Source organism: Aegilops tauschii, chromosome 3 (genome assembly GCF_002575655.3).
Source record: "Aegilops tauschii subsp. strangulata cultivar AL8/78 chromosome 3, Aet v6.0, whole genome shotgun sequence".
Lineage (NCBI taxonomy): Eukaryota > Viridiplantae > Streptophyta > Magnoliopsida > Poales > Poaceae > Aegilops > Aegilops tauschii.
This window is the reverse complement of record NC_053037.3, coordinates 140,821,427-140,893,515: the sequence shown is the minus strand read 5'-3', so window position 1 is coordinate 140,893,515 and position 72,089 is coordinate 140,821,427. Positions and strand designations below refer to the sequence as shown.

General features: G+C 47.9%; 1 protein-coding gene across 1 annotated transcript; it reads right to left on the bottom strand.

Annotated features, from left to right (window-relative positions):
- Window positions 1-32,031: 32,031 nt before the first annotated feature.
- On the bottom strand, window positions 32,032-37,049 carry LOC123497592 (B3 domain-containing protein Os01g0234100-like). Its single transcript, XM_073495917.1, has 11 exons — window positions 36,899-37,049; window positions 36,053-36,142; window positions 35,707-35,844; window positions 34,926-34,960; window positions 34,701-34,824; window positions 34,153-34,311; window positions 33,837-33,924; window positions 33,679-33,732; window positions 33,520-33,573; window positions 33,361-33,411; window positions 32,032-33,256 (listed from the first exon to the last, which is right to left on the bottom strand). The coding sequence occupies exons 1-11, from the start codon at window positions 36,995-36,997 to the stop codon at window positions 32,604-32,606; spliced, it is 1,545 nt and encodes a 514-aa protein (XP_073352018.1). The 5' UTR covers window positions 36,998-37,049; the 3' UTR covers window positions 32,032-32,603.
- Window positions 37,050-72,089: the final 35,040 nt, after the last annotated feature.

The window sequence follows — 72,089 nt, the reverse complement described above, 5'->3', positions numbered from 1 at the left end:
ATCCCCGCTACTTCCACCACCACGCCGTTGTGCTGCTGGATCTCCATCAACCTCTCCTTCCCCCTTGCTGGATCAAGAAGGAGGAGACGTCGCTGCTCCATACGTGTGTTGAACGCGGAGGTGCCGTCCGTTCGGCGCTCGGTTATCGGTGATTTGGATCACGACGAGTACGACTCCATCAACCTCGTTCACTTGAACGCTTCCGCTCGCGATCTACAAGGGTATGTAGATGCACTCCTTCCTTCTCGTTGCTAGTAAACTCCATAGATGGATCTTGGTGATGCGTAGAAAATTTTAAATTTCTGCAACGATCCCCAACAAACTCATGAAGGAAAAAAGAGTATAATATGATGCTTTTAACAAGAACAATTCAGGAAGATACTCCCCCTGATTCTTGCATATTCCGAAGTCGTCATATACCAATTCTATGAACACATTTCTGGAACAAAGAAGTTGGTAGAGACCTGGTGAACAAATCAATCGCATGATTTGACTTGCAAGATATGCAATATAGTGATATTGCTTATTATGTAACCTGTTTGCATCCGGGCAACACAAGAAACATTATTGTTGAGATAATGGTTGGTGGATGTAGCCATGAGGTTTGTTTCGAAGACTCTTCATGAGAGGGCTACCACACCTAGTAGGAACACTAAGCTTGTCTACGATCTGACATAGTAGGGATCTGATCGATGTATCCAATAATATCGGTGTTCACATTTCTGTGAAACTGAAAAACCAGGACAAGATGTTTGATGCCTTGGAGATATCGAAAGATATTCTTGAGTACCAACCAATTGTGTTTGGTGGATCCAATGGCATTATGGAACGTTGAGTCCCAATATCTCATTTCCATCATCTCTTAGTCTAAATAGATCTTTCTCTACGTCTAGAGAATGAACTACCATGAGAGTTATGGATGGATAAGATTTGTCCACAATGAATTTCTTCTATATATTATGGATATAGACAACATAGTATACCATAATGTATGAATGAAGGTGCTCAAGTTGTCGTAACGAGCGCTATTTTGGTTTACCCAAATCCTTCATTTTAAACTCCGTCATTTAGATGATTACATGTGTCATCATAGCAGGCACACAAACATGGATAATCATCATTGTAGGAGTAATCCTTGTGAATAAGGATCTCACTACGTCGGTCGTACCATATGTACCGACAACAATAAGTCTTATGGTGACTTACTGATTTTACACAATGTATGTTGCATTTTGTATTTTGATTCAGAATTGAGACTCCATCGGGAATCAATCATATATGTCTGAATCTAGTGATCGACATGGATATGTAATCACTACATCTATGAACTGCAGAGATAGATGATTTTGAACTGCCAATGATATAAGTTATCGGAAAGAGATTCTACCTCTGGAGAATAGTTGGGTATTTGCGTGAACCCTTGTGCTACAATACTTGCTCTATGTTTCACCACAAGGCACATATCATTTTTCATCGGATTGACTCCCGTAGAAATCTATATATATAGACATGGAGATTCTCAAGAAAATCATTGTTGGATATATAGAATACATACAAATGGATTTGTATGAAAGTGCTGATACAATATATTGTGATATACAATATATGATGACAACAATAATCATGTTCTTATTAGAACATCATAAATGGACATAAATAAATATATCACTAAGGAGACTTAAGGGACTAAATGTATAGTCTCCAAACATGTCGGTTGATGCATATTCAGCCATCATGCTCTCCATGCTCATAGGGTCTCGTGACATCTTGATGGTGTCAGGTTGAGGGTTTGAAGTGAGTTTCAAACCATTACCCTTGAGGTCCTTTGTGTCCCGGTGGCGTGGCTTGGATTGCACGCGCTATCTGATGGGATGCAAGAATGATCTTGATGTCCATGACCTGCTTAAGTAAGTTGTGGCCATTGAGGGCAAGTGCCTCAAATTGTTAGCCACCGATTACTTATAGGGGCAAGCCAGAGATAATTAATTTACAAGAAGTAAATTAAAAGCCATCATGGTTTTGTAATAAGAATGCAAAAATTTGACTCAAGTGTATAACTTGAAAATTCTCAACCTCAGTTGTGGGAACATAACACATTAAAGATCATACAGATCTCACAGTAATAGAGATAGTCTGCACATGGACAGTAGATCCAAATCATTACCTTGTGTTTTCCTAATATAATGAGGGAGATGTTATTGTCAAAAATTTACAAGTTTGTTGTGCGGGAGAAATCAATCTCGACCGCTATGACATGTTCATGAAGAATGTCAATGTGGTAAACACATAGAACATATCATCCCCGGTGAAAAACCGGTAATTTATTTATATTACAGATTGCGTAATATAAATACATCTTAATGTTGCAAAATTAATAGATTTCAAGAAGGTGGCTCGAAATCATTAGTGTGAATCTCAAATAGCTAAGGATGACACCTTGAATTTTGCATATGTATTTGCAAGAAATTGAAAATCTCAATTGCAAATAGACGTATTAATCTCGACATGTAGCGAACATGGAGATGCATACATTACGGAATACATCATACTCAACGGAAATACACTACTATTCTAATGAATAGTAATGATGTTGTAAACTTGATGTTCAAGTGAGAACTTGAATTGTATAGACCTCAAATTAAATGAGATGATGTTGTATCAAGTTGCAAGATAATTCAGCAAAGTGAATTAATATTTTGTGAGAGAAAATTAATCTCAATCGCAATGAGATTGTTTTGCGAGAGAAGAAAATTCTCAATCGCAACCAGTACTCTAGAGGTACTAAATTTATCTTTGCAAGAGATAAAAACAAATCTCAATTGCAAATAATAGATGTAATGAATCTCAACATGTAAGAAACATGGAAATATATTACACCATGTTCTGGAATACAAGGTACTCTAAAGAAATCAGTATTTAAGACAAATATTGGAAGTAACAGAGTCTAAAACATGCGAATACTAATAAATAGTACTACTGTTAATGAAAATAGAGAAAATAATAATAATAATAATAATAAATCCTGGCCGGCCCATAGCCGGGCGAAGGAGGCAGCTGGGTGCCTGGGCCTGGGCCGCCACGGCCTTTGGCCGGCCCACTCCACCCCGCACCGCATAAGAGAGAGAGAGAGGGAGAGGGGCGGTTACGGGGTAAGGTAAGAGACCCGACCCGGACCACATCCGCTCGATCCCCACCTCTATCCAGCGGAGCGACGGAGGAGAGGCCACCGCCGCATCCCCATCTCGCGTCACCGGCGCACCACCGAGGAGCTCGCCTCGTCCGACGAAGAGGCGACGACGATGGGGTCGCGAGGATCTCCCTGCAGCGGGGCGGCGGCAAATCCTAGGCGCGCCGGAGCCCATGAGCCGGAACAGCGGTCGAGGGTGGCGACGGCGCCTCGAAGAGGCGCCCAAAGCGCCGTTCCGCATGGCTTCTCGAGCGTGCGGCCATCTTCGGCTACGGCGAGGCGGTGCCGCGGGCGCGCTCCATCCTCATTCACTGCGGAGCGCATCGGCACAGGAGGAAAAACAAGGCGGGTTGCGGCTTGGACCGAAAAACTTGGTTGCGGGCGTCGGCATGAGACACTCCACCGGCGGAGGAGGGGGTCGAGGCGAAGCCCAGCGAGCTGCCGGAGGCGCGACGGCGGCCTTGTGCACCATGGGGCGCTTGGGCCAGCCACCAGCCAGCTAGGGGTCAAGCCACAGGTTCACTGGCGGTGCGCGTGCACTACATGCAGCGGCAGCCGAGGCCACATCCAAGGGTATGGTGAGCACCGCTGGGGGTGCGTCCAGCCGCGCAGTGGCCACCACAGGCTCCAGTCCAGCGGCGCGGTGACCGCCACGGTGTCCACGTCCAGCGGCACGGCGGCCGAAGCGACGAATGGCCTAGATGCAGCGACGGAGGCCACCAACTCCATGGCGGCGACGAAGCGGACGGCACCAGCGACCGTCCTTGCGGATCAGGTGGAGGAAGAAGGAAATGAGGCCGGACATCTCACCGGCGAGTCTCAATCTTGTCCTCCTCTCTGTTTTGCTCTTTGGTAGAACTAACGTGGCTGATAACATGTTCAAGATCAAAAAAATGAAATCTCTGTCATTGATCGGTTGAGAGTACAACTTATATATGTGCTGGAGAAACGCAACGATCCAGAGGGATGCGTCAGTCCCAGGAGAGAGGCGTCGGTTGCGGTAGCAACCGCACGACCGTTCGGGCAAGGGGAGATTTCCCTAATTATGTATCATAATTAATTCTAACGGTTTTGACCTCTCCAATCCCACTTTTATCAACTTTTGCATCAAGATCTAAAAACTCCGAATCATTGGGACGCCTTTTAACTGAAGTTGACTCATCTCTAGTCCCATCTTTATCAAAATTTATATTAGAAAACAAAGATTCAATAGGAGTTACATCAATTACTTTAAGATCTTCATCATTATTCTCACGGAAACTAGAAAACACGCTTTTTATAAACCAATCTTTTTTAGCACGCATCTTAGCGGTTCTTTCTTTGCACTCGTCAATGGAAATTCTCATGGCTTTGAGAGACTCATTGATATCATGCTTGGGTGGTATAGATCTAAGTTTCAAAGAATCAACATCATGGGAAATTCTATCCATGTTCCTAGCCAAATCGTCAATCTTAAGCAATTTTTCTTCAATAAAAGCGTTGAAATTCTTTTGCGAACTCATAAATTCTTTAACACTATTCTCAAAATCCGAGGGCATCTTATTATAATTTCCATAAGAATTGTTGTAGGAATTACCATAATTATTAGAGGAATTACTAGGAAACGACCTAGGATTAAAATTACATACGCGTTATTACCAAAATTATTCCTACCAACAAAATTCACATTGATAGATTCATTATTATTCTCAATCAAAGTAGACAAAGGCATATCGTTAGGATCAATAGGAGCATTCTTGCTAGCAAATAATTTCATAAGCTCATCCATCTTTCCACTCAAAACATTAATCTCTTCAATTGCATGCACTTTTTTACTAGTGGAAAATCTTTCGGTATGCCATTGAGAATAATTAACCATAATATTATCTAGGAGTTTGATAGCTTCTCCTAAAGTAACTTCCATAAAGGTGCCTCCCGCGACCGAATCTAAAAGATTTCTAGAAGCAAAATTCAATCCGGCATAATTTTTTTATAATCATCCACAAATTCAAACCATGAGTAGGGAAATTTGGTATCGTCAATTTCATCCTCTCCCAATATTGTGCAGCATGTTCATGATCAAGCTGCTTAAAATTCATAATATCATTCCTAAGGGAGATAATCTTAGCGGGAGGAAAATACTTGGAAATAAAAGCATCTTTACACTTATTCCATGAATCAATACTATTTTTAGGGAAAGATGAAAACCAAGTTTTAGCACGATCTCAAAGCGAGAACGGAAATAGCTTCAATTTAACAATATCATTATCCACATCATTTTTCTTTTGCATATTACACAAATCAACGAAATTATTAAGATGGGATGCGGCATCTTCATTGGGAAGACCGGAAAATTGATCTTTCATAACAAGATCAGCAAAGCGGTGTTGATTTCACAAGATTCCGCATTAGTAGTGGGAGCAATCGGAGTACTAATAAAATCATTATTATTGGTGTTGGAAAAGTCACACTATTTGGTATTCTCTTGAGTAATCATGACAAAGCAAGCAATCCAACACACGAGCACAGAAAAAGCAAGCGGAGAAGGCGAACGGAAGAGGGGCGAAGGAAAAGGCAAGTCTTTTTGAAAATTGATTTAGAAGTGGGGGAGAGCAAAACGAGAGTCGAATGGCAAATAATGTAATGTGAGAGATGAGTTTATGATGGGTACTTGGTATGTCTTGACTTGGCGTAGATCTCCCTGGCAACGGCGCCAGAAATTCTTCCTGCTACCTCTTGAGCTTGCGTTGGTTTTTCCCTTGAAGAGGAAAGGGTGATGCAGCAAAGTAGAGTAAGTATTTCCCTCAGTTTTGAGAACCAAGGTATCAATCCAGTAGGAGACAACGCGCAAGTCACCGAATACCTGCACAAACAAACACCAACTTGCACCCAACGGGATAAAGGGGTTGCCAATCCCTTCACGGTTATTTGCAAAGTGAGATCTAATAGACATGGATAAATGGTAAAGTAATATTTTTGGTATTTTTGGTTTATGGAATGGAAAGTAAAAGATTGCAAAGGAAGTAAATCGGGAACTAAAATTGTAGATCGGAAAGTTATATGATGGAAAATAGACCCAGGGGCCATAGGTTTCACTAGAGCTTCTCTCAAGATAGAAAGTATTACGGTGGGTGAACAAATTACAGCCGAGCAATTGATAGAAAAGTGCAAAGTTATGACGATACCTAAGGCAATGATCATGAATATAGGCATCACGTATGTGTCAAGTAGACCGACTCCTGCCTGCATCTACTACTATTACTCCACACATCGACCAACTCCTGCCTGCATCTAGAGTATTAAATTCATAAGAACAGAGTAACGCATTAAGCAAGATGACATGATGTAGCGGGATTAACTCAAGCAATATGATGAAAACCCCATCTTTTTATCCTCGATGGCAGCAATACAATATGTGCCTTGTTGCCCCTGCTGTCACTGGGAAAGGACACCGCAAGATTGAACCCAAAGCTAAGCACTTCTCCCATTGCAAGAAAAACCAATCTAGTTGGCCAGACCAAATCGATAGTTTGAAGAGACTTGCAAAGATATAAAATCATGCATATAAGAATTCAGAGGAGATTCAAATAATATTCATAGATAAGCTGATCATAAATCCACAATTCATCGGATCTCGGCAAACACACCACAAAAGAGTATTACATCGAGTAGATCTCCAAGAACATCGAGGATAACTTTGTATGGAGAATCAAAGAGAGAGAAGAAGCCATCTAGCTACTAGATATGGACCCGTAGGTCTGAATTAAACTACACGTGCTTCATCGGAGAGGCAATGGTGTTGATGTAGAAGCCCTCCGTGATCGATTCCCCCTCCGGCAGGATGCCGGAAAAGGCCCCAAGATGGGATCTCACGGGTACAGAAGGTTGCGGCGGTGGAAAAGTGGTTTCGTGGCTCCCCTGGATGTTTTTGGGGTATAAGAGTATATATAGGAGGAATAATTAGGTCAGGGGAGCTATGAGGGGCCCACAAGGTCGGGGGGCGTGCCCTCCACCCTTGTGGCCGCCTCGAGGCTCCTCTGACTTGCACTCCAAGTCTGCTGGGTGTCTTCTGGTCCAAGAAAAATCATCGCGAAAGTTTAATTCCGTTTGGACCCCGTTTGGCATTCCTTGTCTACGAAACTCTAAAACAAGGAAAAAACAGAAACTGGCACTGGGCTCTAGGTTAATAGGTTAGTCCCAAAATCATATAAAATAGCATATTAATGCATATAAAACATCCAAAATAGATAATATAATAGCATGGAACAATAAAAAATTATAGATACGTTGGAGACGTATCAAGCATCCCCAAGTTTAATTCCTACTTGTCCTCGAGTAGGTAAATGATAAAAACAGAATTTTTGGTGTGGAATGCTACCTAACATATTTATCCATGTAATTCTCTTTATTGTGGCATGAATGTTCAGATCCCCGTAAGATCCAAAACAAAAGTTTAATATTGACATAAAAGCAATAATACTTCAAGCATACTAACAAAATAATTATGTCTTCTCAAAATAACATGGCCAAAGAAAGCTTATCCCTACAAAATCATATAGCCTGGCTATGCTCCATCTTCATCACATAAAATATTCAAATCATGCACAACTCCGATGACAAGCCAAGCAATTGTTTCATACTTTTAAAGTTCTCAAACCTTTTCAACTTTCACGCAATACATGAGCGTGAGCCATGGACATAGCACTATAGGTGGAATAGACGGTGGTTGTGGAGAAAACAAAAAGAGGGAGATAGTCTCACATCAACTAGGAGTATCAACGGGCTATGGAGATGCCCATTAATAGATATCAATGTGAGTGAGTAGGGATTGACATGCAACGGATGCACTAGAGCTATAAGTTTATGAAAGCTAAAAAAGAAACTAAGTGGGTGTGCATGCTATTCGAGGATAACACTTTGATTGCCATCGCAGATCTTTCTGGGGACTGCACCTGAATATCACGGCTAATTTGCCTCCTGTCCCACCATAGATACCAACATGCCACCGCTACAAGCTCTGGCAATGGGGCCTGTCCCAAAACCAGTGACTGATTAGGGCTTGAGTACAACAATTCCTCTAGCACAAACTGTCTTGGACGAGGAACAATACAAGATCTCTCAATTAAGTCATGAATGCCCAGTGCTTCCCATACGTGCTTTGCTCGGCTACACTTGAACAGGAGATGCTTAATGTCTTCCGCTCCAATCTTACATACTGGGCACTGCCCGCTCACTTTGATATGGCGGTTCGCCAGGGCAACCCGACAAGGAATAGTATTATGCATAGCTCTCCAAAGAAAGATTTTAACCTTTGCGGGCACTTTGAGACCCCAAATTTTATCCCAAATTGGATGTGGATTGATACCAAATGCTTGATGGCCTATGTTTAACCTTTGGCCATATTGGCCCTCCCATTCTGCATAATATGTTGAACACACAGAGAAGGTGTTCGTACGAGTCAGGTTCCAAGCAACAAAGTCTTGCATGCTAGAAGATGATAAAGGGATAGCAAGAATCCTTCGAACATCCACTTGCCAAAAAGTCTGCCTCACTAGGTCCACATCCCAGTGATTTGTGTTAGGGTCAATAAGGTCGCTCACCTTGTTAAGAATGTTCTGGCCCCTTCTAGTTATAACTTTACGCGATGCACTATTAGGGATCCATTCGTCTTTCCAGATATCAATCTTGCTACCTTTAAGAATAAGTGTAAGAAGAAAGACAAAAAGAGAGATGGCTGCTTTACTTGTGGTTCAGAGGAACACTGGGCAAACAAGTGCCCAAAATAGTACAAGAAGCCAGGATAGTACTCCAAGTCTGTCGATGTCACTCTAAGCAACAATGATGGTGCACCTGGGTATGGTAATCTATTTACTGTACTTTCAGTTTGTTAGTCCACCGATTGGTGGGTTGACACTGGGGACAATATTCCCATGTGTGCCAATGTGTCTTTGTTTTCTTCTTACCAGGTCACACGAGATTGTTCTGTCCTGATGGGAAATTGCTCGCATGCTTCTGTTCATGGTGTTAGCATGGTAGATCTGAAGTTTACTTCGGGAAAGATCGTGCAACTGAAGAATATGCAGCATGTCCCCGCCATCAAGAAGAATCTCGTTAGTGGCTCCCTTCTATGTAAAGAAGGGTTTAAGTTAGTATTTGAGTCCAACAAAGTAGTCGTATCTCGATATGGACTATTTGTTAGAAAATGATATGATTGTGGTGGATTATTCCACCTTTCCCTGGAGGATTTCCGTAATAAAGTCGTGAACCAAATTTATTCTAATGTGAACGAATTCGAGGTTTGGCATTCGCGTCTTTGTCACATAAATTTCGGTTGTATGATGCGGCTAGCGAAGATGGATCTAATCCCAAGTTTCACTTTAGCCAAAGGCTCTAAGTGTCATGCGTGTGTGCAAGCTAAGCAACCTCGTAAGCCTCATAAGCCTGCGAAGGAGAGACACCTGGCACCATTAGAGCTCATACATTTAGATCTCTGTGAGATGAATGATGTGTTGATTAAAGGTGGAAAGAAATATTTCATGACTTTGATTGATGATTCCACTAGATTCTACTTTAAATCTATAAGACAGACATTGAGAACCAACTTGAGAAGAAAATAAAACGAGTCATGTCTCATCGTGGTGGAGAGTACTTTTCTAGTGAGTTCGATTTATTCTGTGCGGAACATGGTATTATTCATAAGAGGACGCTCCCTATTCACCCCAGTCAAACGAGGTTGCCGAATAGAAAAATCATACTCTAACAGATTTGGTTAACGCCATGTTAGATACATCGGGTTTATCCAAGGCATGATGGGGGGACTGTATTGACATCATGTCATGTCCCGAATAAAGTTCCCGCAAAGGATAATGAGACTACTCCCTATGAGTAATGGGAAAAGAAAAGAACTACACTCTCTTACTTGCACACTTGGGGTTGTTTGGCGAAAGTCAACGTGCCGATCCCCAAAAAGCGGAAGCTTGGTCCGAAGACTGTGGATTGCGTTAATTTAGGCTACGCTAAGAATAGCGTTGACTATAGATTTTCTCGTAGTGAAATCCGAGGTACCTGTCCAAAATATTGATACAATTATAGTCTAAGAATGCTACATTCTTTGAGAATATTTTTCTCACAAGAGATATGCAAAGCACTTCTAGACTGGAATCTGATGAGACTCCTGAACCTGCAATTCTGATGGAATATTACGATGAAAGTTCCACGAAGGCACCCTGTTCATTCATTTAGGCTTCATTTGGATTTCAGAGGAGCTACTCCCAGGGAACAAGTGCCTCGGGGTGAAATTAGCTTGTGCAAACTTGAACCCCATGGAAAATCTACATCGTCATTTGGCTGTTGGGGCTCGGGGGTAACTGGGGATTGGGGAAGGCCAGATCGGGAGCAGCGCTCGAGGCAGGAAGGAGCGGGCGGCGTCGCTCTCGATCATTGTTAGTGAGTCGTGTGAGCGAGCGAGACGGGGATTTCCTCCACGACCTGTGGAGGCGTGGAAATCTCGGCCAGGGAAGGGCCGGGGTCGCTCCCCTCTGGTGGGCACCAAATGCAGCGGTACCCTTCCGTGGATCGATTCGGCCCGGGTGTTTTCGAGCCAGGGAAAGGAGGGGGATCCCGGGAGGAACCCTGATTACCAAATGAGCCCTTAACATTTAACAGGGAACATGCGGAGTACTGTTTAATCAGCGATGGGATGGCAGGATCTCGAACCAGCACACATGCACGTACGCGTAGCAGCCTGATCGATCTGCATCAAACGTGTGCATGCGTGCGTGTTGAAGACATGTGGCCTACGGTGTACTGCTACTACATGCGTGTTTATGACATGAAAATCCAAATCTACTTATCTCACAGAAAAACAACCGAGTTGTTACAGCAGCTACCAACTTGCGAGACCTTCCCGTCAAAATAAATAAATGCGCCCTATACTCCGAACAAGAAATCAACATGCGCTACGGTGCGGGACATGAAAATCAAACTTTCTTTCTTCCGTTTTGAAAAAAAGACTTTCTTTCTTGTTCTCGAACGAAAAATCCAATTTTTAGTTATCCATCTGACCATCTCCATGCTTAATTCAAAGACTTTCTACGCGCTACGGTACTGTAGTACATGCGTCCTGAGATCAATTTTTTCTTTCTTTCTTCATCTCGAACGATTTTCTCTCCCGTTCTTTAGGGAATCCATCTGAGTCTGACCATCTCCGTAGTTAAATCCAAATCCATCTCTAACAAAAACAAGCGCTTTCTACTCCGTACGTGTACGTGCATGCGACGTCCGTTGGCACGTCTCCTTCGCACCGGACCTAGCCACGGCACGCACCGTCACCCTCGCCGACGGTGAGATCCTCCTCCGACGAGGGGCTCTCCGGCTCGTGCTGATCGACCAGAGGGGCGTCACGGTGGACGCGCGCTATCTTCGCGAGGGGGAATGCGTCGACATCGGGCATATCGTATCCTTCCCGTGCCATTTCGCTAGGGTTCGGGATTGAATCCCGGCGAACGGCCCGGCGGTACACGGGAGCGCGGCACGTCCCGGAGGGGGCGGAGTGCATGCGCCGGGTCATCACGATGCGGGTACGAGATCTCGGGCCCCAGGCATCCTGGGCCCGCGCCCGGGCGCGGTGCCGCCGCCCGCCGCGAATGCTGGCCACGTGGACGGAGATCGGGGGATCCATGGCGTGGGCGCTGGCCACGCGAGGGATACAAAAGCTCAAGACCGCGCGGCTCGTCCCATTCTTGACCTAGACGCTGCCCTCTCCCACCTCTGGGCGGCGCCACAAAACCCTAGATCGAAAATCTCGTCCTCATTCCGGTGGTGGGAGGGGAAGATTGGTGGTGATCCTAGATCATTCGCGGAGGTGGTGTCCTCATCTTCGAGCAAGCCCAAGGCGATGGAGGGGTTCGGCGACCGGAGCTTTCGCAGAGGAAGGCGCGAGGGATTCGGATCTGGCAGGATGGGGCGCGGGGCCGGTCGCTTCGATCGCGGCCGGGGACGCTGGCGCTACTCCTGGTCCAGGGAAGCAGCGGCGACGACATCTCCACCAACAAGAAGACGGCGTCGGCCTCCGACGACATCGAGCGTTGGGACGAAGCAGCGGAGCGCGCCAAGCGGGCGAGATCTGGGGGGTTTGGGTGGAGAAGAACCCTAACACCTCCGGATCTGAAGCTACACTCGCGTTCAAGAAGAAACCGATGTCTGATGCTACATCTCGTGTGATTCCTCCTAATCAGGTGCCCCCTTCCAAGGCATATGATCCATGTTGTCACGACCGGTTTTTCAATAAAATAATTATTGAGAGACCAGTCCCTTTTATGGACCAGTAAGAAAGAATTCCTTCTCACTGGTAGACAATATCTTGGTCACAGAAGAAAAATACCAGGAGTACCGAATATAATACAAGGTTGAGCGGAGACTGCCCAACAATTTATTACATGCACGCCGATAGAACAAGACGGCGAATAGGGTGGCATAACTACTAACTCACGATAATAACGGAGGCGGAAATATCACCGCGAAGCGAGTGATATGACTCCTGAAGACTACAGCTCTTCGAGCGTCGGAGTGGGGCTCGAGGAGACTTATTACGGGTGGCGGAAGCGTATATAATACAAGTGACCAATATCCGGGATCGCGCAGGACTGACTGGGACTCCTCTAGGCGTCGGACGCGCTATCAAACTCTTCATCCAAGAGATCGCCTTCGTCAACATCTGGCCAAATCAACAAGCCAGGTGAGTACTATGAAAGTACTCGCAAGACAGTTCGGACATAAGATATAACAAATATAAACATGAAGCATATGAACAAATTAACTAGTGCGTTCAGGCATAGAGGTAATAAATACTAGGTGCCAAGCGAGGGTCTGAATGACTCCTCGAGAGGAAACTGCAAGAATAATAATACTGGTGCCAAACGAGGGTCTGAATGACTCCTCGAGAGGAAACTGCAAGAATAATAATGCCGCGGTCGGGCGTCGGGGCGACACCACATAAAGGGCTTATAACAAAAAGTAAAGGCAATGCGTGCCACAGTCGGACGTCTGAGCGACATCACATAAAGGGCTTATATTTAAAGTAGGAAACAAAAACACGCCACAGTCGGACGTCTGAGCGACATCACATAAAGGGCTTATATTTAAAGTAGGAAACAAAAACACGCCACAGTCGGACGTCTGAGCGACATCACATAAAGGGCTTATATTGTAGCTCAATAATTCAGTAGCTCGGGATTTATAAATTATTACAAGTACGGGACAAATATAAGGTTAGTCCATCCACAGTAATAATAATTAAACTGGGTTTACCACTTGAGCTTGTTCACCGGGGACAAGTTTTCCACGCGGATAGATAGGGATATACTGACTTCACTACTTGATCATGGATACGATGACTTGGAAAGAATTTACTCTGCAGAGTTTGTACTTAACCACAGCCAACGGATTTCAGTAGTCACAGGGACTAGTTCCGTTTACGGTGTTTTGGAAGAAACACGTCTAACCAGTACACACCCTTTCAATCTCCCGAAGCCAGGGATCACCCTCGGCAACGTTCAAGAAAAACCTTGAGACGGGGAGGCTACAACCTCGCGTAGCATGGGATCAAATTTCTATACGCGCGCTCTAAGGGGGTGCCCCCCCCTCTCGGTCCCAACCGGAAACACCCATGCCCCCTGACCGGATGACTGGCTTTAATCCTGGGCCAAGGTACCATCATCCCGGCCCCTCTGTTTGGTGTGTACACGGAAAGAGGTTACCAACTTACTAAACCGTATCTTGGCAAAGAAACACGTGGTAGCACGGAGAGGGAAAGAACGATAACGTGGCTCCGTTCACGTTAACGTCGGGATTTGTCGGATGACGCAAGGCTGGTATGCTCCAACAGTACCACCTTGTTGCCCTTCATGTCACCACATGATTAGGCCATCTCTAACCGGAGATCATCGCAACTTTGGAACATGCGGGTAGTTGCCTCGCAAGCAACGAGGAACTCACCGATACTCATATGCCACGCACAAACTTTCACGCAAACATGCAATGCACCTATCATATCAAAGGTTCAAACATGCTTGCCTGGTTCAGAGAAGTCGGAGTCTAGCTCGGCGAAGTTCGCGGCTCCGTCACCTCTTCCGGAACCTACGGCAATACGAAAATGGGCACTAACGTGAAAACCAACGCGTGCATAGAAACTTCTCCAAAATTTTTCCAAATAAATCCCATAAAAAACTAGACAAAATTTTAAGACCGTCAGAAAAAGAATCACTCAAAAATCTCTTTTTATTAAAAAGTTATAAAGGTTTCTGTCCAGGGACTCATCTATAATGAAACAGAAAAGTTTCAGGGTTTAAACTGAGAAAACAGAAAACGGTTCTATTGGAAATGCGCAAGCTCAAGAGGGAAAGCGTATTTTGCCCGAAGGCGCCAATAGAAAACGGTTCGAGGGAGAATAGAACAGAGGCTGACATGGGGGGTCCACATGTCAGGTTCAAAAAGCTCGCCGGCGCCCGAAGACTGCGGTGGACACCGGCGTCGAACCACGGCGAGTCAGGAGGATCGGAGGGTACCAAGAGCTTCAGCGTGATCTTCCGCGTCGGTGGGTGGTGGACTCGACCAACGGGGAGCACCACGTCGACGGCGACACTTTCTCCGGCGGACGGCGGCTCGGGTGATGGTGGAGAACTCCGGTGGAGGGCTGCAAACTTCGAATTGAAGTGCGGGTCAGAAGGAGGGATGCATAGTGAAGCTACTGGCAAGGGATGGGAGGCAGAGGCGCACGCACGGGAGCGAATCGAGCTGGATCCCGTGGCGGGTCGCGGCGGCCGGAGTTGAGGAAGGAGACCTCCTCGGGGCTCGTCCAGTGGCTAGGCGTGCTCTAGGTGGAGTGCAGGGATGGTGTGGGTTCGAGTTGAAGCTCGGGGCCTCTATTTATAGGCGGATCGACGAGGTGGCCGTGAACGGAGAATCTCCGGCGAGCAATTACGGCGATGCAGTGGATTGGCAGGAGGTTTGAGTGGCCAGGCAGCATCAGTGGAAGTTACTGGTGTCGTTCCCCCGCTAATCCCGTCTGGTCTTGGCGTAACGGCGCCGGTCCACGGTGGGGTGGCCGCACGGGCACGATGGCGGCAGAGAGCGCGCTCCGCGCCCTGCGGTTCACGACGAGAGTGGCAGCGTGTTCTGGGGAGTGGAAGGCCACGCGGCGAGCTCCGGTGGCTTGGGCGGCGCTGGGTGGCGCCGTCAGCGCCGCGCCTCTCTCTGGCGGCCGCAAAGCCGCCGCTGGCGTCGGTCACGGGGCGGCGCACCATCTGCTGCTCGTCGCCGACGTCCGCAAGGTGCCAGACGCTCGTGCGGTGCAGAGGACAAGGGGGAGGGGACAGGGAACATGGCGACACAGCGGAACTGGCGAGATCGACGTCGGGTTCTGAAGAAAACAACAGTGTACTGAAATGTTCTCTGAACTTTACTGAACCTGATTTTGACAATGCATTGCAGGTGTTCGACAGAATGATTTGGCAATGAGAAAAAATTTCCTGGGGCTGGGACTTGGTGAGGTGACCACTCAATGCACCCAGGGGCTACCTGATTTTACTTGGAATTTTTGGAGAAAGATTTGAATGAATTTCACCAAATTTGACAAATCTGGTCCAAACTTGCAGCAAGTGTAGTTTGAAAAATTTGAACTGAAGACCAGTGGATCTTCATGGATCTTGGTTGAGGGTTCAAAGGACTAGGAAGGGAAAAAGGTTTGGGGGCAAAAATCAAAACAGAAAGTGGAGTTCCTTTGTAAATCACCAATGGCTAGAATAGAAGACAGAAATTTGTTTGAATATGATTTAAATGGAAAAATAATCATATGGGGAGGTTCAACTTGCTGGATTTGATGCAAATCATGGTCCAAAGGTGAGGGAAGGTTTAGGAGAGTGGATTTCCACTAAGGCCATGGCAAGAGAGAAATGTTGAAAGTGGCAAAGGATTTATCCAAAAGCCATAGTGCATTTTCAAGGAGATTTTCAAAAGGCATTTTTCTCAAGTGAAAAGTATTTTGTCTTGAGTTCCAATAAAAAGGCAAGGACCTCCAAGACCAAAAACAAGTCTTGGGTGAATCCAAATAAAACTCTTGACAAAAAATATGTGAAAAGGGAGGGTCCTTTTGAAGAAAATTTTTAATTCACCTCCCTCAAGTCAAATAAAATCTTTTGAAAAATCCAAAAAAAATTTGGGTGTCACAACACCTACCCCCTTAGGAAAAATCTCGTCCTCGAGATTTCTGCTGATCCTCAAATAGATATGGATATTCAGCCTGAAGAAAATCTTCCCTTTCCCATGTGGCTTCATCCTCAGTGTGGTTGCTCCACTGAACTCTGAAAAACTTTGTCGTTTTCTGACGGGTCCTCCGTTCAGACTCTTCTAAAATCTTTATTGGCCTCTCTCTGTAGGTGAGGTCTGGTTGCACATCAATGCTCTCATGGGATACCTGCTTCTCCGGGTTACTTACACATTTTCTCAGTTGAGAGACGTGAAACACGTCATGGACGTCTGACAGTTCCTTGGGCAAGTCTAGTTGGTAGGCTACCGTGCCTCTTCGTGCCTTTATACAAAATGGTCCAATAAATCTCGGGGCTAGCTTCCCCTTAATTTTGAACCGTTGTAGACCCCTCATAGGAGATACTCGGAGGTATACGGAATCACCGGGTTCAAAGCTGACCTCACGATGCTTCTGATCATAGTAGCTCTTTTGCCGGCTCTGTGCTGTCTTGAGTCTGTCCCTGATCTGTTTAACTTTCTCCTCGGCCTCTTTAAGCATGTCTGGGCCGAAGATACGGCTGTCACCTGTTTCTGACCAATTCAGTGGGGTACGACACCTCCGTCCGTACAACGCTTCAAAGGGTGCCATTTGCAAGTTGGCTTGGTAACTCTTGTTGTAAGCAAATTCGGCATACGGCAAACTCTCTTCCCAACTGGATCCATAGGTAAGCACACAGGCTCTTAGCATGTCCTCTAGGATTTGGTTTACACGTTCTGTTTGTCCATCAGTCTGAGGGTGGTACGCTGTACTGAAAGCTAGTTGCGTGCCCAGAGCTTGTTGTAGGTGATCCCAAAATTTGGAGACAAATTGTGTGCCTCGATCGGATATTATAGTCTTTGGGACTCCATGCAAGCAAACTATACGGGAGAGATAAAGTTTTGCCAGTCTTTGTGTGGAGTAGGTAGTCTTCACGGGAATGAAATGAGCAACCTTGGTCAGTCGGTCTGTGATGACCCATATGGCGTCATTTCCACGCTGTGATCGGGGTAGTCCGACGATGAAATCCATTCCTATTTCATCCCATTTCCACTCCGGTATCCTGTTTGGCTAGAGTAGCCCTGCTGGCTTTTGATGTTCGGCCTTGATGCGTTGACAAGAATCTCAACAAGCAATGAATGCGGCTATATCTCTTTTCATACCGTGACACCAAAATCTTTCCTGAATGTCTTTGTACATTTTAGTTCCTCCAGGATGGATTGAGTATGGAGCGGTGTGGCTTTCGGTCAAGATTTGTTGCTTGAGTTCCTCAATGTTAGGTACGCAAAGTCTATCTCTGTACCATAATATTCCTTCACTGTCTGTGATGAACTCTGAAGCCTTGCCAAGTTTCATTTTCTTCTTTATACCTTCGATGCTGGGATGTCCCTGTTGAGCCTTCTTAATTTGTTCCACCAGGGTGGGTCGTATCTCCAGATTTGATACGGTGCCCTCAGAGACTAACATCATGTTGAGCCTAGCGAACTCTTGCTGAAACTCAGGCCTCAAGTTTCGCGGACCGTCATTGTCCGGGCTGGGGTTTCGACTAAGGGCATCGGCCACTACATTTGCTTTCCCTGGATGGTAGTGAATACCGACATCATAGTCCTTGACCAGTTCCAACCAGCGTCGTTGGCATAGATTTAGCTCTGGCTGTGTGAAAATATATTTGAGGCTCTTATGGTCTGTATATATTTCACAGCGATTTCCCAACAGGAAGTGCCTCCACTCCTTGAGTGCATGTATGACTGCTGCTAGCTCCAAGTCATGGGTTGGGTAATTTTCCTCATGTTTTCGCAGCTGCTTGGAGGCATATGCGACAACTTTGCCATCCTGCATCAGCACACACCCGAGACCCTTTCGGGACGCGTCACAATATACTTCAAAACTCTTGTGTATGTCTGACACAATTAAGACCGGTGCGGTTGTCAGCTTCTTCTTGAGTTCTTGGAAGCTTTTCTCGCATGCTTCCGTCCATACAAATTTCTTGTCCTTCTTGAGCAACTGTGTTATGGGTTTTGCCACAGTGGAGAATCCTTCAATAAATCTTCTGTAATATCCGGCCATTCCCAGGAAACTCCGCACATCTGTAACGTTGGCGGGTGGCTTCCAGTCAAGTATGGCTTTGACTTTTTCTGGGTCTACGGCCACGCCTTCTTGGTTCAATATGTGGCCTAAGAAACCAACTTGTCTGAGCCAAAATTCGCACTTGCTAAATTTGGCGTACAACTGATGTTTCCTCAATTCTCCCAAAACAATTCGGAGATGCTCAGCATGCTCTTCTGGTGTCCTTGAGTATACCAGAATATCGTCGATGAACACCACAAAAAATTTGTCCATGAATTTCATGAACACCTTGTTCATGAGGTGGACGAAATATGCGGGGGCGTTTGTTAGACCAAAAGGCATTACTGTGAACTCATATAATCTGTATCTGGAAGTGAACGCTGTCTTAGGGATATCTTCCGTCCGTACTTTCAACTGGTGATATCCCGATCTCAAACCAATTTTTGAGAACACCTTGGCTTGTGCGAGCTGGTCAAACAAATCATTTATCCGTGGCATCGGATATTTGTTTTTGATGGTGACCATATTGAGGGCTCGATAGTCTATACACAGTCTTAGTGTCCCATCCTTTTTCTTGGCGAACAACACTGGCGAACCCCAAGGTGAGGAGCTGGCCCGAATAAATCCTTTGTCCAACAATTCCTTTATCTGCTTCTTCAACTCCACCAATTCTGAGGGTGCCATTCTATAAGGCTTCTTATAGATGGGAGCGGTGCCAGGTGCTAGTTCGATGCTGAACTCTATCTCTCGGTCTGGCGGCATGCCTGGCAGTTCTTCAGGGAACACATCAGGAAACTCGCATACCACTGGAACTTTCCTCAGTTCAGAAATGTCCACTTTGTTCAGTTTTGGTTGTTGTGACCGTGGTCTTTCTTGAGCTGTAACCTTTATTGTCTTGCCTTGATGGTGGGTGAGAATCACGGTCCGATTGAAACAGTCAATGAATCCTTTGTTGGTGGTCAACCAGTCCATTCCTAAAATGACATCCAGTCCTTTACTCTCCAACACGATGAGATTTGCTTGGAATTGTAGTCCTTCGAACTCGATGACCACTCCTTGGCAGTAACCCTGAGCGATTTGCTTATTTCCGGGGGACTTGATGATCATAGATCTTTCCAAGGGAAGTATCGGAAAATCATGTTGTAAAACAAAACTTTTCGAAACGAACGAATGGGAAGCTCCAGAATCAAACAAAACCGTGGCAGGTACTGTGTTGACAGGGAACGTACCGAGCACAATGTCTGGGGCATTCTGCGCCTCTTCCCTGGTCACATGGTTCAGGTGACCCTTCTTGTGGTTGTTGTTGGGATTGAAATTGTTGCGCTTGGGGGCTGGATTGTTTCCACCATTGTTTGGCTTGGGGGCCGCGTTCATCGGCTTTGGGCATTGTTTAGCATAGTGCCCTTCTTCCCCACAAGCATAGCATGTGACCCCTGGACGGTACGTGAACTCTTTGTCCCTGGCATGAAACTGTCTGACGGGCCTTGGATCGGTAGTCGTGGATCTCCTTGCTTCTGTCCTTGGAACCTCAGTCTTGCTTCGGTTGTTGCGAGCAAGAGTCGTCTTGTCCCTCTTTCGCTTACGGATATCTTCCAGACTACGGCGCTCGTTCTCCAAGGTAATGGCCTTGTCCACCAGAGTTTTAAAGTCCGGAAAGGTGTGTACAATCAGTTGGCATCTTAATGCTGGTGCCAGGCTGTCCAGGAATTTTTTCCATCTTCTTGTTTTCTGTCATGTGCTCGTCGTAGGCATAACGAGATAGCTGGGTAAACTGAACATTGTATTCTGTCACCGACATGCCTCTCTGCTTCAGGTCATCAAACTCTCTCTTCTTGATTTTTATGATGCTCCTGGGGATGTGTGCCCCACGGAAGCCTTCCTTGAACTCTTCCCAGGTGATGTTGTGTTCACTGGGATGCATGTGTAGGAAGTTTTCCCACCATGCTGCAGCTGCTCCAGTAAGGTAGTGTGGTGCATAAAGCACCTTCTCATGATCTGAACACTGAGCAATAATCAGTTTCCTTTCAATGTCACGAAGCCAATCATCGGCTTCCAGCGGCCTATCGGTGTGAGCAAAAGTTGAAGGGCGAGTCTTCTGCAACTCAGATAACTTGGAATGTGGTTGATAGGGTTCGCGGTGGTTTCCCATATTGATGACATGGTTCATCATCTCTTGGTGCTGTTGCTGGCTTTGTTCGAAGAGACGGCAGACTTGAGACAGGGCTGCTTCGCTGTCCTGTTGACTGGACTGACCCTGAGTGAAATTGTTGCTAGTCTGTGTCCCATAAACCTCTTCTGGCTGATTGGGCATGGAGCGAGTCCATGGACGAGACATTTTTCCAGTCTGGGGTATTATTTTGCAAAACCCATGAGAAAACAGTGTAGCACCAGGAAAACTTTGCAAAGGCAACAATTTAAAAGACCTCAAGGTTTTTAAGGATAACATAAACGATTTTGCATGGAGAAAAGACTGCTTAACACAAATCTTACGCGAAAAGCAAACACGCGATACAGCACTCAGGATGCGCGTACACATTCCTGACATGTTATTTGGACTAGCGTGCTCCTCCGGAAGGCAGCAAACACACCAATACAAACTAGCGTACAGAGAAAACACAACACATCATACAAGCAGACATAACGCGCGGCTACCCGGCGCTCTCAGTCGGAGATGGTGACGATGTCCTTTCCCTTGCCGAGGGCAAGACTCAGCGGTCCAGGAGAATCAACCTCCACCTCCTCCCTAGCTGGCTCCTGGCGCGTAACGCTGCGCTGCGGTGATGGTGCGGGAGCGACAGGTGGTAGAGCGGGTGCGGCAGGCGGTGCGGCTCTGACTGGAGTAGGAGCGATGACTCGGTCGAACTCCTCAGTGGTAGGCAGACGGCGAGCAGTGGCCAAAATGGCCGGTGCATAGGAGGCTGAAGACGAGACGAATGTCAGAGGCGGTGCCGTGTGGAGAAGTTCCTTCCTGCTGGCAGGACCGCCCCGGACTAAGTCCATGCGGGCAGCCACAAGGTCGTCTACGAGGTTGTCGAAAGACTCCTCCAGAGCCTTGAGATACTCCACAACCATCTCGATGGCTTCATCCCGCTCTCCCCGATGGCAGGCGAATGCATAGTGACTGGTGTATGGCACATGGCATGGGAGGTAGCGGTAGCGACGAGTCTTCATCGTAGGAAGGATGTCCCGAAGACGAGCTATCGCCTCACGGGCAGCCATCTGCATGGCATGCCTCTCCGTAGGCATGGCCCTTCCCACAAAACGGAAGTGGCGAGCTGCAGAACGCCCTCCCTTGAATTGCACCACAGCTTGGTGCATAGACACGTCGTCGCTGAGTTTGTGCTGATAGAGTGTGAACTCCGGCCGAGCTGCTGGCCCCATCGCGAGCTTGGTGATGGAGACGAGGAGCTTGACAAACCCCTCGGGCACGTTCGTGAACACTCGATTCTCACAGCTGCTGCCAGCCATCTACAAAAGTAGGCAAAAATTCGGAGTAGTCATGTCATAAATTTATGATGACCAACAGAAAATAGCTACAATTGTAAAATGCTGAAAAAGCACAAAAAGACGCTAATAACCGATTAGCGATCGCACCTAGTGGCTTCCTACAGTCAGCCTGGCTCTGGTACCAAGCTTGTCACGACCGGTTTTTCAATAGAATAATTATTGAGAGACCAGTCCCTTTTATGGACCAGTAAGGAAGAATTCCTTCTCACTGGTAGACAATATCTTGGTCACAGAAGAAAAATACCAGGAGTACCGAATATAATACAAGGTTGAGCGGAGACTGCCCAACAATTTATTACATGCACGCCGATAGAACAAGACGGCGAATAGGGTGGCATAACTACTAACTCACGATAATAACGGAGGCGGAAATATCACCGCGAAGCGAGTGATATGACTCCTGAAGACTACAGCTCTTCGAGCGTCGGAGTGGGGCTCGAGGAGACTTATTACGGGTGGCGGAAGTGTATATAATACAAGTGACCAATATCCGGGATCGCGCAGGACTGACTGGGACTCCTCTAGGCGTCGGATGCGCTATCAAACTCTTCATCCAAGAGATCGCCTTCGTCAACATCTGGCCAAATCAACAAGCCAGGTGAGTACTATGAAAGTACTCGCAAGACAGTTCGGACATAAGATATAACAAATATAAACATGAAGCATATGAACAAATTAACCAGTGCGTTCAGGCATAGAGGTAATAAATACTGGGTGCCAAGCGAGGGTCTGAATGACTCCTCGAGAGGAAACTGCAAGAATAGTAATACTGGTGCCAAGCGAGGGTCTGAATGACTCCTCGAGAGGAAACTGCAAGAATAATAATACTGGTGCCAAACGAGGGTCTGAATGACTCCTCGAGAGGAAACTGCAAGAATAATAATGCCGCGGTCGGGCGTCGGGGCGACACCACATAAAGGGCTTATAACAAAAAGTAAAGGCAATGCGTGCCACAGTCGGACGTCTGAGCGACATCACATAAAGGGCTTATATTTAAAGTAGGAAACAAAAACACGCCACAGTCGGACGTCTGAGCGACATCACATAAAGGGCTTATATTTAAAGTAGGAAACAAAAACACGCCACAGTCGGACGTCTGAGCGACATCACATAAAGGGCTTATATTGTAGCTCAATAATTCAGTAGCTCGGGATTTATAAATTATTACAAGTACGGGACAAATATAAGGTTAGTCCATCCACAGTAATAATAATTAAACTGGGTTTACCACTTGAGCTTGTTCACCGGGGACAAGTTTTCCACGCGGATAGATAGGGATATACTGACTTCACTACTTGATCATGGATACGATGACTTGGAAGGAATTTACTCTGCAAAGTTTGTACTTAACCACAGCCAACGGATTTCAGTAGTCACAGGGACTAGTTCCGTTTACGGTGTTTTGGAAGAAACACGTCTAACCAGTACACACCCTTTCAATCTCCCGAAGCCAGGGATCACCCTCGGCAACGTTCAAGAAAAACCTTGAGACGGGGAGGCTACAACCTCGCGTAGCATGGGATCAAATTTCTATACGCGCGCTCTAAGGGGGTGCCCCCCCTCTCGGTCCCAACCGGAAACACCCATGCCCCCTGACCGGATGACTGGCTTTAATCCTGGGCCAAGGTACCATCATCCCGGCCCCTCTGTTTGGTGTGTACACGGAAAGAGGTTACCAACTTACTAAACCGTATCTTGGCAAAGAAACACGTGGTAGCACGGAGAGGGAAAGAACGATAACGTGGCTCCGTTCACGTTAACGTCGGGATTTGTCGGATGACGCAAGGCTGGTATGCTACAACAGTACCACCTTGCTGCCCTTCATGTCACCACATGATTAGGCCATCTCTCACCGGAGATCATCGCAACTTTGGAACATGCGGGTAGTTGCCTCGCAAGCAATGAGGAACTCACCGATACTCATATGCCACGCACAAACTTTCACGCAAACATGCAATGCACCTATCATATCAAAGGTTCAAACATGCTTGCCTGGTTCGGAGAAGTCGGAGTCTAGCTCGGCGAAGTTCGCTGCTCCGTCACCTCTTCCGGAACCTACGGCAATACGAAAACGGGCACTAACATGAAAACCAACGCGTGCACAGAAACTTCTCCAAATTTTTTCCATATAAATCCCATAAAAAACTAGACAAAATTTTAAGACTGTCAGAAAAAGAATCACTCAAAAATCTCTTTTTATTAAAAAGTTATAAAGGTTTCTGTCCAGGGACTCATCTGTAATGAAACAGAAAAGTTCCAGGGTTTAAACTGAGAAAACAGAAAACGGTTCGATTGGAAATGCGCAAGCTCAAGAGGGAAAGCGTATTTTGCCCGAAGGCGCCAACAGAAAATGGTTCGAGGGAGAATAGAACAGAGGCTGACATGGGGGGTCCACATGTCAGGTTCAAAAAGCTCGCCGGCGCCCGAAGACTGCGGTGGACACCGGCGTCGAACCACGGCGAGTCAGGAGGATCGGAGGGTACCAAGAGCTTCAGCGTGATCTTCCGCGTCGGTGGGTGGTGGACTCGACCAACGGGGAGCACCACGTCGACGGCGACACTTTCTCCGGCGGACGGCGGCTCGGGTGATGGTGGAGAACTCCGGTGGAGGGCTGCAAACTTCGAATTGAAGTGCGGGTCAGAAGGAGGGATGCATAGTGAAGCTACTGGCAAGGGATGGGAGGCAGAGGCGCACGCACGGGAGCGAATCGAGCTGGATCCCGTGGCGGGTCGCGGCGGCCGGAGTTGAGGAAGGAGACCTCCTCGGGGCTCTTCCAGTGGCTAGGCGTGCTCTAGGTGGAGTGCAGGGATGGTGTGGGTTCGAGTTGAAGCTCGGGGCCTCTATTTATAGGCGGATCGACGAGGTGGCCGTGAACGGAGAATCTCCGGCGAGCAATTACGGCGATGCAGTGGATTGGCAGGAGGTTTGAGTGGCCAGGCAGCATCAGTGGAAGTTACTGGTGTCGTTCCCCCGCTAATCCCGTCTGGTCTTGGCGTAACGGCGCCGGTCCACGGTGGGGTGGCCGCACGGGCACGACGGCGGCAGAGAGCGCGCTCCGCGCCCTGCGGTTCACGACGAGAGTGGCAGCGTGTTCTGGGGAGTGGAAGGCCACGCGGCGAGCTCCGGTGGCTTGGGCGGCGCTGGGTGGCGCCGTCAGCGCCGCGCCTCTCTCTGGCGGCCGCAAAGCCGCCGCTGGCGTCGGTCACGGGGCGGCGCACCATCTGCTGCTCGTTGCCGACGTCCGCAAGGTGCCAGACGCTCGTGCGGTGCAGAGGACAAGGGGGAGGGGACAGGGAACATGGCGACACAGCGGCACTGGCGAGATCGACGTCGGGTTCTGAAGAAAACGACAGTGTACTGAAATGTTCTCTGAACTTTACTGAACCTGATTTTGACAATGCATTGCAGGTGTTCGACAGAATGATTTGGCAATGAGAAAAAATTTCCTGGGGCTGGGACTTGGTGAGGTGACCACTCAATGCACCCAGGGGCTGCTTGATTTTACTTGGAATTTTTGGAGAAAGATTTGAATGAATTTCACCAAATTTGACAAATCTGGTCCAAACTTGCAGCAAGTGTAGTTTGAAAAATTTGAACTGAAGACCAGTGGATCTTCATGGATCTTGGTTGAGGGTTCAAAGGACTAGGAAGGGAAAAAAGTTTGGGGGCAAAAATCAAAACAGAAAGTGGAGTTCCTTTGTAAATCACCAATGGCTAGAATAGAAGACAGAAATTTGTTTGAATATGATTTAAATGGAAAAATAATCATATGGGGAGGTTCAACTTGCTGGATTTGATGCAAATCATGGTCCAAAGGTGAGGGAAGGTTTAGGAGAGTGGATTTGCACTAAGGCCATGGCAAGAGAGAAATGTTGAAAGTGGCAAAGGATTTATCCAAAAGCCATAGTGCATTTTCAAGGAGATTTTCAAAAGGCATTTTTCTCAAGTGAAAAGTATTTTGTCTTGAGTTCCAATAAAAAGGCAAGGACCTCCAAGACCAAAAACAAGTCTTGGGTGAATCCAAATAAAACTCTTGAGAAAAAATATTTGAAAAGGGAGGGTCCTTTTGAAGAAAATTTTTAATTCACCTCCCTCAAGTCAAATAAAATCTTTTGAAAAATCCAAAAAAAATTTGGGTGTCACACATGTCTTATCTGCAAAGCTACTAGTCATTCCCCTACTAGTTGCCCGCACGCTTTCTGTGAAAGATGTAGCAAGATGGGTCATCTGGCATCGGTGTGTGTTACTTTCCTGCCTTGAGAGTGCATTGCTCCCATGTGTGCCTTCCAGGCCAAAGGGCAGGGCTTCTTTTACATTCCTGATTCTTGCACTGCTAAGCAGCTTAAAGAAAGATCTACCAGTGTAGTGATTACTGTCATTGAGGGGGAAGCTAGTGTTAAGGAGTTAGAAGAAGCTTTTTCTGATTACATTGGGACTAAGTGGCACTGCACTGCCCGTACTATTGGTCCAAATACTTATGTGATGAGGTTTCCCAACCAAAGAGATGTGAAAAAAGCATGTTATAATGATAGGATGATCCTTAAATCTTGCGGTGTGGTAGTTAAGATTGTTCCCTGGTCGGCCAACATTGGGGCTAAGGGAGTCATGGAGATGGCTTGGGTTAAGGTTGCTAATATTCCCCTGGAAAGAAGGAATGAGAGGAATGTTGCTTATGTTTCTTCCCTGGTGGGCGTCCCGCTCGAGATCGACATGGCCACCCTGAACAAGCCTGAATTTGTCAGGGTCCGGCTGGGCTGTCGCACTGTGGACGAGCTCCCTGGGTTTGCTGAGGCAGTGCTGGGCACACACTTCTTTGATTTTTCCTATGAGATTGAGAAGGTGCTGGTGCGTGATCCAGAGAGAGAAAAGAAGGATGTGGAGATGGAGGCGGATACCAAAAAATCCCCTTATGTGAAAACTACTACCTGGGGCAAACATGACCCTAAGTCTGGAAACAAAGAAAAAAACGAGGGATGCAGCAAGTATGGTGGTAATGGGGGCGATGACCCTGCTGATGCAAAGGAGGAAGAAAGTGTGGAATCTGATGAGTGAGAAGATAATATGTTGTTGATTGAGACTATGGCTGTGGAGGCTTACAATAAAGAAAAAGCTCAGGGTTTTTAGGCAATGCTGGGTATTGATGATACCAAGCATAATGCTGATGAGATTCAGGTAGAAAAAGATGATGGTACACGTTCATTTGTTGCTGCTGTACCTCATGATAATATAGTCCAGTTAAATGTGGCTATGGATTGTGAGCAGGTGGTGGAAATTGAGGGAGAGGACTTTTCCAAGCTGAGGAAATCAGATTATCTGGTACAATACCCTACTTCTTCTTCTGAGGATGTGGGAGAGGTGATTCCTACACCTCCCCTTTTATCTGAAGAGGTTCAGAGGTTTAGCTTGAGGAAGTTGCAGAATATGGAAGGAAGAATGCAAGAGAAAGCTATTGCCATTTCCAAGAAGAGAAATCTGGAAGGTAACTTAGCAAACCATAACTCCTTTGATGCTTTGTCTAATCCTGAGCCCATGATTCGTGCTGTTAAAATGGGAATAGCTTTCCCTGACAATAACTTTTCTAATGTGGACATTATTAGAGAACTTGAAAAAATTAGGGGGGGGATTCCAAAACAGAGGTGGAAAATAATGTGAGGATTGAAGAAGAGGTGATGTACATCACCAATGGGAAGGGAGAACAAACTCCTGTTAGTACTGAGTGGGGAGATGGAGATGAAGATATGGAAGAACATTTACTATGGTGAGGTCTAGGAAAAGAAAAAGCCCTAAAGTTCAAGTAGCTATTTTCAGACCCACTACTAGAAGTCAAAAAAATCTTGTTGAAAAAAAACAAGCTGGCAGTCCTGTTCATAATACCAGGGCCACCAGAGGGGGGAGAAAAGGGAAAATATATAAATGATAGGTCTATTTTGGAATTGTAGGGGGCAGGGGAAAAAGGGATGAAAACCTGCCTATCCCATATAATTAGAGACCACTCCCTTGATTTTATCTGTTTGCAAGAAACCTTAAAAAAAGAATTTCCTGGGGAATTCTTTTAGGAAACTTGACCCATATAATTTGTTTGAGTGGGAACGGATCCCCTCAATTGGTAAGGCCGGGGGCATTCTATGTGGGGTCAGAAAAGAGAAGTTTGAAGTAGTTGCTTGGAGGAAAGGCAGATTCATTCTGCAGGTGTCTCTTTATGATATCAACATGAAGAAAATCTGGACACTTTGTACTGTGTATGGAGCGGCTCATGAGTGTGACAAAAGTGATTTCCTTAGTGAATTGGCTGATTTCTGCCGCCACATTCAAACACCTCTATTGATTGGAGGTGATTTCAATATTCTCAGACATAGTGGGGAGAAGAATAAAATATGGCGTCGCTCAGCACACTCTTATCTGTTCAATTCAATCATCAACACTATGTGTTTGAGTGAGATTCATATGAGTGGGGGAGCTTACACTTGGTCTAATAACCAAGCTCATCCTACCTTAGAGAAATTAGATCGTGTGCTTATGAGCAACGATTGTGACGATATGTTTCCTCTTGTTAACATGAAAAAGCTCGTTAGGGAGGTCTCTGACCACAATGCTCCCCTATTGTACTATGATAATCATGTTATTAGAGCTCCACAAAAAAGAGAGTTTCGATTCGAGCTGAGTTGGTTAAAATCTGAGGATTTTGTTCCTCTAGTTAACAAGATTTGGAATCGAAACGTGAATGCTTCCGATCCTATTGATATCCTGAATATCAAACTAAAAAGATTTAAGAAGTTTTTTAAAGGCTGGGGATCAAACAAATTTGGTCATGAGAAAAAGAGGAAGCAGGAGATTAGGGAAGAGCTTGCCTTTATTGAAAAACTAGAAGAGGAAGGTAATATTGACCAGGAAATGTTTTGTAGAAAAACTGATCTCCTTGTGGAGTTGAATGAAATACTTATCAATGAGGAGATTTTTTTGCTACAACAGTCTAATGAGAGATGGTTGCTTGGGGGGATCGAAACACTGCTTATTACCAAAAGATAGCCAATGGCAATAAGCGGAAAAAATACAATACACTCTCTTAATGTTGGGAATACGGTGATTGAGGGGACCGAGAAGCTCCTGGAGCATGCTACTAACTTTTACAAAAATCTTTTTGGGCCAGCCCAGGGGAACATGTTTCACCTTGACCCTGATATTTGGGGGAGAAGAGGAGAAGCTCGATGAGTTGGATAATGAGAACCTTAATAGGCCTTTCACAGAGGAGGAAGTGAGGAAAGCTTTGTTTTCCATGAAAAGCAACAGGGCCGCGGGCCCGGATAATATCCCTGCTGAATTTTACCAGCATTGCTGGGAGATAGTTAAAGAGAACATTATGAGGCTGTTCACTGCTTTTCATGCAGGAGAGATCGATGTTAGTAGATTGAATTATGGCAGCATAACTTTACTGCCAAAAATCAATGGGGCCAACAAGATCCAGCAGTTTAGACCTATTTGCTTGCTGAGATGTCCTTACAAACTGATTACTAAGGTGCTTGATAACAGAATGGCCCCCCTTGCTGACAAGATGTTTAGTAGACATCAGAATGCATTTATTAAACACAGAAATATCATGGATGGGGTATTGTCTTTACATGAGATTTTTCATCACACTTCCATCAAAAAACGAGTGGGCATTGTTATTAAACTCGATTTCGAGAAAGCATATGACAAGGTGAATTGGGACTTTCTGTTGGAATGTCTCGAGATGAGAGGGTTCGGTACCACTTGGTGTAAGTGGATTAAAAGCGTCTTGACTGATGGTACTGTCAGTGTTAAGTTGAACAATACCATGGGGCCTTATTTCAAAAGCTTTAAGGGGGTCAGACAAGGAGACCCTATGTCACCGTTCCTTTTCAACATAGCAGTCGAGTGCCTATCTAAGATGGTGCTGCAGACTCAGAAAAATAACCTAATTGCTGGGCTTGCACCGGATCTTATTGAAAATGGAGTGGCCATTCTGCAGTATGCAGATGATACGGTCTTGTGCATAGATCATGACCTAGATAAGGCTGTGAATATGAAATTGTTACTGTGCATCTTCGAGCTCATGTCCGGGCTCAAGATCAATTTCCAAAAAAGTGAGATCCTGTGTGTAGGGGGGATGATGATATCCTTAAAACATATGCTGATATTTTTGATTGCCAAATAGGGCATTTCCCTATGAAATATTTGGGGGTGCCAGTGACTTTTTCATCCTTGCGAGTAGCTGACTGGGACTTTTTGGAAGCCAGATACATCAAAAAGTGTGACTCTGGGTTGGGAGGCAATGCCTCCTCCGAAGGACGCCTGACGTTACTTAATGCTAATATTTCTAGCATTGCCTTTTATTATATGGCCATGTTTCTTCTATCCAAAACTATACTTGCTAGGATTGACAAGTGTAGAAGGAGATTTTTCTGGCATGTGACTCAGAATAAAAAATGATACTATCTTGTTAAGTGGACGAGAATATGCAGGTCTAAGAATAAAGGAGGGCTGGGTGTGAAAGATTTACACAAACAGAACCTCAGTTTACTTACTAAATGGTGGTGGAAATTAGAAACTAAATCTGGCCTATGGCAGGATATTGTGAAAGCTAAGTACTTTAGCAGGGCCACAGTGGCTAACATTAAAATGAAAAGCAATGACTCTCCATACTGGAAAGCCATTATGAAGGTGAAGCATCTTTATATGGCAGGGAGGAGAGTGATTATACAATCTGTTGACGTTGCTAGGCTATGGATTGACCCCATTGGGGACAATACCCCTCTGGCTGAACAATTTCCTCGTTTATTCTCTATCTGCAATTATCCTTAGTGCACAGTTGACAAGTGCTTAAATGCTGATCCCTCTTCTTTCTTTAGAAGGAGATTGAATAGTGAACTCAATGAACAATGGATAACTGTGGGTAATGTGGCTAGAGAAGCATGTGTCTCAGAGGCCACTGATGTGATTAAATGGGGTCTGGGAGGGAAATCCTCATTTACTACTAAATCAATATACTCTTTCCTGGAAAGGAGTATTGCTGGGTGCGACTACAGATGGATCTGGAGTGCTAGAATACCTCTTAAGATCCAAATCTTCTTGTGGCAGTTATTTCAGAATGCTGTCCTAACTAGAGATGTGATGAAACATCGAGGGTGGAAGGGGAATCCCAAGTGTTCCTTTTGTGATGGGTGAGAGACTGCTCAACATTTGTTCTTTACGTGCCCCCCTGTTGCTAGGGTAACCTGGAGGACAGTGGCGTGCATGTTTGGCACTGCTATGTGTCCCGATAACATTTGGCAAGCTTATGTATGGCGCTATACATTCTTTCCTGGTGGGGAAAGGTTTTATACAGCGGGGATTGCTGCTGTGTGTTGGGCAATATGGTCTTGTCGTAATAGAGCTACTTTTGAATTCACACCACTTACAAACCCTTTTGAATGTGTTTTTTCTGCCTGTGCTCTAATGTGCTACTGGGCAGGACTACTGAAGCAAGATGACGCGGCTGCCATGAGGGGCGGGGCAAAGATGCTGAAGGAGAACGCGTCGATGATGATGAGAATCTATGCGGCGAACCACGATGAAATGGCGTGCTGATCTGGTGAAGATGCTATTCCATGGTTTAGCTAGTTGTTTGAGCTACTTTTCCCTGCGCGGGCATGAACTTTTGTTGCTCCGCTGTTGCGAGCCTTCTGTCTTGTGTTCTTTTGGGGCTTTAGGTCCTGGATTCTAGCTACTGAGATTAGGTGTCGTCGGGTTTTTGCCCCGCGGTGAGTAATCTCGATGGCGAGTGCTCACAGTGGGTTTTCCGACGATGCGTTGGACTCGCTTCCCCTTTTGTCCTTTCTTTGGACTGTTGTATTTTCGTTATGTTGCAGTAATGAAAAGGGGTAATGCCCGGTTAAAAAAAAATGTTGACGAGCCCGATCGATCTACAGGAAACCAGGGAGGGAGAGAGAGCGGGGGGGGGGGGGGGGGGGCGGCCAAGGCCTGGCCGCACCAGCCCCGTCGACACCAACTTGAAAGCTGCCGAAGCCATGGCCTCTGCTTCGTCTCTCTCTCACTCGCAATGCACAGGTGCATGCGAGGCAAACGGTGTCAAACTTCAACAAGCCGAATCAGCAGCGACCTAGAAGAAAACAAGCAAAGCAGCTGCGTGCACAATACTCGTACTAGCAAAAAAACGCAGGGAAACACACATTCAAATGCACTCACCAAATACTCAAAGCAAACTGCATATCTCTTGCATTTTCAGCACTGTCACAGCGCAGTTCCGCGGAATTACACAGGGGGGATGGCATGGAGATAGGTCACGCCACTTGATGTGTACCCAAAAAAAAAACAGCATCCTAGTTTGTTTGCTGCACAAGAAGTGTAACCAAGATGGTACACAGATAATAACTACTCTCAATTTGCATTTTTATACAAAAAAGAAGTGTTCACTCTTAAAACCAAATACTGCCGCCACAACGCAGTTCTAATCTTCTGCAAAGCTTAGACCCCATCCACCGCATCATCTTCCTCTGCATACTGAATGGGCCATGTCGCCCAAAATATTTATTGTCTGCGGCAGCGACCGAAGCCGCGTGCACACTGCTACCATGGCGCGGTCGCTAACAGCTGCATCATCTCATCCACTATCTTCGCGCTGGACTCCATCTCCTCCATCTCCACGTCAATCTCCTCCAGAGTGTCCTTCACACTCGAAATCCTGGACTCGACCTCCTTGATTTTCGCAACGGTGCGTGCCCGCTCCAGTTTTACCTCAGCAGGGGCTCTGGGTCGAGCAGGGAGGCTGAGGAGACCATCGACGCGTTTGAGCAGGAAGTCCACATTCATGCCCAGGAGCTTCAAGGCCTGCAAGTTCTTCTTCCAGACCACAAAGTCCTTGCGGGAAGGAACGCGCGCCTTGCAGGCCCTGATGCCCTCTGCGATGTCGATAGTCTCCATGATCGCCCCCACCACGAGTGTGATGTTTAGCCCTTTGAGCAGGTCCTTGTGAAGGAACGACTTCTGGGCACAGCACAGCTCGTAGTACGTCTCGCGTTGTTGGTCAGGAAACTCGCAGTCGATGGCCAGGCCGTCTACGATGATGCTGAAGCTGCTGAAATCTTTCACGTCGTCGAAATCGATGGCTGTGTCTGAAAATTTGATGCCATCTGTTATTGACTCACTGGCTAGGTTGCTGCTATCGCTCTGAGCAACCTTTGGTTTCTCCTCAGATTTGACATCAATGGAACTTTCTTCTTCTGCATTGCAGAAAACAAAACATGATTCAGAAGATTCAATGGTTAGCTTATCCATGTATAAGAAATTCACAAGTGCAGAATCAACACAATGAAATTTGACTCACTCGGTATCTTCTCCTTGCCAGCTTCAGATTTGACATCAATGGAACTTTCTTCTTGTGCATTGCATAACACAAAAAATGATTCAGAAGATTCAATGGTTAACTTATCCATGTATAACAAATTTCACGAGTGCAGAATCAACACAATGAAATTTGACTCACTCGGTATCTTCTCCTTGCCAGCTTCAGATTTGACATCATTGGAACTTTCTTCTTCTGCATTGCATAACACAAAAAATGATTCAGAAGATTCAATGGTTAACTTATCCATGTATAGCAAATTTCACGAGTGCAGAATCAACACAATGAAATTTGACTCACTCGGTATCTTCTCCTTGCCAGCTTCAGATTTGACATCATTGGAACTTTCTTCTTCTGCATTGCATAACACAAAAAATGATTCAGAAGATTCATTGGTTACGTTATCCATGTATAATAAATTCCCAAGTGCAGAATCAACACAATGAACTTTGACTCACTCGGTATCTTCTCCTTGCCAGCTTCCAGACACAGGAGACCAAGTGCTCCATCAGTTGTAGTGAAGTTGTTCGCTCTTAATATATAGACCTGAATGAAAAGTGTAGAGAAAACAAGAGGAAATTTTAATATTGGATAAGTGCGGACAGAGCATGCAAGGAACAATTCAAGAAATGTGTGTCCTGCACACACTAGTGCATATGTAGTTCCTGTCAATCAATAGTGTAAAAGAATGATCAAGCAATTGAAAATTTATCGGGAAACACTTGCCTGAAACTTTGCTGAACTAACAAGTTGAAAGACTACAACATCTCCAACCTTGATATCATGATTAATCGCAAAACCTCTCCAACCAGCACTAAGTCCTTGCTTGGCACCTAGATATTTTGCATCATAGTTGTGCCCATCCTCATCTTCTAGCACAACAGCAGTGTCCTTCTTTGGGAGATGCTTGTTGCAGAAGTCAGACGGTAGACCCTGGGAGACAAACGTAAAATTCAAATGCAGCGGAAGCAAAAACAAAGAGAAGGAAATGTTTTCATTAATCCCATCCCCATGTACACCAAGTGACACTCAGGAAGCGTCCACACATGTACTAAGCTTATGAGATTGCTCTACCTGAAACTAAATTTCACAAACCACGACGTGCTCTAAGTTGTGCAGTTCACACTTTTGCAGTGCACATTTTTTGCCCAGTAATTTGATTATCTTCTGATACAAAAGAAAAGGCAATCTGCATTTTCGTTTAGCAGGTGTTTCCTCCCCTTCGATATTTGGGTTCTTGGGTCCACATGTTGTTCATAAGAAATGATCGCCTAATTCTTCCGCTTTGGACAAATATGTGAATAGCTAATAAATAGACTTACCAGCCAAAAACCATGAACAACATGTGAATGTAGCATATGCTTGACAAAGCTAGGATGTTCGGCTGGTAACTCCACAAGTAACTCCTCAGCTCTCTCCATAGCAGACCCAAAGTTACCCTGAACACTGTAGTTTGTTCAAAGATTGAAGTGCATAAGTGGACAGGCTTTTCAGGAACTGTTAATGCATCTTCTTACTCTCGAGAAAAGAAAAAAAGTTTGAAGTACCTTGTACATGTCTTTTGGCAATTAACAGCAGCTACCTGTCAAGTCACAGCTTATTCATAGTTAGTTAGTACTCCCTCCGGCCCACAAGATAAGATCGTTTTTCAAGCTAACATAGCTTGAAAAACAATCTTATATTATGGGACGGAGGGAGTACATGTTTTGAACTAATAGAAAGTGAAGAAAATGGAGGTTAAAAACACAACAGTAATATAGAATACATGAGGCAATGCATATGAACATAGCAGAGTCAATCAATGTTTAGAAACACATTCAAAACTGTGTCCAGAAATTAAGAGCATTAAGAATTTTTAGTCGCCCGAATCGTTAAGTGTGACAAACATATTGATCTGCTTAAACCAAATTATGACATCATTTTTTGAAATGAAAGGTGTGTAACATATGAAGCTTGTTCATAGTTAGTGCATGTTTTGAACTAATCGAAAGTGAGGAAAGTAGCGGTTAATAACCCAACAGTTATATAGACTACATGAAGCAATGCATATAAACATAGCAGAGTTCATAAATGTTTAGAAACACATTCAATGTGTCCAGAAATTAAGCCCATTAAGAATTTTTTAGCAAGTTGTCTGAATCCTTAAGTGTGACATACATATGACCTGCTCAAACCAAATTATGATATCATTTTGTTTAAATGAAGGTGTGTAACATATGTATGTTCACAAAAAAAAAGGTATGTAAAATATGACAATGTGCTTTTTTCAAGCGTTGAACAACAAGAATGTCCTAAAGGCGGAACGCGGAATCATATCACAGTTCTCACCATCGGCACAAGATCATCATCTACGTCACTCTTGCTGCTGTTACTGCCGCCGCTCTCAACCAAGGCAAGCCCCGGCGTTGACATATTCAACTTCTGCTCCATGTCACTCTTGGCGTTGACAAGCCTCCCTCTCTTCTTCTGAAACCCAACCAGCCAAAATCTTTAAACCATTTTATGCAATTATTGAAGATAAGAAAAATAGTGAAATTTTGGGTGTCAAAATCTCTGAAGCATTATGTGCTTATAAATGAATTTTTTGGAAGAACTGTTTACTAGCTGTAATTTTCCACGATAACAATCAAATCACGTGCACGATGACAAGAGTAGAACTGCTGACTTATCTTACTTTAGCAGTGTCAGTATCCTGGGCATTGTGTGTTTGAGAAACATCAAACAGCCTTTTTTGCTCACTGTCCGCCCTCCGTGGCCGCACAATCTGACATAACGAAGAATCCAACTCTTAGAAAAGTTAGATACAGGAGGGCTAAAGCAACAACCATGGTTCAATTACTCTCAAAGGAACATATTCATCCTTATCATCTGTATCATCGCAATTAATAACGACAGGCTGTTGATCAACAACAATTGCAAGCCTATCATCCTGTGATCATCAAATATCACCATGCCATGAAAAAATTCAAAATTTTAACAGAAGGCTAAAAAGAAACAGATAATCTGATAACATAGAATGCATACTGTCATGAGTATTGGTTGCACTAGTGTCTACCATGATAATGAAACATGAGAAAAAAACATAAGCAAATTATTATATACTTCATTTTACTTTAACAGAGGCAGTTCCACATAAGTGTGATCAAGGTTCAGGAACACAAAAGAAAAGCCAATCAAATGGCAGACTATTGAGGCAGTCAAGTTTAAGCAGAAGGAAACCTATAATCTAAGAGAATGCATCAGCTCAAGAGTGTTGGAAGCACTAGTTGCTACAGTACTATTGAGGCAGTGAAGATTTTAAAAAGAAGCTTAAACAGAGTAACAGGCACTTTCAGACTCCATTACAGTTTTATTATTACTTTTTAAGTTTTTATAGCAGGGTCCATTACAGATTATCAGAGGCACAACAATCTAAGCGTGATCGAGCTTCAGAAAAGAAATTGAAATTGCTGGCATGAAAGACTACGGCAGACCTGCAGTGGCCAACAATCTGAGTGGAGCTTAAGCTGAAGGACCTCACCATTGTAGCCGTTGGCACAACATCAGTTTCCTTGTCGCTCTCGCTGTCGAGCAAGGCCAGCCTTCGGTGCACCAGTGCCATCTTCTTCTCCATGACCATCTTATCTCGCTCGCTATTGTTGACAGACGGGGAACCTCCTCCTGCTGGTCTCCCTCTCTTCTTCTGAAAAGCAGCAAACAAAAGCAGATACATAAGTTCAACATATAATCAACAATCAATCCTTTTGTATTACTAATCCCATCTAGCAATATGTCGTAGAGAAACAAAATCTGTTCTGGCTGGATGGTCGATTTTTTTTTTCAAGAAACATTTCTTTTTTTACGTTCCAAACAAGAATCGCTTTCTCCAAGGCTATCACAGGATGACGAAATAAAACAAAATGAGCCCTCCACATGTCACGAGATTGCGGTATGCAGCGCTCCATTAACCAAAGATTCAAGAGACCGCCGAGAAATCAAGAAGCCCTCGACCGCTAACTGCATAATTCTATAAATCAACAGCCGCACGAATCAAAGAAAGAGGAGGAGGTTAACTTGCCTTGAGGGACTGATCGATCGCCATCGCTTCCGCTTCCGCCTCGGCGCTCGTGGAGGCCTGGTGCTCGGGGTGCACAGACGGCAGAGAGGAGGAGGGTGGAGGAAGGAGGGGGAAGGAACAGTACTGGGCTGGGGTAAATAAATAATGTGGAAGAATGGTAAAAGCGGAAACAGATTACCGTTCGGCAACAGTGATTGAATGACGCCGTGTATGTCGGTTGATTGCTTTTCACCGATGCGCGGTTTGAAAAGTGTACAGTACACATTTGGAAAGTGCATTTACCATTTTCCCTGTAAAAAAAGTGCATTTACCATTCCACCCAACTTCTCCAACGGAACGCAAAACAGCCCGTGAAAAAAGTTCATCACTCGTCTCAAGGCAGGTTCGTAAAAACCTTTATTTTAAATAAAAAAAGAATGTACAGTCACGACATATAACGAACCGATTTTGATTGGGTTTCACCAGGACCCGGCCATCGCGGAATTTATGACCGGGTTCTGGTGATCATCTCAACCAGAGGCAGGATTTATGACCGGGTTCTGACGTATATGAACTACTTCCAATATCTTTGTATAAATTTATTAAAGAAATACTCATGACATTATTTTCTTCAACTCATATCATAGGTTTTTGACGATGACGCTGACAAGAGAAGCAAGATATGCAGTGTGAGTGAGGTTCAAAAGTTGTTCCAAGACCCACATAACTATTGGTTAGGATGACCTGCATGGTCTCGGTGATAAACCTATGTCATTCCGGCGGGAATAATATGTTTGTCATCTCGCAACAGTGGTGAGGAAGAATAGACAACGAAAGAGAGGCAGCGACGACATGGTTTTCTTGATGTTGGTGGGGTGGAGAGGGCAGTATGGTGCATTGGTTGACCTTACGAGACATCAATTTACATGGGCATGTAACTTTCACAATCAAACATATGAGAAACTTGACAGTGTGTTTAGATGCAAAAAAAAGTTGACATCTGCAGAAAATATTTTTGGTGCGCAGGAACATATGCTTCCAAGAGCCGAATTGGATTTCCGGTGTATTTGTGACTAATGTATGAGAAGAAAAATTCTCGCAAGTATCCATCATCTAATACTCTCGAATGGTTAAGCTGGTTATCATATCATGCTCCCCCTCCTCTTGGATACCAAAACAATAACATTTCAAGCTAGTAGCCACCTTTTAAAGTTCATATCGAGTCTGCTGGATCGTGATGATTTTGTTGATCAAGTTGCCAAGGTATGGGGAAAATGAAGTAAAGGGAGAAATCTCACTAAAGGTGGAACGATAATTAACTTAGACCACGCCGCATCAGGACCTATATAGTTGAGCTGCCTACATCAACAACATTAACAAAAGAAGATTGCATCTCTCGGTTACTATTGACTAGCTTGACAAAATAGGATGAAGTTTGTGGCCTTGCCACTTGGGAGGTTTAAAAATAATCAATAAGGCAGTGCCAAACTTAAGCATATGAGGAGCTAATATGGTTACCAACATTCCAAAGTTCAGCACCTCGTGAAAGATGATAACAACATCAAGTTTTTTCACATGACAGGTAATGAGAAGTATCATAAAAAGTGTATCTTTGGCCTCCATCAAGGTGAAGTGGTTATTAAGGTTGCTGCTCCCCTAAATGATTACAACACAAAGTATTACAAGGCCTCTCCGGCATGCTGAAAACTAGGTTTCCTTGGCAGATTTGTTTAGGGACAATATCCCTCAAGTTTCAGAGACTGATAATGATTTCTTATTGGCCCTATTTACAGAGAAGGCGGTCTGGGAGGTGATGTTCCAAACAGAACATAACAAAGCTTCGGGTTGAATGTTCGCATGCCGAGTTTTACCGGGTGCTTTGGGACATCAAGGATGACCTTATGGTTATGTTCCGTGATTTTTATGTCAGCATACTTCCACTGTCTTGACTCCAGTTCGGAGAGATTACTATTTTCGTGGAAGGTGCAAGAAGCTAGCATTCAACCATCATATCCGCTTTATAAATGTATAAGCTTTATTCTTCCCCGTAAAAGTAGCGAATAATTGCATTAATAGTGTGATAGATCATGTGGTTTGGCCTACACAAACGGGTCACACGTGAGTGAAATATCCTAGGAGTAGTTGATCTCCATGAAACAACACATGAGCTTCGCCAGAAAAAAGATGAATGGAGTCGAATATTTAAAATCTACTTCAAGAAAGCCTATGACAAGGTCAAATGGCCTTTCCGATACAATTATATGGATGGAAAGTTTCTCGATAAGGTGTGTGCTTGGGTCGAGAACTTTGTCTCCAGTCTGAGTGTGGCCATAAAGTTCAATGACGTTATCGATGGTACACTGGTTGATAATAGGGAGTTTTGCAAAGTTGAGATTTTATTACATCATGGAGGGGAGTCATAAATTTACCAAACGTAATCTCTCTATGAGAATGATAGGAAGTAAATTTTGATTTTGTCATAATGATGAGGTTATTGAAAACATTTTTTCAACTTCTAGTACTCTCGCTCTATATGACCATTTTCCCCAAATTATTTCCAAAGTACATCCACCATGAATGTTGCTCAGATGTTTGAAAATTTGCTATGTGGTGTAGATAAAAGGTTGAGATATATCCTTATTGACGCATCATGCTTTGTTAGGCATTTTGGTTCATGTAGGAACTGAAAGCGTGAATTATCGACTAGAGCAGATGAATGGGAGATTATTAATAAATTCTTCGAGGGAAACAATTTCTTCGAAGACACAAAAACTTAGTAGTATGAAGAAATACCTGTGGAGGAAAAATTACGCTCAGCATGCATTCAACTTAAAGACAGAGTCATCAGAACAGTGGAAAGCATGCAAACTAAGTAGCAATACAAGTAAGCTAAACGAACATAGAAGCAAACACACTTAAGTACCACTGAGCTAAAGACAAAACAAAACATGCACAATAGAAAGAGTTAGTCTCCAGACAAAGTCTTCAGAGGGAGGAGGAGACAAAGTCTTCACAAAACAAGTATTGAAAGTAAATAAGTGAAGAAATGGAACCAGTAGCTAAAAGAAGACAAAAGTCAAGGACACACCCGATCCCCATAGAATCATCTCCTAGGATTTGTTTGAACAGTTCAAGTTGTTGTGAAAATTTTATGTTTGGTTGGATTGGCTAAGATTTCACTCAGAAGACCAAGTCTTCACCTTCTTCTCCTTGAGCTAAGGTCACTTAGACCTCGCCCAATCACTTATGGGAAGTCTTCAAGGTAGACTTCGGAAACCTTCACATACTTGTTCTTCGACGTTCCACAATATGACTCTTGGAAGCTCTGAACTTGACTCCTAACTGTATGGAAGATCATCTTCAGGAGTACAAGTCTTTGGTTCAGTGAGAATAGACCCTTCGGTGATGCTCAATCACTTTGGCTCTGGGTATTTGGTTTCTTTTTCCTCACTAGGAATCTCTCAAATGCTTTGGAGGATGGGTTGGTCCGAATAGCGCTTGACATGCAATAACTAGGAGAAGCCAACCAACAAATGATGGTCAAGGGTGGCTATTTATAGCTGGGGTCGCAACCCAAAGTCCTGATATGACCCTTGGTTATGTGGGACCTACCAGACAGCTATTGCCAGCTCAGCAGTGGTTGGAATATTTGAACTCTCAAATTCCTCACATTAGGAGAACCACATTGATAGTTCCTAATGCTTCAGTGAGAACATTGACTACAACATTTTATAGAACATCGCCTTTGACAATGAAGAAAATGGACTGCATTGCAAGAGGTTTCCAAAGTCTTCACTCGAAGAAATAGGTTTGGTCAAGCATCACTGAGGGAGTCCTGGATTAAGGGGTCCTCGAGCATCCGACCTGTTGGACATGGGCCGAACTGATGGGCTGTGAATATACAAGACAGAAGACTCTCTCCCGTGTCCGGATGGGACTCTCCTTGGCGTGGATGGCAAGCTAGGCGTTCGGATATGAAGATTCCTTTTTCTGTAAGCGAATTTGTACAACCCTAGTCCCCTCCGGTGTCTATATAAACCAGAGGGTTTAGTCCGTAGAGGCAATCATAATCATACAGGCTAGACTTCTAGGGTTTAGCCATTACGATCTCCTGGTAGATCAACTCTTGTAATACTCATATTCATCAAGATCAATCAAGCAGGAACTCGCTTGGCCATCTAGAGCAGATCGACAGCTACGCCCCAGGTCACCAGATTAGTTTTGGAAATCTGGACTATGTCGCTGATATCCGAGGAGACTTGATCTTCCAAGGATTCGCGCCCCCAACCTCCGCTCTGGCCTTAGATCCGGAGCGTATCGCCAGGTCCGAAGACGGGCTCCCTGAGCTCGCCGGACTATCTGCGGCCACTAGGCCCATTGTGGGAGAGCCGGGGGAAGTAGTGTCGCTGGCAACCATCATGAAGCCGAACCCTTCTCCGGACATTGGCTCCGAATCCTCGGAGTCAGCATCGTGTGAGTTCGGCCAAGGAGTCTCCCTATCACCGTACTCCACGGGCTCTCTTCTCTCCGGCCAAACCTCGCCTTTAAACGAGGCTCTGGACTTAATGCGATCCCTTGTCATTACGGAGGAGCAACGTCCGAACTATGCCCAGCCCGGACTAGGGACTGAGAGCGGGGAATTTCATGTCCCACCCACCACCCACTTTATAGCAGCTGTCGAGGACTTAACCGACATGCTCGATTACGGCTCCGAAGACATCGACGGTATGGACGACGATGACGGAGAAGAGTAGGCCCAAAACCCGCCGTTTATTGGACGTTGGACGACCACCTCTTCGTATGACATGTACATGGTGGATACACCCAAAGAGAATAGCAGTGACGACAAGGAAGATCCAGTCGAGGATAAACCTCCTGAGATACAGCCAAAGCGCCGACGTCAGCGGCGCCGCTCTAAATCATGCCGTGGAAAAGATAGCAATACCGGCACAGGAGAAAACAATACTCTGGACGATGCCGAAGACAATGAAGACCCCGTTGAGCCAACTTCCGAACAGGACGAACGGGAAGATGGGCGAGTAAGCCCCGATGAACAGGCCGTAAATGAAGACTCGGAGGACAGTAATTATCTTCTGCTCTCCGAGGATGAGGTGAGCCTCGGCAACGAGGATTTTATCGTGCCTGAGGAACCTCTCGAGCAGGAGCGCTTTAAGCGCCGGCTAATAGCCACTGCAAGGAGCCTGAAAAAGAAGCAGCAACAGCTTCAAGCTGATCAAGATCTGCTCAACGATAGATGGACTAATGTTCTGGCAGCCGAGGAATACGGCCTCGAGCGCCCAACTAAAAGTTACCCGAAGCGCAAATTGCTACCTCAATTCGATGACGAGTCACTTGAGCCCGTACCATCAGCGCGTAATACGGCTGATCGACCACCATGTGGCCGGGACAAAGCGGCAACTCAAGCCGAACACCAGCCCATACTACCTCGCTGTAAAGGCAGAGATAAAACAGCTAGGGGATATACATATGACCTGCGGCAGGACCTGGACAGTAGAGCAGGACAAACCAGATCGATCTACGGATCACGGGGGCGTGCCCCGACACGCGACGATGGCTATCTAGCCGAACGTGACAAGCATAATCACGCCCGGGCCAAAAACCGCAGACGGACTCCATCCGAACTACGTCGCCACGTGGCCCGATATAGAGGCGGCTGATACGTCTGCAACGTATCTGTAATTTTTTATTGTTCCATGCTATTATATTATCTGTTTTGGATGTTTAATGGGCTTTAATATACCTTTTTATATTATTTTTGGGACTAACCTATTAACCGATGGCCCAGTGCAAATTGTTGTTTTTTTGCCTATTTCAGTGTTTAGCAGAAAAGGAATATCAAACGGAATCCAAACGGAATGAAACCTTCGCGAGGATCGTTTTTGGAACAAACGCAATCCAGGAGACTTGGAGTGGACGTCAAGGAAGCAACGAGGAAGCCACGAGGCAAGGAGGGCGCGCCCCCACCCTCGTGGGCCCCTCGCAGCTCCACCGACCTACTTCTTTCGCCTATATATACTCTTATACCCTGAAACCTTCGGGGAGAGCCACGAAACACCTTTTCCACCGCCGCAACCTTCTGTACCCGTGAGATCCCATCTTGGGGCCTTTTCCGGTGATCTGCCGGAGGGGGATTCGATCACGGAGGACTTCTACATCAACACCATAGCCTCTCCGATGATGTGTGAGTAGTTTACCACAGACCTTCGGGTCCATAGTTATTAGCTAGATGGCTTCTTCTCTCTCTTTGGATCTCAATACAAAGTTCTCCTCGATCTTCTTGGAGATCTATTCGTTGTAACTCTTTTTGCGGTGTGTTTGCCGAGATCCGATGAATTGTGGGTTTATGAACTTGATTATCTATGAATATTATTTGATTCTTCTTGAATTCTTATGTGCGTGATTTGATATCTTTGCAAGTCTCTTTGAATTATTGGTTTAGTTTGGCCTACTAGATTGATCTTTCTTGTAATGGGAGAAGCGCTTAGCTTTGGGTTCAATCTTGCGGTGTCCTTTCCCAGTGACAGCAGGGGCAGCAACGCACATATTGTATTGTTTCCATCGAGGATAAAAAGATGGGGTTTATATCATATTGCTTGAGTTTATCCCTCTACATCATTTTCATCTTGCCTAATGTGTTACTCCGTTCTTATGAACTTAATACTCTAGATGCATGCTAGATAGCGGTCGATGTGTGGAGTAATAGTAGTAGATGCAGAATCGTTTATGTCTACTTGACACGGACGTGATGCCTATATTCATGATCATTGCCTTAGATATCATCATAACTATGCGCTTTTCTATCAATTGCTTGGCAGTAATTTGTTCACCCATCGTAATACATGCTATCTAGAGAGAAGCCACTAGTGAAACCTATGGCCCCCGGGTCTACTTTACATCATATAAGTTTCCAATCTACAATTCTAGTTTACTATCTATTTGCAATCTTTATTTTCCAATCTATACAACAAAAATACCAAAAATATTTATCTTATTATCTTTATCAGATCTCACTTTTGCAAGTGGCCATGAAGGGATTGACAACCCCTTTATCACGTTGGTTGCAAGGTTCTTATTTGTTTGTGCAGGTACTAGGCGATTTGCGTGTAGTCTCCTACTGGATTGATACCTTGGTTCTCAAAAACTGAGGGAAATACTTACGCTACTTTGCTACATCACCCTTTCCTCTTCAAGGGAAAACCAACGCATGCTCAAGAGGTAGCAGTGCCGCACACCCCCTCTGCTTCACTGATGAAGTAACGGGCACGAATTCCCAGAAGGGTTTAAACACGTGAAGATCGAATCATATGATGGGACAACAGACCCCACGGTATGGATCGAAGATTTTCTTCTCCATATTCATATGGCCCGCGGTTTCACGCCATCAAATACCTCCCACTAAAACTCAAGGGACCAGCTCGGCACTGGTTGGCAGCCTGCCCGAAAACTCCATTGGCAGCTGGGAGGACCTGGAAGATGCCTTCCGCGATAACTTCCAAGGTACATACGTCCGACCTCCGGATGTCAATGACCTAAGTCACATAGTCCAACAGCCCGGAGAGTCAGCCAGGAAATGCTGGACTAGGTTCTTAACTAAAAAGAACCAGATCGTCGACTGTCCGGATGCCGAAGCCCTAGCGGCCTTTAAACACAGCATCCGCGATGAATGGCTCGCCTGACACCTCGGCCAGGAAAAGCCGAAGTCCATGGTAGCCCTCACGGCACTCATGACCCGCTTTTGCACGGGCGAGGATAGTTGGCTAGCCCGTAGCAATAACAATGCAAGCAAACCTGGCACCTCCGAAGCCAGAATTAGCAACGGCAGGCCCCGACGCAACAGACACAAGCGTTGCAACAACGATAACAATACCGATGACACGGCGTCAACGCCGGATTCAGTGGCTCCAAGTCCGGCCAGCGGAAAAAGCCATTCAAAAGGAACAACCCGGGCTCATCCAGCTTGGACCGCATGCTCGATCTTCCATGCCAGATACACGGCACCCGATAAACCAGCCAATCACACCAACAGAAGCTGTTGGGTTTTTAAACAGGCCAACAAGTTAAATGCCGAGAACAAGGAGAAGGGGTCGCAAAGCGAGGACGATGACGAGGAGCCCCGTCCACCGAACACAGGGGGACAGAAGAAGTTTCCCCCTCAGGTCAAAACGGTGAACATGATATACGCTACCCATATCCCCAAGAGGGAGCACAAGCGCGCGCAGGGACGTCTATGCGATAGAGCCAGTCGCCCCAAAATTTAATCCATGGTCGTCGTGCCCAATCACCTTCGATCGCAGGGACCATCCGACCAGTATCCGTCATGGCGGTTCAGCCGCACTGGTCCTCGACCCAATAATTGATGGATTCCACCTCACGCGAGTCCTCATGGACGGTGGCAGCAGCCTCAACCTACTCTATCAGGATACAGTGCGCAAAATGGGCATCGATCCATCAAGGATCAAGCCCACAAAAACTACCTTTAAAGGAGTTATACCAGGTGTAGAGGCCCGCTACACGGGCTCAATCACATTGGAGATCGTCTTCGGATCCCCGGACAACTTCCGAAGCGAAGAGTTGATCTTTGATATCGTCCCCTTCCGCAGTGGCTATCACGCACTGCTCGGAGGAACCGCATTCGCTCGATTCAATGCGGTGCTGCACTATGCTTATCTCAAGCTCAAGATGCTCGGACCACGCTGTGTCATAACAGTCAATGGAAACACAGAGCGCCCCCTCCGTACCGAGGAGCACACCGCGGCCCTGGCAGCGGAAGTACAAAGCGGCCTTTTAAGGCAGAATTTTAATTCAGTGGCCAAACTCCCGGACACTGTCAAACGAGTCCGGACTACTCCGCAGCATGACAATCCGGCTCATCAGGAGTTAGACTAGCAATTCAACCTCCATCTCAGTCCCGACCAAGTGGCGGCATATGTACTGCGCGTACATAACTACGCACTAAAAATACCATGGGCAGAGACGAAGGCATAACCAAACTGTGGTCCATAATACGGCTCGACCTTCCGTGGACACACACACTTTCACTTTTCTTTTTATCCTTTTCAGGTTTCTTTTCCACAGGCCCCTCGCGGCGGCCTGCTCATCGGTTCTTTCGAAGGACGGATACACCAAGGCGGCAAGTAGCACAAACGCGTGGGGGGAATTTCTAGATGTTTTTCTCGACGATCATTCTACCTATTTTCAGGACCCACATGGAAGCTCCCCCATTGATCTTGGCATGTTAAATAGCCCGATTGCTTATCGCACTATTTGTACAAATACGCTTTGATGTATTAATCAAACTATAATGGAATCAGTTTGCGGCCCAACTTATGTGGCACTAGCTTACTACTTCATTTTATTTTGCTATTCTTTTCGATTGCACTCGTACACTTTGGTACGCTTTAAATTGGCCAGGGGCTTCATTGCGCCCCATACTATGGCAGCAAAGTCCGAACACTTTTACAGTACAGTTCGGCACCCTGAATTTTAGCATTATATGCATCGGCTCCGAATCATGTCTTTGGTCAATAGTTGGTTGCTCGGCTCCTGTGCTTGCTACATTACGTTCCGTTCTATCGGCTAGGGTAGTAAAGGGAGAACTACTGCGATTGTGTTTCTGGTTTATCCGAGCAAACACCTCAGTAGAGAAAGCCGAAAACTGACTGTCATGATGCGGCAGAGCTGGTCAGCTATTCGGAGGTTACGAATCTTCTGCAATTTTTCTCGCCTCATGCGACGGATTGGCCTTCACCCGATCAGGTGTCTACAGCACCCTATTCCGGATTAAATACTAGCTAGGGGTTGCGCCTACATTTCTGTTGTCAAACTCCTATGGCTAAGTGAGGGTGATAAAGGCACATAGTCCGATTGCCTGGTTCGTTGCGCTAAACACCTCCTTCAAGGACCAAACTTTTGGATCAAGAGTGTTTAGATTCCATCCCGAACACCCCCGTACTACCTACATGGGGGCTGAAGCCGACGACTGGCCAACTCTCAGATTTAACAAAACGGCCGCACAGGAGGTAAAATAACAAGCATTATATTACATAACGGCATTGTTCCATAATACATGAGGGATAACATGAATATCTTCATTCAAAGATAATGTCATTTGAACACTGGCCCTCTACAATGCGGGATCCCTTCAGGACATCATCAAAATACCGCTCGGGCGTGCGATGATCCTTCCCCGCGGGCGGTCCCTCGGTCGCGAGCTTGACGGCGTCCATCTTCGCCCACTGCACCTTGACACGGGCGAAGGCCATCCGCGCACCTTCGATACAGACTGACCGCTTGATGGCGTCAAGCCGGGGGCAGGCATTGACCAGCCGCTTCACGAGTCTGAAGTAGCTGCTGGGTATGGCTTCGGCAGGCCATAGACGGATTATCAAATCCTTCATGGCCAGTTCGGCCACCCTATGCAGTTCGGTCAGCTGTTTTAGTTGATCGCTAAAGGGCACTGGATGCTCTGGCGCAAGATATTGCGACCAGAATAGCTTCTCCGTTGAGCTCCCTTCTTCGGCTCGGAAGAACTCAGCAGCGTCAGCAACACTGTGCGGCAGATCCGCAAATGCTCCTAGAGAACTCCAAATCCGGGTTAGTAAGAGATACCTCTTCTTCACATATTTGCTCTGCATAATGAAGGCCTTACCCGCCGCGATTTTTCTGGCCTCTTGGATTTCCTTGAGGGCGCCCTGGGCTTCAACCCGGGCATCTTGTGCGCTTTGGCGAGCATTGGCAAGTTCGGTCTCTTGATCCGCAATATTTCGCTCCAAGGACTCACATTTCTTCACGGCGTCCTGGAGCTCCTGCTGGACCTCATCAAATCTGGCCTCATGTTTTTCACGGGCGGCTTGCTCCTTTGCTGCTTTCTTTTGGGCCTCGGCCAGCGCCTTCTTGAGGGTCTCCACCTGGGTCGCTGCTCCTACAAATATCATGGCACTCTGATCAACACAAACAATTCATATCTCTCTATATCTGAGTAGGTCATTACGTACCTTGCTTATCCTCCAGCCGCTTTCTTGAGTGGCTGAGCTCCTCCTCGGCCCGCTCCAGCCTCTGCTTCAGTCTGGAGACTTCTGCAGCATGAGAGGTCGCAGCCAGCAATGATGCCTGCTTATTTCACATAGACATGTATGGTTAGTCTCCTGCGAAAATCATTTGATCCTCAGTCCAGCTTTTCTTTCCGAACACCGAACAGAGTCTCAGGGGCTACTGTCTATACTATGGCATTCTTTTTACATAAATTGCATCACATACCTCAAAGCCTGTCAGAAGGCTAGTGCAGGCTTCCGTCAGTCCGCTTTTAATGGACTGAACCCTCTCAACCACCGTACCCATAATGATACGGTGTTCCTCAACAATGGAAGCGCCTTGCAGCGCTTCCACCAGATTATACGGTGCCTCTGGATGGACAGAGGACGCCGACGGAATAGGCGCACCTCCTTCTTTCAAAGGTACCTGCTTGCCTGATTCCGGAGCCGTATTGGACTCCGAAATGATATCCGGCTGGGGGCCGAACTGGATATGGCCCCCATCGCCAGTCTCCAGGGGTCACCCTCTGGCGCCACCCTAACGGCCTCCTGAACCTCTCCTTTGCCTGGGAGGTCCTTCGGGACAGCACCTCGGCGTCGCCCTTGGCCTTGGGAGAGGAAGCCACCGGCGGCGACTCGCTGTCCATCGCCTTTGAATCTAGCGAACCCCCAGATGAGGATCGCTGGGAGCTGTTGTGGGCCGGACTGCAGCGCATGATTCAGCATGTGTATGGTCATATTTATCCCTTAGTTGTTTTGGTGATTGATGACAATGCTTTTGCGGAGTAATCGTGTGCATGGAGTATTTCAGACATATCATGACTAGGCACAAGACGATTTGGTGCCCCTCGAAGACTATTGAAGACAGCGTTTCTCTACGTTTCTTTTTGGTGGATTTGATTCGTAGGAAAGCCGTACTATTAAGAGGGGTTCCGCTTTGGAAAGGTTTGGGTGGAATCATCACGTACACGTCTACTCCTTTTGCACCCCCTTTCCTTTGGCTCTTTGGAGCATCCTCCGTCTCTCTGTGTCTTTGCAAAATGAAGGACTTCTAGTGTTGCTGTTCTGAGGCACGCGGTAGTACTGCTCTTCGGAGCGGTAGTACCGCGGGGCCTTGCGGTAGTACCAGCCGTAGGCGCGGTAGTACCGCAGGTACTCATGGTAGTACCACTCCTTGGGAGCGGTAGTACCGTGGCCTCTGGCCAGGCTCAGCCGCTCGAGCGGTTGTAGGGGCGGATGTAATTTTTTACATCCGCGCCCTACGCGGTAGTACCGCCCCATGGGTGCGGTAGTACCATGAGCCCTAGCCTGGCATAGCAACATGAGCGGAAGTAGGGGCGGATGTAATTTTTTACATCCGCGCCCTGCGCGGTAGTACCGCTCCAGGCATGCGATACTACCGTGTCAGATTTTTGCACAGATCCCAACTCAGCGGAAGTTGCCACGGATGTATTTTTATATGTCTGTGACTTCCCAAATCTGGACTATCCCTGCCTTGCGGTAATACCGCAAGGGGGAGCGGTCGTACCACGCCAGCGGTTCTACCGCTCTCTGCTTCATCGTATCAGGGCTACTTTGGAGTCCGCTGCATGGGCGGTAGTACCACAATGTCTTGCGGTAGTACCGTGTGCCCTAGCGGTAGTACCGCGCTTCGCAGGCTGAGCTGGTGGATAACGGTTGGATTTGTTCTTCCACTATATAAAGGGAGTCTTCTTCTCCTAGTTGACCACCTCTTCCACACCCAAGCTCCATTGTTGCTCCAAGCTCTATTTTCGCCCGATCTCTCTCCCTAGCCAATCAAACTTGTTGTTTCTTTAGGGATTGGTTGAGAAGGCCTCGATCTACACTTCCACCAAGAGAAATTTGATTCCCCCCACTAATCCTTTGTTGATCTTGTTACTCTTGGGTGTTTGAGCACCCTAGACGGTTGAGGTCACCGCGGAGCCACATTCCATTGTGATGAAGCTTCTTGGTATCATTGGGAGCCTCCAATTAAGTTGTGGAGATTGCCCCAACCTTGTTTGTAAAGGTCCGGTTGCCGCCTCCAAGGGCACCAATAGTGGAATCACGACATCTCGCATTGTGTGAGGGCGTGAGGAGAGTACGGTGGCCCTAGTGGCTTCTTGGGGAGCATTGTTCCTCCACACCGATCCAACGAAGACGTACTTCCCCTCAAAAGGAAGGAACTTCGGTAACACATCCTCGTCTTCACCGGCTCCACTCTTGGTTATCTCGTGCCTTTACTTGTGCAAGCTTATGTGTGTTATTTTCCTTGCTTGCTTGTGTGCTTGTTGTTATTGCATCATATAGGTTGCTCACCTAGTTGCATATCTAGACAACCTACTTTGATGCAAAGTTTAAATTGGTAAAGAAAAGCTAAAATTGTTAGTTGCCTATTCACCCCCTCTAGTCAACTATATCGATCCTTTCAATTGGTATCAGAGCCTCGTCTCTTTATTAAGGACTTTGCCGTACGAAGAGTATGGTTGACACCGTAGATGGTGGGGAGGAGCACTCCGGTGTGAATCCGGTCTCGTCTACGGCCGATGGGGGAACCGCGCTCTCTCGTGAGAAATTCAATGTGGATTTGGACACATTGAAAACCTCCATGACGACCGAGGTTGAAAGCATGTTTAATAAATTCTTAGAAGGGCTTAAACTATCTACCGCACCGATGAAAGTGGGTAATCCCACTAACAAGGTGACAGATGCTAAATCCGACAAGGGGGAAGCTACTAGTGAAAAGGCTCCTTCTTCTAGTGGTAAAAATGGCAACGACATCTTTGCCCATGTGGAACCTCCACTTACTTATGCTGGACCGATTCCTTCCACTCATTTGAATCATGTCGGTCCTCCCCCCTAAGATTGTGAAAAATGAGGACTTTGATTCTTGGGTTTATCGCTTTAAGCATCATTTAAACCATGTTAATACTAATCTTTGGAGAATCATTGAAGAAGGTTTTTATCCGCATGACCGAAGCAACTTCACCCCTAGAGAAGCCGCGGATAATCAATTCAATGAAAATGCTCTCTTCATCATCCAAGATGCAATTCCACCCGAAGATCTTGCTCATCTCCGGCCCTTCACCGTGGCCAAGGATGCATGGCGCCATGTGGTTTCCCTCTACAGGGGAAGCGCAAGCATTCAACGCTCCAACTATAAAGTGGTGCAAGATGAAGCCGATGAGTTTGCAATGAAAGAAGATGAAGAACCTCGTGAGATTTACTACTCTCGCGGTCTCACTCTGAGATCATGGGAGCAAGGATACAGATGAAAATTGGATCAAGCGCAAATTCCTCAAGGCCATGATGCCCTACCACAAGGCCATGTCCTCCATCATTCTTCAGAGGCCGGATTTTCAAACTTTGTCCTCAAGTGAAGTGTTGGATGAGTTTGTGGCTATGAGTATCTTGGACAAGACCGCCGACAATGCGGTGTTACATTCTCAAAGAGCAAATAAGCCCAATCTTACCTTGAAGGCCAAGGTTAGTGTGGAAGAAGAGGACGAAGAGGAAGAAGAGGACGAAGAGGAAGAAGAGGAGAGCAATCCCGAAGATACAAAGTATGCTTATCATGAACACATGGCTCTTGCTTCAAGGCAATTTTGGAGCAAGAAGAACACAAGGCCCAACTTCAACAAGAACAACTCAAGTGGCGCGAAGGGCAAGCAACGAGTGAGGACTTGCTATAATTGTGGCAATGTAAGCCACTTTCTTGCGGAATGCCCTTATGAGAAGAGGGAAGACAATGGTGGCAAGCTCATCCGAAAAGACAAGGCCAAGTCCTTCCCCAACAAGAGCAACTTCACCAAGAAGACTCTTCCCAAGGGGTTGGTGGCACAAGAAGAGTACAATGAGGATGATGATGATGATGATGATGATGATGATGATGATGATGAAGACAGTGAGTCGGTTGCCATGGCCTCCGTTGCCATCGCGACAACTCCACGGGTGTCTCTCTTCGACTCACCCAATGAGAACATCACCGCCAAATGCCTCATGGATAAAGCCACCAACAAGGTAACCCCCAACATCAAAACTACCATCATTAATAATCCTTCTTTGACGGATTGCATTGATGAACATGAGGGGTCTAATGTCGAGGAAAATGAATTTGAGTCCTTTATGAGTAAACTCAAGGGTAAATCCAAGAAGCACTTCGTTTCTCTCTTGGAACAACTTGGTGAAGCCAATGACATGATTGAGGCTCACGAAGATACCATCTCTAAGATGGAGGGGCATAGTCGTGACTATGCCGATGAGATTTCGGATCTTTCCAATGCCCTTGAGGAAGAGCGAGGTCTTCGTTTGGCTCTTGAGGAGTCATACAAGGATGACCATGCTAAATTAGAGAAAGATCTTGATCATGCTCTTGTTGTATCTCGTGTGCTAAACTCCGAGAAAGCCAAGCTTGGGGTTGATCTTGCCAGACTCAAAGAGGAGTTTGATTTACTTGACAAGGCTCACAAGGCCTTGAAGGGTGCTCATGCTAGCCTCAAAGAATTTCATGATCAACTCCAAGTAAAGCTAACCAAAGAGAAAGCCACCTTTCCTCATATGGTCTTAATTGATAATGCAAATGCTACTAACCCGTGTTGTGAGCATGTGCATCTTGTTGAGGAGAATGCAAAGTTGAAGGAGCAACTTGAGAAAGACCATGTGTCGTGCATACAAGGTGAGAAGAACCTCAATGACCTTTTGAGCAATCAAAAGGAAGTTGTGGCCAAGGAAGGATTGGGTTCACACCCAAATCCAAGAACAAGAAGAAGAATGACAAGGCCAAACGACCTCCCCCTCTCAAGCATACCTTTGTGAAGGAGGGAGAGGGTGCCTCTAAGGAGAAGAAGAAGAACAATGTGAAGGGTAGTGATGCCAAGAAGGGCAATGCTACCCCTCCCAACAAAGTCGGCGACTTTAACCCTTCTTATGTGTTATGCCGTGCTAGTGATGGACATGTTTATGCCAAAATTATTGGTTCTCCTGATGAGTACATTGAATGGTCTATTTGGGTTCCTAAGACCCTTGTTGCTAACATCAAAGGACCCATTACAAAATGGGTACCTAAAACCAAGCATTGATCTCTTGTAGGAGTTTGCTTCCGGTGGGGGGTCATGGTTGCTCGATAGTGGAGCCACTAATCATATGACCGGAAGCAAGGACTTGGTGGTGGACGTACACAAGATTCCATCTATGCCCACCAATGTCGAGTGGGGTGATGCCTCGTCCTCTAAGGTATTGGGACTTGGCAAGGTTGTTATTTATCATGATCTCACGATCGAGAAGGTCATGCTTGTTGAGTCCCTTGCATACAATTTACTTTCCGTTCGTCAATTTGCACTCATGGGCTTTGCCACTTTCTTTGATATTGATACCGTGGCCCTCTTGTGGAGCAAGACTCTTAAAGTAGCCTTTGTTGGGCATGTCGAGAACGGTCTTTATGTGATTAACTTTTCGGAGCGACCCACTAAGACCGCGACATGCCTAATGGCTAAAGTTGACGTGGGATGGCTTTGGCATCGCCGTTTAGCCCATGTCAATATGAGATCTTTGCAAAGTCTTCTCAAGGGGGACCATGTCCGTGGACTGACAAATGTTAGTTTTGCTAAAGATCGTGCTTGCAGTGCTTGTATCGAAGGAAAGCTACATGAAAAGGCTCACCCTCCCACGACTATCATTTACTCGAAGAGGCCTTTGGAGCTCCTTCACTTGGATCTCTTTGGGCCTCCATCCTTTGATAGTCTTGGGGGTAGAAAGTATTGCTTGGTAATTGTGGATGATTATTCAAGATACACTTGGGTATATTTTTTCAAGAGGAAGAGCGAGACCCAACAAACCGTCATTGACTTTGCAAATGAAGCTCAACGTCAACACAATGCAAAGATCTTAACAATAAGAAGCGACAACGGCACCAAGTTCAAGAACTACACCTTGGATGAGTTTCTTAGTGACGAGGGAATCAAGCATCAATATTCCGCACCGTACACCCCTCAACAAAATGGTGTTGCGGAGAGGAAGAACCGGACGTTGATGGATGCGGCAAGGACCATGATGGCGGAGTTCAAGTCTCCATACAACTTTTGGGCTGAAGCCATCAATACCGCGTGTCATGCATCCAATCAGCTCTATCTCCGCAAAGGCTTGAACAAAACTCCATATGAGATTATCACCGGTAACAAGCCCAACCTCAAGTACTTTCGGGTGTTTGGGTGTAAGTGTTTCATTCTCAAGAAAGGTGTTCGTTTGTCTAAATTTGAGGCTAGAGCTCATGAGGGCATATTTGTTGGTTATGCTACAAACTCTCATGCTTACCGTGTCCTCAATAAGTCCACGGGACTTATTGAGGAGATGTGTAACGTGGAGTTTGATGAGAATAACGGCTCCCAAGTGGAGCAAAGTGGTACTTGTGATGTATGTGATGAAATTCCTCCCCAAGCCATAAGAAGAATGGGTGTTGGTCATATCCTACCCATTGAGGAACCCCTTTTGGCTGAAGGAGAAGGACAATGTTCCACTCAAGTGGAACCATCACCAATCCAAGACCCACACGCTTCCGAAGAACAAGGTGAAGGACCTCAACCAAATGAACAAGATCAAGGGCAAGATCAACCTCAAGATGGTGGTGTACCACCAAGTGATGCTCAAGGTCAAGTTCGCCCCTCCGAGCAAGCTCGAGATCAAGAGCAAGCTCAAGATCAAGAGCAAGCTCAAGACGATGCTCAAGATGATCAAGTTTCCGCTCCTCGACTCACCCCCGAGGAGGAATTGGAATGTCGTGCCGCCAAGATTGCATCCAAGCTCTCTAACAAGGGTCATCTAATGAAGAATGTGCTTGGGAGCATTCAAAAGGGGGTAAGCACTCATAGACAATTGGCAAACTATTGTCAACATCACGCGTTTGTCTCTTGTGTTCAATCCCAAAATGTATATGAGGCGCTCGAAGATCCGGATTGGCTCAATGCCATGCATGAAGAACTCAACAACTTTGAGTACAACAAGGTGTGGGGATTTGTGCCAAGGCCAACGAGGAACCACAATGTCATTGGAATCAAGTGGATATTCAAGAACAAGCAAGATGCTCATGGGACCATCGTTCGCAACAAGGCAAGATTGGTAGCACAAGGCTACTCCCAAGTCGAGGGTATCGACTACGGTGAAACCTTTGCTCCCGTTGCTCGCCTTGAATCCATTCATTTGTTGATTGCTTATGCTTCTCATCATAACTTTAAGTTGCAACAAATGGATGTGAAGAGTGCTTTTCTTAATGGTCCTATTAATGAGTTGGTGTATGTCAAGCAACCCCTCGGGTTCGAGGATCCCTACTTCCCCGATCATGTGTATCAACTCGATAAGGCACTCTATGGCCTTAAACAAGCCCCACGTGTGTGGTATGACCACCTTACCGAGTTGTTGCAAGATCGTGGATTTGAAGTTGGGAAAATGAACCCCACTCTTTTTACGAAGAAGGTCAAAGGGGAGTTGTTTGTGTGCCAACTATATGTTGATGATATTATCTTTGGTTCCCCTAACAAAGCTTTCAATGAGGAATTTTGTCGGATCACGGGTTCCGGCAAAACCCTCAAGGTTCGAACACTGGGGTGCGCACGAAGATTTCCCCCCTACCGATCCATGTCCTAGTTTTGCTAAGATCTCGCGGACTAACTCGACGAACTCACAACACAAGGGACACAAGATTTATACTGGTTCGGGCCACCGTTGTGGTGTAATACCCTACTCCAGTGTGGTGGTGGTGGATTGTCTCTTGGGCTGATGATGAACAGTACAAGGGGAAGAACAACCTCCTGAGGTTGAGGTGTTCTTGTGCTCGGCGAGCTTTTGTGGGTGAGGGTTCGATACGTTCGGGGTTTTCGGTTCCAGTTTTCTCCTACTGTGGTGGCTAGCTCTATTTATAGGGGCCCTGGTCCTCTCCCCAAATATTGAGCGGGAAGGAAGCCAACAACGGCCAATTTGAAAGGGGACAACTAGTACAACCTATCCTGACAAAAGTGGTCTTTGCCTGCAAAAGGCTCTGGTGGTGACGCCGCCTTGGGCTCCATGGTGACCCCAGTCTTGCCGTCCTGCCGGTCTTGGTCTCGTTGCACTGATATGGAAACCTTTGCTTGACGCCTCGGTATTCCGGGCCTGCGCTTGCCTCCTTAGCACCAAAGAGGAAACAAGGACACTGCGCGCGCTGGCGCCCGCCTGGTCTTGATCGTCATGGCTCACGTCACGAGAACCTCATGAGGTTTTCCTTGCCTTGATCTCTCAGCCCCTCGCGAGCCTGCCTAGCGTGGCCACTCCTGAGGAGGTCTTGCGTCGTCTGCCTCGCGAGGCTTGGCCCCTTGCGAGGGTCTTGAATGCCTTGTTGATGAAGATGGGCCGTACGGGCCTGCTAGCAGCGCCACGCTGTGGGCCGTAGGCAGGCAAGTCTGGGGACCCCCGTTCCTAGAACGCCGACAGTAGCCCCCGGGCCCAAGGCGCACTTGGGCTTGGCTTCGAGGCAAAGCCAAAGGGCAAGTGCGGAGCGCCGCGGGCCCCAACAGCCTGCGACCTCGGTCGACGCGCGGCGGTTGATTGGACGTGGGCGTCTCCGCTTCCCCACGCTGCCTCGGCAACTGCCCGACTTGACAAAAAGGCTGGCGCGGGTAGCGCTTGTCTTCACTGCTTCCCTTCGCCTTGCTCAGATCCCCTTTCTTGCGCCCTGCCTCCGAAATCTTCAGATCTGCTTCCATCTCCTCCCGCACCAGCGACTAATGGCGCCGCGCAAGGTCAAGCCCTCCGTGTCGCCAGCTTGGTACGAGCCTGCTCTCGACGCGCCCAATGTCTCGGAGAAGAGCCTCGCCGCCACGCGCTTGCTGACGGCGGGGGAGAGCAACGAGAGGGGGAAGACGGAGCTCCGGGTCGCCTCCGACGTGCCGGAGCGTGAGGGAAGAATGTTCTTCCCCTTCTTCACGAGCAGTATCGCCGCAGGGTTGGTCCCCCCTTCTCTGATTTCTTCTATGAGGTCCTCAGCCACTGCGGGCTGCAGGCACTGCATCTTCATCCCAACTCCATCCTTCTCTTGTCCATCTTCGCCTACTACTGCGAGGCGTACCTCGGCGTGATGCCGTCCGTGGCTCTGCTTCGTCACTTCTTCTTCCTTATTAGCGAGGGTCATATCTCCGGGTGCGCCAATTTCATCACGGCCGGCAAGGCCAACTCGATCTCAAACACCGGGAAGACGGTCGACAACCTCAGCGCCAAATGGGTCATGATGGGCGCCAAGTGCGTCCACCCGCGCTTGGCGCTGCCGATGAAGGTGCCCCAGTCCGACAACGGGTGGTCTCATGCAGAGCTTACTGATGAGCGGGCGTTGTCGGTGTTGGAGCAGATGAAGACCGACTTGAAGCCGGGAAACGCAAGGGCGGCCAAAGTGACAGGGGCCATGCTCCTGAGGGAATTCTTGACGCTGCGCGTTGCTCCACTTCAGGCGCGTGCGCGCCCTTTGTGGAGGCTTGGAGATGAAGAGGACAAGATTTGCCTGAGCCCGGAGGCCTTGCCCGACAATGAGCTGTTTGCAGTTTTGCGCCTCTTGGTCGTGGACAACCAAGAGTACCCGCCGAGCGCCTTCGTTCCCTTGTTCCACCACAAGGACTGGGAGCAGATCGTGGCTTCCAGGCCAACCTTTGACGGTCGCGGTCTGGTGCCGCCGACGCCTACCGGGGCCCCTGCGGTGCCGAAACCGGTGGAGCTGTCTTCTGACGAATCCCACGGGGAGGAAGAGGGCGAGGGGGAAGACTCGGAGGTGACTCCCGAGTGGACGGGGGAGACCTCCCCCTTGAGAAAAGCCGACATCCTCCGCGCCTATCCTGGCGACGATGAGACCGGCGCCCGCCATGAGGAGGGGGAATCGCCCGCCATCCCCACGAGGGGCAGATCGTCGCTGGTCTCTCGAGGTGCTGCTCCTGCCTTGACGCCGTCTGGAGCTGCTTCCGGCCCTTCTGCTGCTCCGCTTTCTACTCCTTGAGCCGACGCGCCCGTACCTCAAGCTCGAGGCTCTCGGGCTTCAAGCTCCGCAAGCAGAGGGTGGACTACGCTGCGGTGGACCAGTAAGTGCTCGCGCTTTGCCTTGTCCTCGCTGATACTGCTGCCTCCTGACATTCATCCTTGGTTGACCAGGCCGCTGCCTTCGGTGAAGAAGAGGAAGGAGGATGCAGGGGCCGCGCCCCTCTCTGCGAAGAAAGGAGGCGACAGCACCCGTACCTCCCTGGTCTTGCTGCCCTCGCGAGACCAGGAGGAGCGTCGTCATGAGGAGTCAGCCCCCGAGGTCCCACTAGCTCCAGAAGTGCCGATGCCCGGCTCGTCTGCCGAGGTCGCAAAGGCTCAGGAGCCCTTGGTTTCCCAGGCCCTGGTAACGGCGTCGCCTCCTTCTCCTGCCGCCCCATTGTTCCCAGGTTCTCCTGCCTCTTCTGCTGTTTTGGAGCGTGCCCTTTCGGAGATGACCCAGCGCGGGAAGATCTCCTGGGCGCCTGGAGCTGGCCTCCGGCTGGCTTCAGTCTGATGTGGCGGTCCGAGCGACGCTGAGCCAGGTCGCGACGGCCTCCGAGAAGGAGAAGCGGGCCGCCTCACAGGCCGCGGCCGATCACGAGGCAACGCTGAAGGACGCTGAAGCCGCCCGCGACCGCTGCCGGGCGCTGGAGGACGAGCTGAAGAGTCTGCGCGGCCAGCACGCGGAAGAAGCTCGTGGCCGCCAGGTGAAGGAGGAAGAGATGAAGGCCAGGGAGGACGCCATCAAGAACCGCGACGCCGAGCTGGGGGAGTTGGCGAAGACGCAGGCCGCCGAACGCGGCCGGCTGGAAGAGCTGGAGCGGAAGGTGCAGGCGAAGAAGGTCGATCTTGATTCCAAGGTGAAGGTCCTGGCTAAGGACCGCACGGCCTTCACGCTTCTCGAGAAGAGGCCCCGTGAGGCTCTGAAGTCACTCTATGAAAGGGGCTTGGAGAGGCCGCTAACCACCGATGAGGACGGCCCTGCTCAGCTGCTTCCCTACCTGGTTGCCGCGCTCGAGGAGGTCGTAGCCGGCGTTGGTCCTATGGCTGAAGCAGAAGCCCCCGTTCTCTCTTCAGCTGCGCTGATGCGCGTCTTCAGTCACCTCCATCTTCGTGACCCCAGCGCTCGTCTCGACGAGCTGCTGGAGCCTGTGGCCGATGAACAATGCACGGCTGCCGCCGCAGCCGTGAAAGGTCAGGTGGAGGCCCTGCTGAAGAAGTTCCGCGGCTTCACTTCCACGTCTTTGACCGAAGGCGCCGCCACTCCTGCAGCTCCGGCCGGTGACCAAGACGAAGGCGATGCCATCAAGGGAGGAGTGCCTCTCACGGGCGTCGATGGTGTTCAAGGATAATCTGCGGCTCCTTTCCTATTTTATTCCTGCGACATGCACCATGCCTCGTGGAGGCGTTAAACTTGCATTTGATATTGTGAGAACAATATGTCTTGTAATATTTGCTTTGAGATTTTGCAGTTTTCTTCTTATTTGCTTTATGTTCTGCGTCGGCAGAGCCCGGCCCCGCGCATACCTCAACAGCCGTTGGGCCGATCGAAGACCAGGACGGACCAAGGAGTGAGGGGCTACGTGACCACATAGGCTCCTGAGTCGCGATGCTCAGAAGTCCCCCTTGACGCGCAAACAACCTATAGGAAGGAGAAGCGAGGATAGGTTAACATTCTATGTCGGCAGGGCCCGGCCACGCGCATACCTCAACCGCCGTTGGGCAGACCAGAGACAAGGACGGACCAAGGAGTGAGGGGCTACGTGACCAGTTAGGCTCCTGAGTCGCGATGCTCAGGAGTCCCCCTTGACGTGCAAACAGTCTCCATACCTTTGCCCTCGCCGAGGCTCGGCTTGGGAGGGGCGCACGACGACCAGGTCCGGGAGACCTGGTTGGGTGGTGTACGCTTGGGCGTGACCCGAGCGCAGCCCCCGTGCCCAGCCCCCTCGCACGGCTCTCTCGAGGGGAGGCGTTGCGGTGAGGCCGGACACTAAGCTCTGGGGCTCCCTGAGGTTGGTACAGCCGTGAGGCCGCCCTCAGTTGTTTATCACCAACGCGGAGCGTAGTGCTTCCGCTTGTGCACGGGCATAGCCGCTCCTCGGCAGTGTCGACGGCCAGCGCGGAGCATGGTGCTTCCACTGGTGCGTGGGTGGGGGACTCCCTACTACGAAGAGCCCCCGGGGCGTGTACAGCCCCGCCCTGACACGTGGCTTGCACGGCAAGGCTAGACAAGGTGTATCTGGGCACTCGTGAGCCAGCGCGGGACTCACGAGGCCCTACCTCAAGGAGGGTTGCGCCTGGTCTTGGTTTTGGTTCGCTGCGCTGGTCCTGCGAGGTGGTCAGACAACCTGCGCCGAACGAATCTCCTGAGGTTATCGCGTGAGAAGGCCAAGCACCAACGGCCCCGGGAGGTGATGTGAAAGGGGCCGGCCCGCCAGATAGAGCTCAGCCGCTGGATTTCACTACAAAAAAAGACACATCCATGACATTTTGGGCCGTACGAATTTTTTTCTGTCATACTTATGACACTTCTATGACGATAATTGTGACAAAACCCGGTATCATCATAGATGTGGTGGGGTCCTACTTCTATGACAAAAAATCATGACAGAAAATGGGCTTTTCGTCCTGGGCGGGCCGGAGACGCAGCTGCATGACATTCTTTGGGCCATCAATGACGGAAAAAACCGTGGTAGAAGCGAGGGAGAGGAAAATATCGGGGTGTTCCCGGTTACGGTGGGTGGTCGGGGCCGAGCGATGCGCGTTTCTCTCGTACACGCACGCGTGTGGGTGCGAGGCGTTGGGCTCTAACCAGACCCGAGTGAGGCGTTGGGATCTAACTGAACCCGAGCGATTACACTGCAGGCTACGCATTACTGAACCCGAGCGATCAATCGATAGCTGTTAACTGAACCCGATCGAGCGATTCCTTCGCTACTGCTGCTAACTGAAGCCAATCGATGCTGCCTCTGGATGAACAGTGAGTGTTGCTGGGGGGTTTGGATGAACAGTTCCCGGTGGGGGTGGATGAACAGGACCCCGATCGATCGAGCCGGTTGGGGCTGGATGAACAGGACCCCGTGGAGGGCTGGATGAACAGGACCACCCCGTGGAGGGCAGGATGAACAGTAGATGGTGGAGGGCTGGATGAACAGTAGCCCGTGGACGGGTGGTTGAACAGGAGCCCGTGGATAGGGCTGGTTGAACAATAGCCGGTGGAGTAGCGCGCGGTGGAGGCTGGATGAATAGGAGCCCGTGGATGAACAGTCGCAGGTGGAGGCTGGAGGAGGTCGACGGTGGATACGGTAGCCCGTGGAGGCTGGAGGGGGTCGATGGTGGAGATGAACAGTATCCCGTGGAGTCCCGTTTTGTGGTACGCCACACCCCTCTCGATGAACAGGACCCCCGTTTCGACCGTAGCGCTCACACACAAGTCCGTTTCGTCCGTTTTGTGGTATGCCACACCCCTCCCGATCAACAGGACCCCCGTTTCGACCGTAGGAGGTCCATTTCCTCCGTTTTGCGGTACGCCACACCCCTCTCGATGAACAGGATCCCATTTCGAACGTGGCCGGTCGAACACAAGGCCGTTTCCTCCGTTCTGCGGTACGCCAGGCCTCGTTTCCATCGGCTGTTCCGTCCAAGCCCTCCCGATGAACACGGCGACGCATTCCGTTCCAACCCAGCCGGTTGGCTCCCCATGAACACGACGACGACGCTGTTTCTCCATTCTGACCCAGCCATGTACACGAGCCCTGGCCGTACGTACGCGCGAGTAGGCATTCGAGACCTCGCCCGTATGTACGTACGTGGCCGTATTTACTTTCTTGCACCCTGGCCGCTGTACGTACGTGTACATGCTATGTGTGCGCCTCTGCTACGACACGTGCACGCCTCTACATCGACCAGTATGTATGTACACGTTCGCGACCAGAATGACAATGCTACGTATGCTTCGACCAGGTGGGTCCTGACTGTTAGGCACTTCCTTGCCTGCAAAGATGTAGCTGTTGAGGGAGTCCTGGATTAGGGGGTCCTCGGACAGCCGGACTATATCCTTTGGCCGTACTGTTGGACTATGAAGATACAAGATTGAAGATTTCGTCCCGTGTCCAGATGGGACTCTCCTTGGCGTGGAAGGCAAGCTTGGCAAATCGGATCTGTAGATCTCCTCCCTTGTAACCGACTCTGTGTAACCTTAGCCCCCTCCGGTGTCTATATAAACCGGAGGGTTTAGTCCGTAGGACAACAACAATCATAATCATAGGCTAGCTTCTAGGGTTTAGCCTCTATGATCTCGTGGTAGATCAACTCTTGTAATACTCATATCATCAAGATCAATCAAGCAGGAAGTAGGGTATTACCTCCATCAAGAGGGCCTGAACCTGGGTAAACATTGTGTCCCCCGCCTCCTGTTACCATCCGCCTTAGACGCACAGTTCGGGACCCCCTACCCGAGATCCGCCGGTTTTGACACCGACATTGGTGCTTTCATTGAGAGTTCCACTGTGCCGTCTCCAAAGGCTTGATGGCTCCTTCGATCATCGGCAACGATGCGATCCAGGGTGAGGTTTTCTTCCCCAGACATATCTTCATATTCGGCGGCTTCGCACTGCGGGCCAACTCGCTTGGCCGTCTAGAGCAGATCGACAGCTACACCCCTGGCTGTCAGGTCAGGTTTGGAAGCTTAAACTATACGGCCGACATCCACGGAGACTTGATCTTTGACGGATTCGAGCCCATGTCAGGTGCGCCGCATAGTCACGACGAGCATGATTTAGGTCTGCCGTCGGACGGTGTTCAAGAGATCACACCTGTGGCTACTCCAGCCCTCAATCCGGAGCAGATTGTGCCGTCCAAGGACGGGTGGATGGACCCAGCCACGGAGGCCGCACACTCAGCGGCGATAGAGCCGAATACTGACTTCACCTCCTACGAGACCCGTGTTGCCGAACCCTTGGATTCGTCCCCGGCCGCGGGCCCCGAACCGCTTGCGTCAGTGCCTATCGAATCTGATTGGGCACCGATCATGGAGTTTTCCTCCGCGGATATCTTTCAGCACTCGCCCTTGGGCGATGTGCTAAATTCATTAAGGTGTCTCTCCTTGTCAGGAGGCCCTTGGCCGAATTGTGTCTGACTTGAGTGGGAAGCGGACGACGAAGAAACTCGTTCCCCACCCACCACCCACTTAATAGCCACTGTCAACGATCTAACCGACATGCTTGATTTCGGCTCCGAAGACATCAACGGTATGGACGACGATGCAGGAGAGGAACAGGAACCATCGCCCACAGGGCGCTGGACAGCCACTTCATCACACGATATATACATGGTGGATACACCCAAAGAAGACAATGACAAGGAACGGGAGGATGCAGCAAAGGATAACCCCCTCGAGAAGCAACCAAAGCGACGGCGTAGGCGCCGCTCCAAATCCCGCCTCGGCAGAAACAGCGATAACAACACAAGAAAGAATGACACCCCGGTCGACTCCAAAGCAACAGAACAGGACGAGCCAGCGGACGGCGAACATAGTACGGAGCCACTGTCCGATCACGGCGATGCCAAGGGTAAAGATCATCAACCTGTCTCCGGAGAGGAGAATAGTCCGGACGACGATGCACACATCATCCCGGAAAGGCACCTGGAACAAGAGAACCTCCACAGAAGGCTTATTGCCACCGCTAGGAGTCTGAAGAAGCAGAAGCAAAGGCTTAAGGCCACGCAAAATACACTCATCAGTAGATGGAATAAAGTGCTTGACACTTCAGAAAAGTACGGTGGCAGTCGCCACACAAAGAGTTATCCAAAGCGCAAGCTGCTGCCTGAATTCGATGACGAGGCTTTAGAGCCTATGCGGCCGAAAAATAAAACGGCCGATCAGCCGTATCGACCACCCCGTGGCCGCGATAGGGCGGCTAACGATGTGGCATATAAGCCAGCACACGACTTACGTGAAGACTTGCTCGAAAAAGCCGGCATGACCAGGTCCATCTACGGATCTAGGAAACGCGCTCCGGCACAGAAGCAAAACCGAACACTGCAACCGTCAGCATGCCATGACACATCCAAATACAGGGGTGCCGCACATCCCCTATGCTTCACCGATGAGGTGCTGGATCACGAATTTCCGGAGGGATTCAAGCCCGTGAACATAGAGGCATACGACGGAACGACAGACCCTGGGGTCTGGATTGAGGACTTTATCCTTCATATACATATGGCTCGCGGAGATGATATCCACGCCATCAAATACTTGCCCCTCAAATTGAAGGGACCAGCTCGACACTCGCTGAAGAGTCTCCCCGAAACTCAATTGGAAGTTGGGAGGAGCTTGAGGATGCTTTTAGGGCTAATTTTCAAGGGACCTATGTCCGACCTCCGGATGCAGATGATTTAAGTCATATAATTCAACAGCCCGGAGAGTCAGCCCGAAAGCTTTGGAACAGATTTCTCACTAAGAAGAATCAAATCATCGACTGCCCGGACGCCGAAGCCTTAGCAGCTTTCAAACACAGTGTCCGGGACGAATGGCTCGCCAGACACCTCGGCCAGGAAAAACCGAGGACAATGGCAGCCCTAACAAGCCTAATGACCCGCTTCTGCGCGGGCGAAGACAGTTGGCTGGCCCGTAGCGGCACCAGCGACCCAGGCACATCCGAAGTCAGGGATGGGAATGGAAAACCACGACGCAATAAAAGCAAGCGTCGCAACAATGAAGATAGCCCAGACAACACGGCGATAAACGCCGGATTCAGGGGCTCTCGATCCGGTCAACGGAAAAAGCCATTCAAAGGCAGCAGAGATGGACCGTCCAGCCTAAACAAGATCATAGACAGATTATGTCAGATTCATGGCACCTCCGATAAACCTGCAAATCACACCTACAGAGAATGCTGGGTCTTCAAGCAGGCCGGTAAGCTAAACACCGAACACAAGGGGAGGGAGACACCAAGTGAAGACGAGGATGAGCCTCGCTAGCAAAACACTGGGGGACAGAAAAAATCCCCACCAGAGGTCGAAACAGTGAACATGATTCACGTAACTAAGAGGAGGAGCAAACACGCACTCCGAGACATATGCGCCGTAGAGAACGCCACCCCCAAGTTCAACCCTTGGTCGGCCTGCACGATCACTTTTGATCGTAGGGATCACCCAATTAGTATCCGGCACGGAGGAGTGGCTGCCTTGGTGCTAGACCCAATATTTGACGGATACCATCTCACCCGAGTCCTTATGGACGGCGGCAGTAGTCTTAATCTGATATATCAGGACACAGTCCGCAAAATGGGGATAGACCCGACAAGAATCAGCCAAAGCAATACTACCTTCAAAGGAGTAATACCAGGCCCAGAGGCCCGTTGCACGGGCTCTCTAGTACTAGAGGTTGTATTCGGTTCTCTCGACAACTTCCGAAGTGAAAAGCTAACCTTCGACATCGCTCCATTCCGAAGCGGCTATCAAGCACTACTCGGACGAATGGCCTTCACTCGTTTTAATGAAGTACCGCACTACACTTATCTTAAGCTTAAGATTCCCGGTCCACGTGGCATCATCATAGTTAGCGGAAACACAGAGCGTTCCTTATGTGTGGAAGAATGTGCGGCGGCTTTAGCAGCCGAACACTGAACGACCCCTCCAACCAGAATAAATGATTGGTCGTCAAGACCGCGGACACGGCTAGACGAGTCCAACGCACAACTAGTTGTAACAGCTCAGACAAACCTGAGATTGGGTCGATGGATATACCCCCATAGGTGACACTAGGGGCTTCCCGCATGTAAAAAGGACTACAGTTCGGCTTGACCCTATTTAGATTGAATTTTAATGGTTTATTAAGAATAACCAATTTTTCGCACGAAGACTTTCACCTAAGTTTTTCTCTTTTACACATGATAATCGTGCTACAACCCTCCAGGATATGGCACAACGGAGACACATGCGCAGATGTGCGGCAGGGCCCCGCTCAAAGGTTTCTTTTTAGATTAAGACCCTGTGTAAACCTTTCTTACTGTCTCTTGTTGATTCACGCCCTCCGGATACTCAATACAACCGAGAGGGATGCTGGCGTTATTGGCATTTCGCCACGTCAGACTAATGCACGTACCTGGAAATTCAGGGTTCATTATCAAGGGCGTTACTCAGCCCAGTATATGTTGTAAAGTCCGAATACCTTAGGGAGTGTTCGGCGTCGTGAGTTTGGCCTTATATGCATTAGCTCCAAATCATGTCTTTGGTCAATAGTTGGGTTTTCCCGGCTCCCATGTTTTGCTACCTTACATTCCGCTCTATCGGCTAAGGTGGCACCGGGAGAAGTACTGCGATTGTGCCCTGGTTCATCTGGACGAGCACCTCAGTAGAGAAAGCCGAAAACTAACTGTCATGATAAAGCGTGAGACTGGTCAACCACTCGATGACTCAGCGGAATCTTCGCGATTACTCCGCATTAACGAAGGGCCGGTTTCCCGGTCATGTATGTACGCGCCCCACATCCGGATGAGCGCAGAAGTTCCAGGGGCTATATAGTAGCCCCACTATCAAACTCCTATGGCTAAGTGAAAGTCTTAAAGCAATATAGTCCGATTGCCTTGTTCGCCGCGCTATCACCTCCTTAATGGACCAAGACGTTGGATCAAGTGTGCACACGCATTTTTGCGAACACCCCCGCATTATATGCGTGGGGGCTGAAGCCGGCGACTGCAAATTTTCAGGTTATATATATATATATATAAATATACCGCACAGGAGGCATCATAATACTTTCAGGCAAAAGTATAAACACAGCCTTTATAATTCAAATAGCATTGTTTTTACAATCGGGATACATGTCACTCGAACATAATACTCTTCAAGCACTGAGCCTCTATTAAATGAGCACCTTCTAGGACTTCTTCAAAATAGTGCTCGGGCGAGACCTGGCCTATGGCCAGATCCTGGGTTGCAACAGCGGTGGTCTCCATCTCTGCCCAGTACGTCTTAACACGGGCAAGAGCCATCCGCGCACCCTCTATGCACGACGACCTCTTTACAGCGTCGATATGCGGCACAACACCAAGGAATTGTTGCACTAAACCAAAATAACTATTTGGCCTTGGCCCTTCCGGCCAAAGATGATCCACGACAGACCTCATGGCAAGTCTGGACAATCTATGGAGTTCAGCCCACTCGGCCATTTGTTCATTTAACAGCAGCGGACGCGTTGGAGCATTGAACTATGACCAGAATAACTTTTCCACTTCATGATCTTTTCTATCTTTGAAAAATTCAGTCGCATCAGCAGCACTCGTTGCCAAGTCCAAGTACGCATCTGCAGCACTCCATAATTTATCCAGAGGGGCATACTTCGGATCTCCAAACTTCATCCGCAACAAGAAGGGCTTCCCAGCGGTGATACTTCCGGCTTGACGAAGCTCCTCCTTCGCCGCTCTGATTTTAGAGCGGGTTTCCTTGGCGGCTTCCATGGCTTTCTTCAGATCCGCCGCTTTCGCTTGGCTTTCCTTTTCAAGAAGCTCATACCGGTCGGCGGCATCCTTCAGCTCAACAGCCATCTTGGCTATTTTCTCTTCGCTCTGACGATGAGCAGCCTTTTCGGCCTTTAACTCTTCAGCCGCCTTCAGGGTGGCCGCGTCACTTCTCCTGGCTTGTTCCTTGGCTCGGGCAAGCTCTGCCCGAAGGGCCTCCACGGCGGCAGCTCCATCTGGAATCACAGCATATGATAGATACTAGCATCATGCTCCTCTTAATATCTGATTGACAACCGGAGAATACATACCCTGTGCCTCGTCAAGCTGCTTGTTTACAAGCACGATGTCGGCATCTGCCGCATCAAGTTGCCGCCTCAGTTCGGCAAACTCTCCAGTCCGGCCAGCCACCGGACCCTCAGCCGCCTGCACATAAAAGCAGCATGATCATTACCTGGGACTATGATCCTCTGTTTGCCGCCTTTGGACAGCAACCAGAGTCTCAGGGGCTACTATCTGCATAGGGCACACCTAGCGTGTGCGGTACTATCAAAAAAAATATATTACCTTGCGTACCTCAAAGCCTCTTAGCAGACTCATAAAGGCTTCATGCAACCCGCTTTCGGCGAATGAAATCCTCTCAAACACCGTACCCATTAAAGTATGATGCGCCTCTGAGATAGCGGCTTGCTCTAGAAGACTCATCAGTGCATCCAGTTGTGCAACGGACAGTCCCGGACTCTTTCTGTTGCTCTCCTTAGGAGCTGAATATTCCAGACTTCGGGTGGCCGAAGGGTTACCTTCTGGCCTTGGTGGATCAGGAGAAATCCTCCGTGACGACACCTCAGGGTCGTCCGCCTCATGAGGCGGCGAAGCACGGGGAGGCGTTTCGCTCTCCATCATCTCCGGAAGAAGATCCCCCGAAGACGAACTCTGTTGAGAAGGGCTACGATCTGAGCTACAAGACATACGTCTCGGTTATTGTACTCAGAAAGGAAGCAAGATATATTTACTATAAAGTACTCTTGTTTACTTATAGCTCGGTGGAGGGCTGATCCCCTTGCGGGCACTGCGCGGTAAGGATGCCCTCCGGGGCAGGGCCCCCTGGCAAAGGTTTCTTCCCTTGTTTGGAAACCCTTGTTTCCAAGTCTTCAGAGGCAGTCCTTTTCCTTCCTTGGGGAGAGGGAATTTCAGATTCTTCTCCCCGATTATCCTCCTTCGCGGAGACACTAATTCCCCCGGTTTGGATAAGTAATGCGTGAGCTCCGCTCTCGGCTTATTTATTACTCCCTTTATCTTCCCCTGATGGCGCTTGATAAGGTGCGGGCTCGAGCATCCTGGCTAGTATAGGATCCGGTGAGCCTTCAGGAAGGGGGGCCGAACACCTGATCATCTTCGCCTTTTTTATCCAGTCCTGGTGAAAGAGCGGTTGTTCAGAATGATGTTAGGACAAAAGAAAAGACAATGTGTTCGGCCGCAGAAATACTTACAGGGGTATCTGGATGATTGCAGTTTAGACCCGCATCCTCGGCGGTGCGGACACTTTATTCGTGATCCGAAGAACAATCCATACATCCCTTCGAGTGTCATGCCGAAGAATTGCTGAATAGTTCGCGGTCCTTCCAGATTGAACTCCCACATACGGAGAGGTCGACGTTGACATGGCAGGACCCGACGAACTAGCATGACTTGCATTACCTTGACAAGGCTGATATCTCTCTTGAGGAGATCTCGGATGCGACTCTGCAATGTCGGCACGTCATTAACTGGCCCCTAGTCCAGCCCCTTGTTGACCCATGACGCCAGTTGTGGCGGGGGGCCCGAACGGAAGGCGGGGGCAGCTACCCACTTAGTACTTCGGGAAGCGGTGATGTAAAACCACTCCCGCTGCCACAAAGCGGGCATCTCCGGGAAGGAACCCTTTGGCCATGGAGCATCAACGCCTTTTCTTATTATAGCACCTCCGCATTCTGTGTGTCGCCCATTGATCATCTTCGGCTTCACATTGAAGGTCTTGAGCCATAAGCCGAAGTGTGGGGTGATGCGGAGGAAGGCCTCACACACGATGATGAACGACAAGATGTGAAGGATGGAATCCGGAGCCAGATCATGGAAATTGAGCCCATAATAGAACATAAGCCCTCTAACAAAGGGATCAAGACTAAAGCCTAGCCCTCGGAGGAAGTGGGAAACAAATACGACACTCTCGTTGGGTTTGGGAGTGGGGATGACCTGCCCTTGAGCAGGCAGCCTGTGCGAGATTTCGGCGGTCAGATACCTGGCTTCTCTTAGCTTCTTGATGTCCTCCTCTGCCATCCACCGACCTTGAAGGTTGGATCCGGACATGATTGAAGGTCCGAAGCGCTTAGCCCGAGCCTTGGGTGTTGGAACTCGAGGTGGGGAAAGGATTCGATTGAGCGCGAGAAGAAAAGGACAGGCCTTGCCCCCTTTATAAAGAGGGTGAATATTAAGCGTCCTCCGTGTGGCCATTTGGAACTTGCCTAAAATCGAGGAGTCATACCAACAGGCACGATTGGGTTACCCATACCCGTATTGATGAGAATCCCGTGATAAGGGGAACACGATCTCTGCTTCGACAAGACGTGCCAATAAAACCGCCTCGCAAAACGTGCAGTGGCAGGCTGGGAGAAACGGTTCGAATAATGACTAGGCCGTGGTGTGATGTCACGTTATGAAAAGTTGTCAGCAGATTAGATTTGTGGAAATATTATACTCTCTACGATGGTATGTGGAATTTGTTTTGCAGAGCCGGACACTATCCTTGTGTTCAAAATCTTCTATGGAGTATTCGGAGGAAGAACCCGCCTTGCAATGCCGAAGACAATCTGCGCGCCGGACTCATCATCATTGAAGCCTGGTTCAGGGGCTACTGAGGGAGTTCTGGATTAGGGGGTCCTCGGACAGCCGGACTATATCCTTTGGCCGTACTGTTGGACTATGAAGATACAAGATTGAAGACTTCGTCCCATGTCCGGATGGGAATCTCCTTGGCGTGGAAGGCAAGCTTGGCAAATCGGATCTGTAGATCTCCTCCCTTGTAACCGACTCTATGTAACCCTAGCCCCCTTTGGTGTCTATATAATCCGGAGGGTTTAGTACGTAGGACAACAACAATCATAATCATAGGCTAGCTTCTAGGGTTTAGCCTCTACGATCTCGTGGTAGATCAACTCTTGTAATACTCATATCATCAAGATCAATCAAGCAGGAAGTAGGGTATTACCTCCATCGAGAGGGCCCGAACCTGGGTAAACACTGTGTCCCCCCGCCTCTTGTTACCATCCGCCTTAGACGCACAGTTCGGGACCCCCTACCCGAGATCCGCCGGTTTTGACATCGACATGGGTCCCAGCAGTCAGGGGGACGAATCGTTTTTTTTTTTGCCCGGACGCACTTCCTTGCGTGCGAAGATGTAGCTGGTGGGTCCCAGCAGTCAGGGGGAAACGTTTTTTTCGCGAAATACGGTGGCCCGTCCGGTGGGTCCCCGCTGTCAGGTAGAGGAATATTTATTTTGCGCGTAATAAGGAGACACTTCCTTGCTGCGGCAGTGGACCCAGCTGTCAGCCTCTCCATGTATAGTCCACGTCCGATGGAAGCCGTTCCTTGACCACGTTGACCATGCCGCGCCGAGAGCTCCAGGGCGGTGGACGACGGCGAGGCCTAGGAAGGTGACGACGCGCAGCCAAGGAAGACGTGGCAGTGGATGCCCACGCGTATAGGAGTATGATGGTTCACTGGTTCGCTGCGGTGTGAGGCTGCCGTCGCCGCAGAATAACAGGGGGTGTGGGTGAGTAGAGGGATGGCCTGGCCAACGGTGGGAGTAGTAGGGGGCGGTGAGGCCTCCGTCGCATCGCAGCCGGCCACGGGAGGCAGGAGCACGAGGCACGACCGGTGCTGGTTTGGGCGGCTGGAGCAAGAAGACTAAAGGTTGAAGAAGCACTACGGCCGTTGGATGGACATCGTACGGTCAGTGGAGCTAGAATTGTGCATATTGACTAAGTTGACAAAGGCCTCCGTCCCCGTCAACTTAGTAGGCCGACAAGTCAGCCTGCCACTATACTGGGTCCCAGCTAGCAGGGGGAATACTCATTTTTTGTGCGTAATAAGGAGGCACTTCCT

What these genes read in the sequence shown, in the direction of transcription:
- LOC123497592 (XM_073495917.1), bottom strand. Translation starts at nt 36,997, where the DNA reads ATGGTCATGGAGAAGAAGATGGCACTGGTGCACCGAAGGCTGGCCTTG. An exon ending in TGCCAAAAGACATGTACAAG is followed by an intron (nt 34,825 to 34,925) that starts GTACTTCAAACT and finishes AACAAACTACAG; the next exon opens with TGTTCAGGGTAACTTTGGGT. An exon ending in CGATTAATCATGATATCAAG is followed by an intron (nt 33,925 to 34,152) that starts GTTGGAGATGTT and finishes CTTTTCATTCAG; the next exon opens with GTCTATATATTAAGAGCGAA.